Source organism: Staurois parvus, unplaced genomic scaffold (genome assembly GCF_062004578.1).
Source record: "Staurois parvus isolate SC_StPar_1 unplaced genomic scaffold, SC_StPar_1.0 ptg000018l, whole genome shotgun sequence".
Classification (NCBI taxonomy): Eukaryota; Metazoa; Chordata; class Amphibia; order Anura; family Ranidae; genus Staurois; species Staurois parvus.
In genome coordinates this window covers 14906141-14978229 of record NW_028317814.1, presented here as the reverse complement: position 1 = coordinate 14978229, position 72089 = coordinate 14906141, and the positions used below count along the sequence as shown (strand labels likewise).

Below are 72089 nucleotides of genomic sequence, written 5' to 3'. Positions count from 1 at the left end.
AAAAATGTCCTTTTATTTGGGTATGGAGGAGCATGTGACTTGCTTTATGTGACAATGGTACTTGGTGATTGGCCCAGTGTTGTCACATGGGTGATGGTAACATGAACCCCTTGCTTTGCTCTGCACAGGTTCACTTTCAGCCAATTTGTTACAGTACTTGTAGGAACCCTGCTGTTTTTTCCAGGATTCCTCACAGGACCTCTTGCCGGGTCTTCCAGGATCCCTCTTGATAAGTCCAGGAATCCTATGAACACTAGCTCCAGGGTTACCAGTAAAGATGCCGAGCATGTCCTCTGACCAAAAGAGTATTTGAGCACCAGCCCTTGGAATGGCTAGTTCTGTGGCTTATCACCAGCTACCTTAGAGCTAAAAGTGCTAAAATACCTGCCAGTTGCCTGTTTGTTGCTGAACTTTTTTTTTCCGTACTTACCAAACTAGTATGCCAAATCACTTCCAATAATGCATTTATAATGGACCTTCTACCTTTGTGGCAAAGCCCGCTTATTCTTATTGTACCCCCTCCCCAAAACACTTTCGGGGAAATGGATAATATACTTACCTTTCTCTGTCTTCCTCCTGCAGCGCCTACTTAAGTGTGACCTCATCCTGCTTCCAGTCAAGAAGATGACCCTGCACCGTGCTGTGCTCAACATTCCCCAAGTTCTTGTCGACAGGAGGATGATGTCACCCCTGCACTGTGGAAGTTAGGGAAAGGTGAGATCTCTAGCTCCCTCCAGAGGTACTTTTATGCAATGGGTAGGGGAGGGGGCAACTTGAATAAGTGGTCGTTGCCACTGAGGTAGAAGGTTCACTATATCAGACCAGGGAGCAAGTAAAGAAGTTCATAGTTGAGGATAACATACACTTTAACATGAACTCTCTGATAATCACTAATCCAAACCCTTTTCCACAGGTTGGGATTTGATGACTGCTCCAATGAAGCTGCTCTGTATGCCGGTTTCCAGACTGACCCTCTCACTGGTACAGGAGTAGCATCCACATGATCCAGATGGAACATGTCTGAGATACCTGGCAATATTCCAGGGCTGATGATCAGAGGACTGGGACATTGGCCGTCATGGGTTAATGTGAGTGTTACTGGGGGAGTTAAGAGCTCTTACTGTGGAAAGTGGAGCTCTGTTTTTGTTACATGGCTAGAGCAGGGGCGGACTGATCATTCGAGCACTCGGGCACTGCCAGAGGGCCCGGGGTCAGAAGGGGGCCCCATAAAATGCCCCTGGTACCTTTTATAGGCTTTTTTGGGTGTGTTTTGAGTGTGGGCAAGGACACAGGGGCCCCATGATCCCCAATTGCCTGAGGGCCCCATGAGTTGTCAGTCCGTCCCTGGGCTAGAGTTGCCATTTTTCCTTTGTTATATTGGAAATCAGACAACTAAACCAGCACTGACCAACACAGACACCCTTTTCTTCCAGTGTTCTAAATTGGACATCTTGAGAATTACATTTACAACTGTAATGAATGGGTTAATGCTAACGTGTTAGTGCTGTCTGCATCAAAGCTGATATAAAAGATACAAAATAATGCAACAAGGTGTGAATAAATCAATAATTGCATTTTATGATGCAATTTAATGTAGGTACTTGCATTTGATTTAGTATCAGCTTCTTGTAATCCTTTATACAAAAACTAGGGACCATCAGGGCTGGGACCCAGCGAGGTGTGCTGCATGAAAATGTGTTGGAAAGGAGCATGGTGACAGGTAAACTCCCAGGATGTTGCTAAGTGAGGCCAAGTTATTACTGTTCACCTTCACCATCACAGTGATGAGCTCTCAAACTGTGAGCTCAGAGATACTGCATCGGGGGGGAGAGCGCAGGTGAAGGGGGTGTGAATCGGAGAAAGAGCTCACTTCTGTGAAAGTGAAGGTGAACAGTAATAGCTGAGCCATGCTTAACAACATCCTGGACAGCTTCAGGTCAGGCTTCTTAAGGTATGTAAATGGCCTATCCCTATAGCAAGGGCATTATTCAGTTTTGGTCAAAGCTGCTTTTTCTTATCTGCAGACATCCCTTATCTGTATAGGCTTTTTTTTCATAAAGGTGAACTGTTCCTTTAAATATGAGCTGCATCTTCTTCTTCAAAATTTAGAAAATCTGTACACGTTTATGCTCGCACAACTCTTTAATTCCCTCCAATATTTACACAATTTTGAACCCTTTTTTTATGAAATCCAATTTAAAAAACATTTATAAATAGATCCCATAGTGTCAATACGGTAAAAATATTGATTATTTGAAATGATATTAGGTGATTTTGCGATATTTGAGGTTTTCCAAAAAAATGTGATGCCTGTCAGTTTTCCAGGTTTTGTTAGTAAAAAAAGTTATTTGGTAATTGTAGTGATTTATTGTTTTTTCATGATATGCTGTGCTGTTTTTGAGGTTTTTATTTCTTTTGTTTGTTCTTTAGTTATGTTCATGGGGCCTTTCATTAGTGAAGGGTGCTCAAAGTGGAGTCTACACTTGTAATTGAACATTTGCTCTTGAAGCTGCTTTTTTGTTTGCAGCATATTACTGCATTATTGAAATAAAAAAAAAAAAAAAGAAGTGCAAGAACAGTGTACAAGTAAACTACCACCCAATAAATCACTTATTTTTCACTGCGCTTCAAAACCCCCATAGAAAAAATAAAAGTCAGGCATACATTAGTTCTTTATCCCCCTGAATAAAATGGTTTTGCTGCTGGCCAATTTACACTGTTGTAACCTGTGCAGTATCTTAACCCCTTGACGCCGACGTCACACAAATATGCGACCTCACGGAACTGCGCTTTTTTCTGTGGGGCTGCATATTTGCGTACCTGTCTTTGTGCTGGGAGCGCGCCACACTGCGTACTCCCAGCACAAAGACCGCGGTGTCACTGAGAGCACCGGGTCCCGTTCTAACGATCGGGACCTGGGAATCCCGATTTCGGGTCACAAGATCGCTGTGATAGCCTCTAATTGGCTATCACAGTGATCAGTCACTGTGCAGCCCGGCCTCCTTGTTTTATACATTGATACATTGTATCTCTCTAACTCCTGGCATAGAGAGAAAAAAATTTGTAAAAAAAAAAGATAAATAAATATTCAAAAATAAAATAACAAATAAAAAAAAAATACCTAGATCAAGGTTTGATCTAGTTCAGTGCCAGGGTTATTGTATGGGTCAAGGACAGGGCCAAAGTTCAAGGTCAAAAGTCAGGATTTAAAAAAAAAATTGGTATCAGTGTCAGTGTTTTTTAGGTAAAAAAAAAAAGACAAAAACAAAATGCACACTATTGTTTCTGGGCTGTAGTACGGGTACAAACAACGCTGCGATCGTCAAGAGCTGGAAAAGTTATTTTGGGTTGTTTTTTGGTGGTAGGTTATGGTAGTAACAAGAAACACACAGCTAAAAAATATTTTTACTATTTTGGGCCAGTTTTCCTTTGATAACAAAAAAAAATCAGGAGATATCCATTACCATTTACCACCAAATGAAAGCCCAATTTGTCCTGAAAAAAATGTGGTATAATTCACCTGGATGTACAAAGTAGCTGTGATGATATGTACGGTTTTACTAACACATGTCATTGTTGCAAAATTGTGCTTAGGCATTTAGATTTGTTTTACCCTTAAGCGAGAAGGGGTTAAAACAGTTGTAAAGGTTTGCTTTTTTTTATTAACATACATGTTAGAGTTACCTGCTGTGTGCAGTGGATTTGCATAGAACAGCCCTGCACCCCCCCTTCTGTGGTCCCCCACTAGCACTGTAGGCTCCTCCTCCCTTCTGAGTGCCCCCATAGGAAACTGCTTCCTATGACGGCACAAATGCATGCATGATCCAAAACTTGGCTGTGCGTGTTTATTGAACAGAGCAAAGCATACTCGTCCCCACCCACCCACTTCTGCATCTTAGGTCTTTGGTGAGAGAGAGCAGCACTGCTCTTATTGTACACAGTCCTGGTTCGAAGTCTGGCTCAGGTAAGTATCAAAGATAGAAAAAACCTTTAAACGTTACAACCCCTTTAATACTTATAATAATGCCCCAGCCCTTGTCTTTGGGTCTAGCCTTGCTATTCCTAATATTCCTGCTACTTGTCAATTTTACACTTCTGTGTCATCTGCTGTAAATAATTCTTGTTATAGAAAGCATGCCTGTGGTTTTTTTAATACATTTTGGCCGATTTGCACTCCATTAAAAATATTCTGCTGCTGGCCAATTTTAATCTGATCATCTGCAGTCTCTTGTTTCCTTATGAAACTTGATGGAACATTGTCCTGTCGTTGGCCAATTTCTATCAGCTAGAACAGGGACAGCCACAGAGAACTACTGGCCAATTCTATCTGCCGGTCCAAGTGGGCCTTATTGCCGTTTGATGTAAAAGCATGTATCACTGTAAAGCTACTTAAAGTTTTTTTTTTAACTTAAAGGTAAACTTCAGCAATTTAGTCACTTTTTAAAATGTGCTAGCTTATATGGGATAAGGCCAACAAAGTGCATGACACTTCACAGACTTTCCTTTAATTCTGGTGCTCCAATGCTGCACCTTCAGTTCCTGCAGATTCAGATTCATATGCAGCCTCTCTGTCAACCCCTCCGCTCTGCTGGAGCGCTATGTATTATGTGAACCCATTCAGAAAATACAAAGCCTCCTGTGAATGGACAGAAGAGCAGAGGGATGAGCAGAGAGCTATATGAGAAAGCAGGATTACTCCTGGATCTGTTAGACCCCTGATGCATTCTGTGCTTGCAGTACCTGTAGATGGAAAGGACAAAGTCCCTGAATTGAAGTTTGCCAAGCTGCTGCCTCTGGGATTCTGAGGCCCTGAGCCCAAAAGTGCTCAGAGCTAAGCGCTTCCAGGTTTCAATCTAAGCGGAAGAGATTAGCCAGCACTCTTTCCATGTGGAACTCACCTGCAGGGATGCCAGGCACACAAAAAAGCTTCATGACTACATGTCGGTAGGAGTGATCAGGTAGCTTTACATCTACATGTAAAGATATAAAAATCATCTGTATTTTCTATGTTTAGCCAATCAGATTCTGTTGGCTGTAAAGCCACAAAATCACTTCTATCTGCTGGCCCATATTTACCCTGCACTTGTGTGCACTTGGGATGAGTTTTAGCAACAGTGGAGATGTTTGGAAGTGGGGCTGTGTACATATGACATTGGTCACAAGACAGTTAAACAGTAAAACAAATATAAAAAAAGAAAACAAATCAACTAATATGCATTTTTATAACTTTATTGAGATGTTATGCTCTTGAAACAGTCTGATTAATTTGTGCTCCATCAGCTTTAAATGAAGGTAAGTGAGATGTGTCCCATTAGAAAGAAAGAATAAAAATATTTCTATCTTCTATTGGATGATTTTCCCTATAAGATATGAATAAAGTTTTAGTAAAAGTAAAACAACTTCAAAATATAAAGTTTCATCTAAGCTAAATATCTCCCCTAAAAATGTTTGAGCCTATGCTGCCCCCAAATACACACAGGAATGTCATTGCACCCATTAGGGGCACCTATGTATGAAAACTAAAAATTCTGAATGAACCCTCTACACACTGCTAAACACCCTTTCTAGCAAACGTTGCATAAAAATAGGGATTTTTAGTTCACATAGATTGCAATACATGTTTAGGCTGGTCCACTGCATCACCATAACCCCTCTCTGGCCAGTCTCTTCTCTACTCAAAATGCAAAATACTTGCTTATAGAAAACTTTAGTTGATATTGTGCCAATATGGGGCAAATAGACACAAGATGTAGAAGAGCTATAGGTTGAAGTCTGGTCACTGACCTGCACTATGCAATATAAATTAAATATACCTGTGCTCAAATCCCAACAGCTATACATTTACATGCAGCGGGCAAAATAACTATTGAACACGTCACCATTTTTTTAGGTAAATGTATTTCTAAAGTTGCAATTGACATGAACTTTTCACCACATGTCGATAAAAACCCATGCAATCAATACATACAAAGAGACCAAAACAAATATGTTCAGGAGATAAGGTATGTGTAATAAAATGGAATGACACAGGGAAGAAGTATTGAACACATGGAGAAGGGGAGATGCACAAAGGCATGGAAAGTCAAGACACCAACTGACATCTTTCAGTAATTAGAAAGCAATCCTGTCCATTGTCAGTGCAAATGAATATCAGCTGGTTCAGTCTCAACTGATGGCCTATAAAAAGGTGTCTCATTACCAAGGTGTCACACAAGAAACATCTCATGATGAGTAAAATCAATGAGCTCTCTCAAGACCTTTGCAACTTTACAGTTGCAAAACATACTAATGGCAGTGGTTACAGAAGGATTTTTAAACTTCTGAATGTTTCTGTGAGCACTGTTGGGGCCATAATCCAGAAGTAGAACATCATTTCACCATAAACCAGCCACAACCAGGTGGTGCTCACAAGATTTCTGATAGAAGAGTGAAAAGTATTTTCAAAAAGGTTGTCCAAGAGCCAAAGACCACTTGTGGAGAGCTTCAGACAGAAAGAGACATTTAAAGTTTGCTGCACAACATTTAGACAAGCCTGTGAAATACTGGGAGAATATAGTCTGGTCAGATGAGACCAAATTTGAACTCTTTGGATGCCATAATACACACCATGTTTGGAGGTCAAATGGCACTGCACGTCACTCCAAAAACACTATACCGACAGTGAAATTTGGAGGCGGGAACATCATGGTGTGGGGCTGTTTTTCAGCATACGGTACTGGCAAACTTCATGTCATTGAAGGAAGGATGAATGGAAAAATGTATCAAGACATTCCTGATAAGAATCTGCTGCCATCTACCAGGATCATGAAGATGAAACGAGGGTGGACATTTCAGCAAGACATTGTTCCCAAACACAAAGCCAAGGAAACTCTCATTTGGTTTCAAAGAAAGAAGATAAAGCTGCTAGAATGGCCCAGTCAATCACCTGACTTGAATCCAATAGAAAATCTATGGAAAGAACTAAAGACCAGATTTCCTAGAAGGGGCCCACGGAACCTTCAAGGTATGAAGACTGTGTGGAAGAGTGAGCCAAAATCACATCTGAGGAGTACATGTGACTAGTTTCTTCATACAAGAGGTGTCTTGAAGCTGTCATTACAAAGTAAGGATTTTGAACAAAGTATTAAACTTCAGTTAATGTGTTCAATACTTTTTCCCTGTGTCATTTCATTTTATTACACATAACTTAATCTCTGAGAGAGAGAGATACACACACACACACACACACACACATTAGGTGTCTAAGGACTATATGTTACCAGTAAAAATACTAAATGAACCCTCTGCATGGTGCTATAGCCCCCTTCTAGTAATCTTTGCATGAACACAGCAATTTTTAGTTCACATGCATTGCAATACATGTTTAAGCTGGCCAACTGCGTCAAAGTAATCCCTCTCTGGCCAGCCCTACTCTACTCTAACTCTAGTCTACTCTAACTCTAGTCTACTCAAACTAATTTTTTTTTTTTTTATATATATATGTATATGTATTTTATATATATATATTTGTTTATATTTGTATATGTTTTATAGTTTTTAATTTTATTACCATACTCCTAATCTTCTCTACTGTAGTTTACTCTAGTTTACATTAGTAGTAGTGGTAGTAGTAGTAGTTTACATTATTGTACTCCAACTCTACTCCACCTCTTCTCTAATTCCTGCTACTCTTCTCCTACTCTAGTCCTCTCCTGCTCCTTCTCTACTCCTCCTCCACTTTTTACATTTTTACTAGTTTACATTAGTAGTAGTAGTAGTAGTTTACATTAGTGTACTCCAACTCTACTCCACCTCTTCTCTAATTCCTGCTACTCTTCTCCTACTCTACTCCTCTCCTGCTCCTTCTCTACTCCTCCTCCACTTTTTACATTTTTACTAGTTTACATTAGTAGTAGTAGTAGTTTACATTTGTGTACTCCAACTCTACTCCAATTCCTGCTACTCTTCTACTCTACTCCTCTCCTGCTCCTTCTCTACTCCTCCTCCACTTTACTCCTCCCATATCCTGCTTCTACTCTACTCCTCTTCCTATGCTACTCCTCTCCTTCTCCTCCTCTTTCTCTACTGTACTGTATCTCTAGCCTGCTGCTGTACTCAATACTTACCTCCTCATATTTGGTATATGATTTGTTGCATAGTGAATATGAAAAATCAGTTGTTAGAAATTGGATGGTCCAACCAAAATTATGCCTATGTGGGTTTGGGTGGTTTTGGTGGTGGACGCTTGCGTTTCCTGGGAAATCGGGTAAATTTTTGATTTTCCAGGCATTGAATAAAATGTGGTCTTAGGAGCTTTATATTGTACTTACACTCTGGATTACCTCCAGGAGTCAAAAGCTCAACCATATTTGCAGCTGAATACATGACACAACTGGGATCATTTGCTGGCTGCTGCTGCACTTTTAATAATGTAATGTGTTTTAGTCGGTCTTTCAGAAGAACTCTATAGCATTGTTCAGTCTGTTTAAAGGCAGCTGATGTATAATCGATCACCAGTTGACTGTCGGCCATCACCACCCGATTACCATTATAGGCCGTTACAAAAACATGTCCTGGCAGTAGGTGTAACTGAATGGTTGGTTTTAACACTGGTATTACAATTGAGCCAACCATTCTTATGTGCATGTTCTGTGTGTGTTGAAATTGATTTTTCATTATTTTGACTACAGCCTGGACAACAGCAAAGCTGACAGACTGATCATTTTCAATGTTAGCCTTGTCCTGCATGCGGAGTCCCAATTGTGGGATCCAGGCTGCAGTAGGGTCAAGTTTTAAAACCTTCGCCTGTGGCTCGCTGTCTTTACATGGTGGCCTCTTTCTTTTCCTCTTTCCACGATCCTGCTGGCATTCCAACGTAGGTGGGTCCACTGTAGAGCGGCTTGTTGAAGCTGAAGAAGATAAATCATCTAACATATTATTATATGCCGTGCTACTTTGCTATATATTTATATACAGTATATATATGTGTTTTTGCGTTTTTTGCACACGTTTAAAAAATCATTTAGGGCCTAAAGATGACACAAAACTCCAAAACATTATATATATTTTCTGAAATCAGAGACCTTAGAGCAGGGGTCCTCAAACTTTTTAAACAGGTGGCCAGTTCACTGACCTTCACACTGTTGGGGGGTCGGACTATAGTTTGAAAAAATATGAACAAATTCCTTTGCACACCGCACATATCTTATTTGTAGTGCAAAAAAAACAGGAAAAAACAATACAATATTAAAAATGCACTGCACACGGTAACGCACTGGACACCGCAATGCACTGTAACTCACTGGACACCAAAATGCACTGTACACTGTAATTCACTGGACACCAAAATGCACTGCACACTGTAATGCACTGTACACTGTAATTCACTGTACACCACAATACACTGTACACTGTAACGCACTAGACACCAACATGCACTGTACACTGTAACGCACTGGACACCAACATGCACTGTACACTGTAACGCACTGGACACCAACATGCACTGTACACTGTAACCCACTTGACACCGCAATGCACTGTACACTGTAATGCACTGGACCTGGTGCATTGTATGCTCTCCTCCTCCTCTCCTGTTGCTCCTCTGGCTGCAGAGAAATCAGCCTTAAGTCAGGGGGTGATTCTTCACCAGGCTGCCGCATGCTTGGTCCTCACAGCCGAGAACCCAGCAAGCAGCCTAGCTATTTGCTGGCGCCATATTTTGTTTTTTTTTTTTGGGTCAGGTAGATTACTTTGGCGAGCCGTATCTGGCCCACAGGCCATAGTTTGAGGACCCATTGCCCTAGAGAATAAAATAGTGGTAGTTCCAGTTTTTTTTATGTCACACGATATTATCGCAAAGGTCTATGAAATGCAAAATTTCAGTAAAAAATACACTTAAGTTAATTTTAGGGCACAAAAAGCAAAAAATTATCTATTTTTTTAGTAAAATATAAAAGACGAGGTTGCATCGAGTAAATAGATATCCAACATGTCGAACCTTAAATTTGCGCACACTTGTGTAATGGTAACAAACTTTAGTAACCCTATATTTTCTATAGGTGACACTTTTAAAGCCCCTTATAGGTCATCAGTTTAGCGTTACAGAGGATATCTCGTGCTAGAATTATTGCTCTCATTCTGGCGTGTGTTGCGATATGTAACGTGTATCGCAATCATCGCTTTCATGCGTAGACGCCCCTGCGCACGCTTTTATGTTTGTACGTGCGTACATATGTGGGGGTGGGGAGTCCTTGAAAAATTTGTTGGGGTTATATATTTGGATGTAACTTTTAATTTTTTAAAAATTAAACTTTTTTTTTTTTTTTACTTAACTTTTTTTTTCATCACACATGGGACAAAAAGTGATGATTTTTGGTGACAGATTCTCTTTTTTTAAAAACATACAGGGTCTAAAAGACCCTGCATGTCCCTCCTGTGCTCCACTGAATTTAATGCTGTGCATATCGCAACGCATTACATTTTATTCCAGCCTTGATGTCCGGTAATCTGCCGACGGGGACCCGGAAGTGACGTCACATCACTTCCAGGTCAGGACAAGAAGGGGAAGGGAACAGATGTGTTCGCTCTCCTCCCTCTGCTATACACGTTGGCAGTCACTGAAATGGTCCTGAGCCCGCAGATGGGCAAGCGGAGCCGGGGCAGAGGCTGGCAACATAGTAGGCTGTGTGGAAGCAATCGGGCGGCAGCGTTGCCACCTGAATGCTTCCACCTGACAGGTGAGCCCTGCTGCTTGCCCGCAGCAGGGCTACAGGTAACAAAAAACTACCTGACCGACGCCCGGAACTACATGTCCTCGGCGTCGGCCCATATGAATTGCACATCCCTGAGAGAGATATACAGTCATATATATAAAAGCAAAGTGAAAACCATAGATATATGTAAACCTTAACTTATAGCAGATATTCAAAGCCCAGTTCTATCCACATAAAAACACTTGTGATTGGTGCTGCTTCTCCTTTAAAATGCTCACTCATCAGACTGTATGGACCCCTTAATAATAATCAGGTCTGAATGCATGTTGGATGTAATCTCCACACTCTCCTGCTGTTATACTCCACCTTGCTCTTCTCCAACCTTGGAAGGTAAAAATATCTGTACCGCCAGTTAGCTCCTTTCCTTTAACCATCAGACTCCCAGAGTCGGTCACCAAACTGTCACTTCATAAAGCTCATGTGATGACACAGACCAGAAAGAACCCTCATCATTTTCCATCTGTATTATTTTTAACACACATATAAAAACATAAGCATATGTATTGACGTTGCCCTGTGCCTGATCCTGCACCCGTAATGACAAGCCTGCATAAGCTGTAAGGGAACCCCGCTGCTCCACTACTCACCTGGAGCCAGAGTGTGTCACAACTTAAGCAGAGGTGAGGTCACCAACTGAAGTCACAACCAGGGGCGGACTGACCCTTTGGAAACTCGGGCACTGCCCAAGGGCCCGGGGTCAGTAGGGGGCCCCATGAGATGCCCCTGGTACCTTTTTCATAGACTTTTCTGAGTTTGGGCAAGGACACAGGGGCCCCATGATCTCCTATTGCCCGGGGGACCCATGAGTTGTCAGTCCGCCCCTGGTCACAACCTACACATTTTGCAACATCCGAACGTCATCAAGCAGAGGTACGGCTGCGACATCCTCCACTCGCTAAGAACTATTTTACAATGAACCATCTGCATGTAAGTTAGCCAGCTGGGCCATGATATATTATTATAAGCAATTATTTTTTTACAAATATCATGTGGAAGAGCAGGATTACAATTAAGAACCAATAAGATCAACCAATTTGTACCCAGTAATAATAAAAATCCATAAACCGTTATCTAAGAAAATTGCCATTTAGTGATGTTGTAATACATAACCATCATCATCAAAAATGCATATACAATCTAATGTCATCTAGTGGCCATTTATGAAAAATAGTAAAATGAAAATAAAAATGAAAAAATGTGTGCTCCCCATTTATAAAATCGCTATCAACACCTATCTAGCTTAGTTTGAATGATAAAATCTCAGAAGTATGAAATATCTCCTCCTTGATACTGGAGATAAAACAATTGAGATCTTTCTCTATCTTCAAATCCTGTGGGCTCAGGGCTTCCAATTTGTAAATCCCCTGGGTTTTCTTTCTAGAATTATTACCCAGTTGTGTTTTCTTCACTATTTTTGTTTGCATATTAGGGTCACCTACACACACACATATATATATATATATATACTGTATATGGCTTGTTCTTTATTCTAGGAAACTATATTCTAAAGTTGAGTGATAATTCACAGACTTATAGGTAGAGCTGCCTAGCGGGTACATCTGAAAGCAGCGGCTGGGTTCATTTGCTAGTAGCACACTAAAAAAATTAGAGCTTTCAAAAATAGACGTGTTAATAGTTTATGTAATTTCTTTTTTGCTCATAAAAATAAACAGCAGAGAATCCCAAATCAAATCAATATTTGGTGTGACCACCCTGTGCCTTCAAAACAGCATGAATTCTTTAAATCTTCTAGGTACACTTGCACACAGTTTTGAAGGCACTTGACAGGTAAGTTGTTCCTAAACATCTTGGAAATAACAACAGATCTTTAGATGTAGGCTGCCTCAAATCCTTCTTTCTCCTTATGTAATCACATACAGACTGGATGATGTTGAAATCAGGGCTCTGTGGGGGCCAAGCCATTATTTTCTGGACTCCTTTTTCTTGTGTACACTGAAGATAGTTCTTAATGACATTGGCTGCATGTTTGAGTGTCGTTGTTCTGCTGCGGAATAAATTAGGGGCCAATCACACACCACAATGATGGTATGGCATGATGGATAAGTATCTGCCTGTATTTCTCAGCTTTGAGAACATCATTGATCCTGACCAAATCTCCAACTCCAAATCTTCAGCTCCATTTGCAGAAATACAGCCCCAAACTTGCAAGGAACCTCCACCATGCTTCTGTTACCTGCAGACACTCATTATTGTACTGCTCCCAAGCCCTTTGCAAACAAACTGCCTTCTACTACAACCAAATAGTTCAAATTTTGACTCATCGGCCCAGAACACCTGCTGCCATTTTTCTGCACCCCGGTTCCTATGTTTTCATGCATAAGATATGGAAACAAGGCCTAGGCGACTCAACTATGCATGAAAACTGGCGTGCAAAAAAATGACAGCAGATGCTGTGGTCCAATGAGTCAAAATATGAAATATTTGGCTGTGGCAAAAGGCAGGTAGTTTGCCAAAGGGCTGGAGTGCGGTACAATAATGAGTGTCTGCAGGCAATAATGAAGCATAGTGGAGATTCCATGCAAGTTTGGGGCTGCATTTCTGGAAGTGGAGTTGGAGATTTGCTTAAGATCAATGGAGTCCTCAATGCTGAGAGATACAGGCAGATAATTATCCATCATGCCATACCATCAGAGAGGCGTGTGATTGGCCCAAATGTATTCCTCAGCAGGAGAATGACCCCAAACATACAGCCAATGTCATTAAGAACTATCTCCAGTGTAAACAAGAACGAGAGTCTTGGTAGTGATGGTTTGGCCCCCATAGAGCCCTGATCTCAACATTATCATGTCTGTCTGTGACTACATGAAAAAACAGAAAGAGTTGCGGCAGCCTACAGCCATAGAAGATCTTTGGTTAGTTCTCCAAGATGTTTGGAACAACCTACCTGCCGGGTTCCTTCAGAAACTGTATGCAGGTGTACCTGGAAGAATTTATGCTGTTTTGAAGGCAGAGGGTGGTCACACCAAATATTGATTTGATTTGGATTCCTCTTCTGTTCAATTACTTTCCATTTTGTTCATTAATAAAAATAAATGATTAACACTTCTATTTCTGAAAGCATTCCTTATTGACAGCAATATATATATAAAATCTGTCTAAAGTTCCTCAAAGTATAGGTGGAAGAACTACTCACCCCCCTGCCTCTAGGTCAGGCTGTTCTCCACCTCCTACCCACTCCTAGCACAACCCCTTGTCTGAGCCGCCCCCTCCTTCTAGCATTGCTCTACATCTGCCTGAGCTACATGCAAACAGCCTATAGAAGTAGATGCATGTCACAATCTGGATCATCTGCACGGCCCTGTGTGCACACAATCTGCATTTGGGGCTGCGCAGCTATCACATTTTGACATGTGGCTGTGTCATTGCAGCTGCTGCATCTGCATCCGCTTCTGTAGTTTGTTTCTGCATCCACCCTGAGCTGCATGCAGGCAAAGGCAGCCTGCACACAGGACGGGGTCCAATGCCCATCTGAATGAGGCTTTAATTGCGATATTTGGCATGGATGCGCTTCATATTGTTGCGCTCTACTACTCCGTGCCTGGTGGGTGACAGAGAAGTTGAGGGCTCATGCACATAGGCCCTCTGAGCCATATAGTGTAATACCAGGCATATCTTTGCCATAGGTCTTATGTATAGTTGGCTGCCAACAGCCTGTAGAAATCAATACCAGAATGATATACGCAGCAGCTGTATTCATATTTACACATCCCAGCAGTAATTCCATACAGGGACAAATACCTACAGGGATGCAGAGCATATGTCCCTATACACATCAATCACAAAACTCCAGTACCACGGGGGATGGGCATTAATAAATGGGAACTGCTGCTGTGTGTTGCACCTTGGCATTGATTTCTACTAGCTGAATGCAAGACCTGTTATTTGCTAGCACAGGAACATGCCCAGTTTTTATACAGTACAGCTCTCAGTTCCCATGTGCATGAGCCATTAGAACACATCTTTGCATGAACGATAACCCCCACTGACTACGGGAATTATAGGCCCCTTCTAGCAACAATAGTTACCCCAGCAGGAAGAATATATACCCCAATAACAACAGTAGATGTATGAGCAACAATAAATAGCAAGAATAGTTACCCCAGCAGGAAGAATATATACCCCAACAACAACAGTAGATGTATGAGCAACAATAGATAGCAGTAATAGTTACCCCAGCAGCAAGAATATATACCCCAACAACAACAGTAGATGTATGAGCAACAATAGATAGCAAGAATAGTTACCCCAGCAGCAAGAATATATACCCCAACAACAACAGTAGATGTATGAGCAACAATAGATAGCAAGAATAGTTACCCCAGCAGCAAGAATATATACCCCAACAACAACAGTAGATGTATGAGCAACAATAGATAGCAAGAATAGTTACCCCAGCAGCAAGAATATATACCCCAACAACAACAGTAGATGTATGAGCAACAATAGATAGCAAGAATAGTTACCCCAGCAGCAAGAATATATACCCCAACAACAACAGTAGATGTATGAGCAACAATAGATAGCAATAATAGTTACCCCAGCAGCAAGAATTTATACCCCAACAACAACAGTAGATGTATGAGCAACAATAGATAGCAATAATAGTTACCCCAGCAGCAAGAATATATACCCCAACAACAACAGTAGGTGTATGAGCAACAATAGATAGCAAGAATAGTTACCCCAGCAGCAACAATAATTAGCCAAGCATCAAGAAAAGATAGCCCAGCAGTAACAATAGATACCCCAGCAGCAATAATGTGCCTCTTAGCAGCAACAATAGATGCCCATACTGTTCCTCAGCAGCAACAATAGATCCACATTCTCTATGTAACATGAACAATTAGTTATGGGGAAACTGTGCACTCAGCCAGGAGGAGCGAGGACACTAGGAGTGGGCACAGGCAGCAAACCTACAGGCAGCAGATCTCTCTCAGTCCCTGCAGCCTGTTCCTGGCTCCCCTGTCAAGGCATATCCCCTACCCTATACAGGGAGAGGGCAGCTTCACATAGATCTCTGTTGGAGACTGTCAGAACTGCTGCAGCCGCCGGCCAGCACTATAGAGGCAGCGTTGGCAAATGCATCCGCCTGCTTACTCTGTGGCCGGCACAGCTGCAGAGAGCTGAGAAAGTCCCACTCGTTCCCCGCGTACATCAGTGGGGGTGTCAGACCCTAGTTCAGCCAGAAGGAAAGCCCTGTGTATATATCTATCTATCTCACACATGGACATGTTTTCTGTTCAGCATTAGGGACTCAAGCCTCCACATCACAAGGCCCCAATGATGAAGAGAACTGAATGACATGTCACTTGGGACACTTCAATAACATTCTAGCAAAATGTAAACAACCCCATCCACCAAAATCTGATCTAGTGAATGAATTCTACAAATTCTACATAATTAGGGGATTAAAAATGCATTGTATGACAAGTGTATTATAAGGAAAAATCTATTGTTGCTATTAGCAACCAGTCAGAATTCATTTCACAGCCTGGTGCAGCACTGACAGCTAGAGGCTGACTGGTTGCTAGGGGCAACAAGAGATTTCTGTCACAGCACACTTCTCCTACATCATCCCCAGACAGGGCTTTCAGTGATTGCTGCATAGGGATGATGGCAGGCTGTGCATAACACACAGCCCTGATACCCAAAGGGATGCTGGGACTTGTAGTCTGCACAGACTCCAGCCTCAGGCTCATCACTACATCCTATATCATGGCATATGGGAGGGGCCTGGAAACCACAGGGCAGGCCTACCACACCAAACCCCACCCACAGGGAGAATAACTAGTCCTCTAGAGGAGGGGTAGGCCTTGTAGGTGGGGCTAGCACTGTAATTGGGATTACTGGTGGGCCATTCAGATTCCTAGGGACACTGCTGGGGACAGGCCCATCAAAACAGAGAAACGGTAACCATAGCAACGGTTTAAAAAATTTATTTAATAACACTCACTTATTGTCTCTGGGCGTTCAGACGTCATCTCCGGTCTTCTCTGAAACGAAATCACTGTAAAATCGCTGTGGATGTGACTAGAAATTACCAAAGTCTCCCTGCTTCCCTCCTCTCCAATCTCTCAAAGCAGAGTGAGCTGTTAGTGTCAGAAGTGACAGGTGGAGGTCACCTGACCCTGACCGACCAATCACTGGAGACTTTCTTCATTTTCTTGCACTCCGGCTAAACTGCACGATTTGTGGCTCACAATGACTTTATATTCCTAATAAATTATATATTTTCCGAAAGCAGAGACTCTGGAGAACACATTGATGCTAGTTTCAAATTTTTATCTTACAGCATACTAGCACAGCGGTTTAATAAACCCCCTATTGTTAGTAAAAAAATGTATATAAGTTAGTTTTGATGTATACAAACACTAAAAAATTCTCATTGTTTGATGAAATATAAAAGATAAGGTTGAGCCAAGTACAAACCCAACATGTCAAGCCATAAAATTGAAATGGCAACAAACTTTGATACCCCAAATTATCCATAGGTGATGCTTTAAAGGGCTCTTTGCAGGTCATCAGTTTTGTCTTTTTAGATCTGTCCTAATAAAGAAATGGTTTTATCGGATGGCAGTCATTCCTCCATCCTTAGATCTAAGCTAGACTAGCACTTGATAGTCCTGGCAGACAAGGGTGGACCAGCCTGGAGCAGTAGTTTTGGTGTTCTTCAGTTCACAGTTAACCATGAATGATGGCCCTAGAATTGTTCTCTCATTCATATTTAATATGTGTGATACAATCAGTTTTTCTTTGGCACACTCTACATACGTGTTTACATTTGTATGTGCATGCACTTATGTAGACGGTGGGGGGCATTACCCCTTGGTGACCAAAGGTAAAACAAATGTTAATGCCTGAACACCATTTTGCAACTTTGGCAAGTGTTAGTACAACTGTACATATCGGTGCGACTACTTATTGTATCCAGGTCCATTATACCATGGTGTATTTCAGGACAAATGGGGCTTTCTTATAGTGGTAAATGGTAATGGATAGCTCCTGATTTTTATTTTTATTATCAAAGGGAAACTGATTCAAATTATTTAAAAAGAAAAGCAAAAACTTATTTTTAAAAATTTAGCTTTTGTATTTTTTGCTATTACCATGCTTTACCACCAAGAAACAACCCAAAATAATATCTCCTACTCCTGATGATCGCAGCGATACCACATATGTGTACATTATTTGTTTGTACCCGTAGTACAGCCCATAGACAACAGTGTGTATTTTGCTTTTTTTATCCTACCTAAACAGTACTAATTAATAATTAAAAAAAAAATTTTATTTTTTAAATCCTACTTAAAATATACTGTCCTTGACCTTTTACCTTTACCTTAACCCTAATGCTGACCCTGGCATTGATTTAGATCGTACCATGGTATAGCTAATTTTTTCTTTGTTTTCATTTTTTCTAATATATTTTCTTTACACACATTTGTTTATTTACTTCTTCCTCTCGTGCAAGAAGAGAAAGATACAATGTATCCTCCTCCCACCTAGAGTAGGAAACACATGATCCACAATAATATAAAAATCCTGGGCACATGCTACATACGTGTTTACTTTTAAATATGCGTGGGGGTGGCGGCTTAAAACAATTTTTTTAATTCATTTTTTTCACAGGAACAGGTCTCTCCACTACGCCATTTCATTTCACTTCTTGCTCTAGTGGAAATGCTAACATTCTGCATTTTGTCGCACTTTCTGTCCCAGTGGCAGTGGTCTGCAGGATGCATAGAGAGGGTGAAGGGTGAATCTCCCCAGATGGGGACACCAATAGAAAAAAAGAAAAAGACAAAAATCGAACCCTTCCCCCAGACTATTTCAGTTTCATTCAGTAACAATGGTTGCTAAAACCAATGAAATGCAAAAAAAAAAAAAAATCCTTGCCCAGAGTAGTACAATATTACTATGGTAACATTGTATTGCTTTGGGCACCATGTGTTGAAAATGGTAATAAAATAAAAAAGTAATAAAAAAACTGAAAAAAATAATTAAATTATTATTTATTTTTACATACTGTCACCAGGTCAGTGTCCCTAATCACCACCACACCACTTATATGATAATACTGGACTGGACTGGTGACAATATGTTAAAAAAAAAAAAAATATATATATATATATTTATTTACAACTTCAAAAAACTTGCCGTGCCTCTTACTAAATAACTTTGGCTGTCTATTTTCCAAAAATGGGTCATTTGGGGGGTATTGGTACTGTCCTGGCATTTTTGGGCCTCAAGAATTGAGATTGGCCATCAGTACATTAGAATTGATTGATTGGTAGATATACAGTGGGGATCAAAAGTTTGGGCACCCCAGCTAAAAATTTGTATTAATGTGCATAAAGAAGCCAAGGAAAGATGGAAAAATCTCCAAAAGGCATCAAATTACAGATTAGACATTATTATAATATGTCAACAAAAGTTAGATTTTATTTCCATCATTTACACTTTCAAAATAACAGAAAACAAAAAAATGGCATCTGCAAAAGTTTGGGCACCCTGCAGAATTTATAGCATGCACTGCCCCCTTTGCAAATCTGAGACCTGCCATTGTCATGGATTGTTCTCAATCATCGTCTGGGAAGACCAGGTGATGTCAAGCTCAAAGGTTTTAAATGCCCAGACTCATCTGACCTTGCCCCAACAATCAGCACCATGGGTTCTTCTAAGCAGTTGTCTAGAAAACTGAAACTGAAAATCGTTGACGCTCACAAAGCTGGAGAAAGCTATAAGAAGATAGCAAAGCATTTTCAGATGTCAATATCCTCTGTTCGAAATGTAATTAAGAAATGGCAATCATCAGGAACAGTGGAAGTTAAAGCAACATCTGGAAGACCAAGAAAAATATCAGACAGAACAGCTCACAGGATTGTGAGAAAAACAATTCAAAACCCACGTTTGACTGCACAATCCCTCCAGAAAGATCTGGCAGACACTGGAGCTGTGGTACACTATTCCACTATAAAGAGATACTTGTACAAATATGGTCTTCATGGAAGAGTCATCAGAAGAAAACCTCTTCTACGTCCTCACCACAAAAATCATCGTTTGAACTTTGCAAATGAACATATAGACAAGCCTGATGCATTTTGGAAACAAGTTCTGTGGACCGATGAGGTTAAAATTGAACTTTTTGGCCGGAATGAGCAAAGGTACGTTTGGAGAAGAAGGGGCACAGAATTTAATGAAAAGAACCTCTGTCCAACTGTTAAGCATGGGGTTGGATCAATCATGCTTTGGGGTTGTGTTGCAGCCAGTGGCACAGGGAACATCTCACGAGTAGAAGGAAAAATGGATTCAATAAAATTTCAGCAAATTTTGGATGGTAACTTGATGCCATCTGTGAAAAAGCTGAAGTTAAAGAGAGGATGGCTTCTACAAATGGATAATGATCCTAAACACACCTCAAAATCCATGGGGGATTACATCAAGAGGCGTAAACGGAAGGTTTTGCCATGGCCTTCACAATCTCCTGACCTCAACATAATTGAAAATCTATGGATAGACCTTAAAAGAGCAGTGCGTGACAGACAGCCCAGAAATCTCAAAGAACTGGAAGACTTTTGTAAGGAAGAATGGGCAAAGATACCTCAAACAAGAATTGAAAGACTCTTGGCTGGCTACTGAAGGAATCAGCCTTTCAGCATTACCATACCGCCATTTTGTCTCTTAGCCTAAGCTCTGCCATTTTAAGATAAGTATCCATTTTAAAACTTAGTACTTAAAGATGAATTTGTGTTTTAAGACTGTTTTTTACTTTCGATAAGAGCCTAAGGTTCCTCTTTTCCCTTCAGGTATAACTTCCCTTTTTCTTTTAGCTAGCACAAGACTGAAAGTCTGCGGTTGGATATATCCTGTTGCAAGATTATTAATAATTATAGCCAATGTTAAATAGGGAAATTGTCTACTTTCTATACTGAACAAAAGGTCATGTTTGACGCACTTAATAATAATTTACATAAATGCCAAATGATTGGGCATGACTGACGTATGTAATATTCTGATTGGTTTATGCATATCTGACAATTGATTGGTTCTTCTATTTCCATGCATTGTTTTAAGTTTCATATATAAGTTTAAACACGGAAGAATAAATTCAGTTCCTTCTGAGATACCACCTTGTGTCTGTGTGCATTTCCTGTGTCTCAGAGGGGGCTCCAGGCCTGAGGACAGACACTGATCAAGGCCAGGGACTGACGGGGGTCAGTGGCTCGAGAGGAACGACAGTCAATTCCTTTCAATTGGGGGCTCGTGTCCGGGATGAGATAATCACCCTTCGGTAAGTAAGATTTTTTGTCATTCTGCCAAATAAGTCTCTTGCCGTTAAGGCTCTGATAAAAATTTCATGCCCTATTGTAGCACTGGACCTCACGTCATAAGACGCCAGTGGCCAGGCGCAGAGTGCTGTGGGAAGCACTCTGGAAAGACCGGAGCAGTTTTGGGAACTGCAAGTCTCTTAAGAGAAGGGACTGAAAAGAGTTTCTTTGAGAAGAAACCAGAAAAAGTCCGGGGTTGATCAGTTCTGTCCTGCAACTCTTTGCTTTTCTTCCTATCGCATAGAAGTATAAGATAATTTGTTTGTGTGACACAAGTGTCCAGGTGGTAAGTGTATGGACCAGCGGTTACTGAAGGTATTGTCAATTTCAGTGTGACATGCCCCACCCCTTCAGCTAAACCTTATTGGTTGATGATCTGGATGGGGTGATTGCGTGGCAACACTGAGTTGGGTGCCTATGTAAATGTCTTGTTCAAATTGTGTTGTAGGCTTATTGTTAGAAAAAGTGGGAGGTAGTCAGAGTCAGGATATTATTAGAAGTATTGTATATCCAGGTTATAATCTCCACTTTTGGTCAACCACTAGAGAAAGACCCAATCAATATCTTAAGTCCAGACATTTTTATAAAGTAAATTGTCATTTGGAAGTTGACCCCTGTCTTTTGGGACAGCCTATAGGACAGATTTGTAACACAGACCTTTGTAAGTGTAAAAAATGGGAAGTGGTCGAAGTAAGGATAAACTCCCCCCCCCAAATGTTGGTGAGATATGTAAAGATTATGTAGCCCGTATCTGTGGGACAGATTACTATCTAGTTAACCCCTGGGTGGATAAATTAGCAGACTGGAGTGAATTCATGGGAAGTGTTGACCCGTTTCCCCGTGATGGGAGTAATGATACTTTTCATATGGATATGATTAGGGGTCTCTGTCTGGGGGATAAACAGGCTTTTCCATGGTATGAGGGAGATCCTGCGTGGGATCAGAAATATATGGCCAGAGGAGGACAAAATTGGTTAGAATTTGCCCCTCTCTGGTTTCATAGACAAACTGGGAAACAAAATAAAGCCAAAGCTAGAAATGTAGATGCCACTAAAAGACATGCATTAGAGTCAGAAATAGACAGACCCACACACCCTCTCATGCCATTCCCTCCCCCATATGTCCCACCTGTCCCACAGCCCACAAAACTTTATCCATCTCTAAGAAGATATTGATTTTTTAGCCAGACATTATGCAGTCCAGCACCCCACTGCACCTCCAGCACCAACACTTCCACAGACCCCTCAAATACCTAGTGCTGTTTACATTTGTACCACACAGCCTAGTACAGTTCAAACTCCCGCGCACTCCCAGGGTGTGGTTCAAATTCCTACCACACAGGGAGTGACAGGGGGAATAGCTGTTTCTTCAACTACTGAAGCAGATGACTCACTTGTTGATGATTCCGCTAGTTCAGGCTCTCTGCTGTTCAGAGCAGCTAATAGTCTAGGTATAGTGGACATGCTAAGTCCATCACACACACGCCATAATACCCAATATGGTATTGATTCCAATACACAACAGATGCCCTTCATGACAATAGGAGACAATCTATTAAAGATCCATTGAGATAGAAGACATAAATAGGATTGTCAAACATTGTCCAAGACCCACTGTTTCTTCAACGGCTACTGTGAGCTATTTGAAGAAAGCATGTAAAGGTAGAAATTACACACAAGAGGATATGCGCCTTATCCTCGATGGAATATTGGGACAAACATCCCCTTGGAATTGGGGTAATGTTGGGACCATATCCATCTTAGAAGCAGGCAACATTACTGCCACAAATTATAAATTAAACACAGAAGATGATAGGGACAATATGTGGAGAGAGGTCTCAGAAGAAATGGAATGAGCTTTCCAATCTAGATCCTCCCTCCCTACCGCAGTAGCCTGCAAGCAAAAGTCAGGAGAAACTGTGTTAGATTTTTGGAAAAGATTTAATGAGACATGGACACAAGAGGCAGGATTGACATTGCAAGACACCATGCATAGTCTACTGATTCAGACTTTCCTGTCCAATCTAAAACCCAGTGTCATGTTAACTGTAAAACAGATGATTTCTGAATGGCCCACTTGTACCAGAGAACAATTTCAATTAAAATTGACTGAGAAAGATGCTGCCGGATGTCTAGAGATACCCAAGGCGGTGGCCACTCATTTTCAGGAAGATCCTTTTCCCCACACAAACCCGCCGTACAAGAGAAGGGGGGGTTTCAATAACCGAGGCAGAGGCCGGTTTAGGGGAAGAGGGAGGAATAATAGGGGACGGGACACGGGTTGTTTCAACTGTGGGGCTGAGGATCATTGGAGAAATCAATGTCCATATGAAACTCAGGACCACGCCCAGCATAGCCCCTCCCCAGGCCAACCACAAAGGGACCTCCCACAGCAGAATGTGAGGTTTCCTATCTCTTGGCAGACACAATCACAAAATAAATGAAGGTGCCCAGAAGGTGGTATCCCAGCATTCCCGCTTGTCTCTCATTCTTATAAGGAACAACCCCTTGTATCCTTACATATACAGGGCAAATTAATCCCATTTTTGTTGGACTCCGGGGCCACTCGTTCGAGTCTGAGTGAGGATTATTATAAGGGAGAGGTAATGAATGCTGAACCTTCCATGGGAATAAATGGGATACTGACCAAGACTTATAAAACACCGCCTCTTCCAATTTTTGACCCCATACAGGGAATCACTCTGCTAGATCACTCATTCAGAATCATACCCAATTGTACAGTTAATTTGTTAGGGAGAGACCTCCTGGGAGAGTTGAACATCAACTTGAAATCCACAAAGAGAGGTGGTATTGTGGCTCACTCTGCCAAAATGCCAATCATCCCTGCCATGACAATGATTACTAAAGAAGACCCCTCATTTCCTGCTGGAATAATTAATGACAAAGTTTGGGCAAAAAGTGCCTTGGATGTGGGATCCATTTCCTGCACTCCATATAAGGCCACACTGAAACCATGGGCTCAACCTGTGTTTCACAAACAATACCCTTTGTCAAAAGAAAAGGAGGAAGGAATAACGCCCATGGTGGAACACTTTCTCAAGGAAGGAGTTCTTGAAGAGGTGATTTCACCATACAACAGCCCAATAAATCCAGTTAAGAAGCCGGACGGCTCTTACAGATTTGTGCAGGACCTGAGGGCCATTAATGATCTTGTGATTCCCATTGCCCCAATAGTGCCTGATGTACCAACACTCATTTCCTCCATCCCAGCTGATGCTGAGTTTTTCACAGTGATTGATCTGACAAATGCATTTTTTTCAATCCCTGTTGCCAAGGAGACACGCCCAATTTTTGCGTTTCATTACAGGAGAAAGACCCTTGCTTGGTGTAAGTTACCGCAAGGGTATGTAGATTTGCCTGTGGTCTACTCTGTCGTCCTCCAGGCTACCTTAAAGCCATGGACTCCTCGCCATGGTTCAGTTTTGGTTCAATACGCAGATGATTTGCTTCTCTGTAGTGTTAATCGGGCAGCCAGCCAGGGGGATAGTGTAGATCTCATGAACTGGTTATATGAATGTGGTCATAAAGTGTCTAAGAAAAAGCTACAATGGTGTCAGAAAACTGTTGAATACCTTGGTTTTGTTCTCACAAAAGGTGAAAGGAAAGTCAGCCACAAAAGAGCTGCGGCTCTTATGGGTCTGCCCCGCCCATTGACCAAGAAAGACATGCTCACCTTTCTTGGTATGATTGGTTACTGCCGCCAATGGATACCTGACTGTTCCTACTATGACAACATTTTGAGACAAGCCACAGGTTCAGAAATGTCAGATCTTGTGAAATGGTCAGATGATATGTGCAATGCTTTTGTGTATCTGAAAAATGCTATGGTAATAGCCCCTGGTCTTGGTCTGCCCGCATATGATCAAATGTTTCATCTGTATGCTAGGGAAAATTGTAAAACTATGGCAGGGATCCTGGCCCAGGAGCATGGAGGAAAACTCCGCCCTGTTGCTTTTTTCTCAAAAATGGTTCCAGTACAGGTCCAAGGCATGCCTGCGTGTCTCAGAGCACTAGCATCATGCGCTATGGTGGTCCAAATGGCTACGTCACTCACTCTGGGACATGAGACCACCTTACATACCACCCACAATGTGTCTATTCTACTCAAGAATATACATACCCAACACATGTCAGCCCAGAGACTTAGTGGATATGAGGTTATACTGTTGTCAAACCCTAAGTTGAGAATAAAATATACCTCTCCCACTTCAGGTCCAGCTCCAATTTTGAATGCCTTATTAGGCTTAAAGGGAGAGCAGGATGAAGTTGTTCCACAGCATGATTGCCTGGAATTGATTCATCAGGACACCTCCCCAAGACAGGATATGTCTTCTGTGGCTCTTCCAGAGGCACAGAATGTTTTTGTAGATGGCTCTTGCTCGAGACCCACTGATACTGTTTACCATGCAGGATATGCGGTGGTGCAGTTGCCAGATAAAGTACTTGAAGCAAAACCCATCCCATACCAGTCAGCTCAGGCCGCTGAGCTGATAGCCCTTACAAGAGCATGTCAGCTTTTTGAGGGACAGGATGTAAATATTTACACAGATTCCAGATATGCGTTTGGCGTGTGCCACGATTTTGGAATAATTTGGGAAAAGAGAGGAAAATCCATCTCACATTCATCTCTGGTGAAGGCTTTACTCAAAGCCATACAACTGCCAAGATCCCTTGCTATCCTACACTGTAGGGCACACACAAATGAACAAACTGATATTGCAAAGGGAAATGCTCTAGCTGACAAAGTAGCAAAAGAGGCGGCCCTTACCCAGCCTGCCATGATCCAGATGCCAATGCTCACCCCTGAAATGCCACTGTTGGATCAAACATTGCAGGATTTACAGACATATGCTACCTCAGAAGATATTAAGCAGTGGAATGCAGCTGGTGTGACCAAAGATCCATAAACTGGACTTTGTGTCACAGAGGGGAGACCATGCATTCCAAAGGCTAGTGCACCTCTGTTCATCTCACAGTATCATGGAGTAGGTCACAGGGGATGGCAGGTTACATGTGAACTGCTGGATAATGATTTTTTCATTCCTGGCCTTCCCTCTTTGGTAAAATCTTATGTGTCTAGATGCATTACATGCATAAGGAATAACCCAAACAATCCTCACAAGTCACAAGGCAAGACATGAACACCTGACATACCCATCAACACCTTTTACCCACCTACAAGTAGACTTTACACACATGCCAAAGGTAGCAAAAAAGACAAGAATATCTTTTGGTAATTGTGGACATGTTTAGCCGCTGGGTAGAAAACTTTGTAACCACAAAAGAAGATGCCCAAACTGTAGTGAGGATCCTCACACGGGAAATTATTCCCAGGTGGGGATGTCCACTCCAGATTAATTCTGACAACGGTCCAGCATTTGTGGCCAAGGTATGTCAGGAATGTCCCACTCCCTGGGCCAGACAGCCACTCATGGTAGAAAGAGGGGATTTGGAAACTGATTCAGGAGGAATATGTGAGAAAACGTATTGAAACTTTGGACAAGGTTGAAAGAAATGTTGCTCGCACCTTTCCTCTTTCTTCACAGGAACCAACTCACTCTTTCCAAGTCGGGGACCGTGTGGTGATACAAGCCCTCCATAGGAATCGGAAGCAAGAGTATCCCTTTGGGCCCCCTACTTCTGTGATCGCTGTCACCAGGACCGCTGTCCTGACTGAGGATTCCAAGGCCTGGATCCATGCCAGTCGTGTAAAAAGGGTGAACCAAGCCCCTAAGAAGCAAGACAAAGACACAGATAGAGAAGAAGAAAAAGGAAGTGAAGCCGGTGTAAAAGTCTTTGAAGAAGATGACCTTTCTGATGCTCTCACAGAACTCTGGGCAGACATTTTGCTTCCTCATACTAGCAACCCTGACTGTGTTCCTCCCAGTATGGACAATAACTAACTGTATTTATCACCCAGATGATTATGGAGTGATTAAGAGTATATGTAATACCCCCATCCAAGCTAATGACCCAGATAATGCAGAACCAGTGCACACACAAAACCATAGTACACAACATTCTAGTGTCAGAAAGAAACGAGGTCTAACCCGCACTAAGAGAAGGATGAGAAGAATGTCAATACAAGATAAGGGATGGGGGTTACAGGAAACACCAGTCTTGACTACTGAGGATGTAAATCAGACCATAGTGTTTACTCTGACTAAAAACCAGGTGTTTGACCCGACTAAAGTTACTTATGATATTGGACCTTATAATGTGTACATGTGTGGGAGGAATAAGCCCTGTGGTTACTGGGAGAATATATGGTGGACAACAGACCCTCATAAATGGGAGACCCAATCAGCTAGAATTCCCCTAGAGGACATAGGCACCTATCAAAGAATCTCTATAGCAAAAGGCCAAGGGAATATAATTTTCACAATAAGGAACCCACAGGTCAGAGATAGTGGGGAATATAGGTTGGGAATAACTGTGTCAGGAACAGACCCCTGGGCCAACCTCATATTACAGGTAAAACCCTCCCCAAGAGTCCATGTCAATACCATAGACAATTCATTCCCCAAAGTTAGGGATCGACTGGATAATGAGGTGACAGGAGTAGTGATGCAATCAGAAGACAGATTAAGCATTGAAACTGGTTACTCTGACAAAAATGAATGGATTGAATGGGTGAGATGGACCACTAAGAGCAAGGGACAGGGAGACTGTGTTTCATGTGCCAATCCCCGCCCCCTACTTGCCACAGTTCCTTTGTTAGAAGAAGAAACTAATATGTCCTGCCTAATTAGAATGTATAAAGATAACATCACTGAGAAGGAATGTTCTGATTTTGTTAAGAAGTTCCCTGTTACCGGATTACGAAATTTACCTTTGGCCTCTAAACCGGTACCAGGAAATTTCACCTGCTTTGAACATGATGATGCTAAGGGTAAAGATTTAGGTACATTTCCACCTAATTACTGTATTAAGACCAACCGCACCTCCGCAGAAGGCTACCGGAAGGAATGGTTTCAGGACCACCGGCAGCAACTGTCAGATGTGTGGTGGCTGTGTGGAGATATGAGACTCAGAGCCAGACTCCCCAGCAGATGGAAGGGAAGCTGCGCTCTGACCCATCTTCTCATGCCTTTCTTATGATCAAAGTAGAAGATGGGATAAGAAGCTTGCCCATCTTGGAAAAATCCAGATCTAGACGGTATAAAAGAAATGCACCCAGTGGTTCCTTTGACAATAGAGTTTACATAGATGCTATAGGTGTACCAAGAGGAGTCCCTGATGAATTTAAAGCTCAGGACCAGATTGCTGCAGGGTTTGCCTCTATTGCTATATGGGTACAGCCTAACAAAAATGTGGATTGGATTATTTACATTTATTATAATCAACAAAGGTTTGTTAACTATACTAGAGATGCTCTAAAGGGGGTCTCTGCCCAACTTGATGCAACATCCCTTACTGCTTGGCAAAACCGCATTGCTCTTGATATGTTATTAGCTGAGAAAGGAGGGGTATGTAAAATGTTTGGTTCCTACTGCTGTACTTTTATCCCCAATAACACCGCTCCTGATGGAAGCATTACTAGAGCCCTTCAAGGTCTCCAAATGTTGTCTGAAGAATTGGCTGAAAACTCAGGAGTAGAAAATCCACTAGCTGGTTTATTTGAAAATTGGTTTGGTAAATGGGGAACCCTGATGAAAACTATGCTGATTTCCATAGTAATGGCTGCTGCAGTATTAACTCTGTGTGGTTGCTATTGTATCCCCTGCATCCGAGGTTTAATGCAGAAACTTATTGACGCCACCATTACTAGAACCATGTGGAATCAGTATCTTGATAAAGGACCTACTAAGGGCCCCAGGTACCAACCTGTAAAAAAGGTGTAAGGTCACGTGCGTGACCTAAGAGGGGGTTTGAAGGAATCAGCCTCTCAGCATTACCATACCGCCATTTTGTCTCTTAGCCTAAGCTCTGCCATTTTAAGATAAGTATCCATTTTAAAACTTAGTCAGTACTTAAAGATGAATTTGTGTTTTAAGACTGTTTTTTACTTTCGATAAGAGCCTAAGGTTCCTCTTTTCCCTTCAGGTGTAACTTCCCTTTTTCTTTTAGCTAGCACAAGACTGAAAGTCTGCGGTTGGATATATCCTGTTGCAAGATTATTAATAATTATAGCCAATGTTAAATAGGGAAATTGTCTACTTTCTATACTGAGCAAAATTTCATGTTTGACGCACTTAATAATAATTTACATAAATGCCAAATGATTGGGCATGACTGACGTATGTAATATTCTGATTGGTTTATGCATATCTGACAATTGATTGGTTCTTCTATTTCCATGCATTGTTTTAAGTTTCATATATAAGTTTAAACACGGAAGAATAAATTCAGTTCCTTCTGAGATACCACCTTGTGTCTGTGTGCATTTCCTGTGCCTCAGAGGGGGCTCCGGGCCTGAGGACAGACACTGATCAAGGCCAGGGACTGACGGGGGTCAGTGGCTCGAGAGGAACGAGAGTCAATTCCTTTCAGCTACAAAAAGCGTTTACAAGCTGTGATACTTGCCAAAGGGGGCAGTACAAGATATTAACTCTGCAGGGTGCCCAAACTTTTGCAGATGCCATTTTTTTGTTTTCTGTTATTTTGAAAGTGTAAATGATGGAAATAAAATCTAACTTTTGTTGACATATTATAAGAATGTCTAATCTGTAATTTGATGCCTTTTGGAGATTTTTCCATCTTTCCTTGGCTTCTTTATGCACATTAATACAAATATTTAGCTGGGGTGCCCAAACTTTCGATCCCCACTGTATATACCATGGTTTGTGGACTCTATAACTTTCCTACAGACTAATAATATACAATAATTTGGGTTATTTTCACTAAAGAAATGTAGCAGAATACATTTTGACCTGAATTTGTGAAAAAAGGTTATTTATTTAAAACATTTTATAACAGAAACAAAGAAAAATGCGTGGTTTTTTTTTCAAAAGTTTGTGTTTTTTTGTTTATTTAGCAAAAAAAAACTCAGTGGTGAATAAATACCACCATAAAAAGCACCTTACAGCATCTGTCTCCATCCTGGGGATAATGGGATCCTGCCGACATTGGGGATCCCTGTAGACCTGCTCCGCTGCCTGGAGCGGGGAATCGGGTTCTGTTTGACCCCCATCCGTAGAGCTGGAGGTTCACGGCCTACGTGGCTTCCGAGAGGGGCCACACTATATTCCACGGCTCATATATCCCCTCCCCTCGATGTGCTAGTGTCCTGCGATACCATGGGCAGAGTTGCTTCCCTCTGATGTGGGTTCAGTTTCCACCTAGTTTAAACTTATTCAGTAATATTCAAGAAAATATTTTTCCTAACAAATTCATTCAAGACCATATTGCAAAAATGAATACACCTCAATGAAAGTCTTAGACGCAAAGCTAAGTTTTAGACAATAAAATCCTAATTAACAAGAATTCAACTACAGGTGAGTCTAAATATTCATTAAACAGGTGTACAGCAGTTGATTATAAAAGGGCATTACTTAACAAAGAAAACCCCTCCCATTTCATGCTGTCAGCAATGGCACCACATGGAAGAGAAATGTCACAAGGCCTGAGAAAGAAAATAATTTCTTTACACAAGAAAGGTGAAGGCTACAAGAAGATCAGCAACACTTTACTTATCAGTCAGAATTCTGTATCAAAAGTGATACAAAAATTTAAAAAATATGGAACTGCAACCATCTCACAGAGACTTCCAGGCTGTCCACGGAAGTTGACACCTCGACAAGAGCGTCTTCTGATGAGAGGGGTTAAAGAAAATCTCCATGCAAGTTCATTGCAGTTGTCTAAAATAGAAAGCAAAAACTGGGGCAATTGTTTCCTATGACGCAATATGGCGTATACTGCAATGGCATGCATAGGAATGGCATGCATGGGTGTCATCCACATAGGAAACCTCTCCCATGCACAAAAAATCCTGCCTAGAATTTGCCAGGGAGCATACTCAAAAAGAAGACTACTGGGACTCTGTACTCTGGAGTGATGAGACCAAGATAAATGTTTTTGGAACTGATGGCTTCAAAACTGTACGGTGTTGCAAAGGTGAGGAGTACAAAGAAAAATGCATGGTGCCTACAGTGAAACATAGTGGTGGCAATGTCCTTCTGTGCTGCCGCATGAGTGCTGCTGGTGTCGGGGAGCTGAATTTAATTCATGGTATCATGAATTCACTGATGTACTGCTCTGTATTGAAAGAGAAGTTGTGCACTTTTCCAACATGACAATGATCCAAAACACACATCTAAGGCCACTGTTGCATTTCTGAAGAACAAGGTGAAAGTGATTCAGTGGCCAAGTATGTCTCCTGATCTGAACCCAATCGAACACCTATGGGGAAATCTTAAAAGACAAGTTGAGCATCACTTTCCATCCAGCATCCAGGCTCTAAGAGGTTGTTCTCGAAGAATGGAAAAATGTAGATGTTGCAATGTTGCCAACTTGTTCATTCCAAGCTTAGAAGACTTGGTGCTGTCCTTACAAATCATGGAGGTCATACAAAATACTAGATATAGTAGTTTTTGTTGTGGGGTGTATTCATTTTTGCATCAACTAATTGGAGTAAAACTGAAGATTTTGTAATCTACGTTATACTATTAACCTTACTTTCATGTAATGAGCAAAACAAATGTTACATAAAACTCAGTTTTGCCAACATTTTGGAAATTGTTCTTGTGTTGAGATGTTGAATAAAATCTTACTTTTCAAAAGGGGTGTACTCATTTATGCTGAGCACTGCATATATGGAATGCCTTTAAATTCTCAGTAGCACATAATGGTGTGATTTTATATAAAGTTTTATTACAGCCCAGTAAACATCAAATAGGAAAGTCCAACAGTTACTTATGGTGTCATTGAGTAAAAATGACAATTTTCAATTACGGAAGGTGTTGTGTAGTCTTTACTCAGTATGGTCTATAACTGAAAACAACCCTCAACAAAGAGCAGAGCCCACAACCCCAATTACCATGGCACTTTGTTGCCATTTTGGTTTGAAGGTCACGCTGCTGACAATAAACTGTACATGAATCCATGTTTCTAGGAATTAGCAGAAGTCCATGGCCTTATCACACTGGTGTCCCTGTTTTGGCTCTCCTCACTTTAAGCTCCTTTTGGAGCTCATGATCAGATTCCCGTAATCTCCCAATGTCCAGCATGGGCTCTGTTAAAGGCTTTCCTTCTTTCTGCAACTGAGCCAGAGCAATAGCCCTCAGTAGTGGTGGGTATGGCACATAGCGGACAGGTTCTGGCTCCGGCAGAGGGATAAATTGCTTGAAGTTCTCTTCTTCATGCCGTGGTATAAGACGCCAGTCATGGTACATGACTTTGCTGATCTCCTGCTCTTCAGGCACGGTTTTACCTGGGTGAATGAAGAAGATGACCATCAATATAAGATCATCAAGTCACTCTACCTAAGATAGGCTCTGCTTATGATCCTGGATGAGAAATACGCTATATGGCTAAAGCTACAAGGACCCCACTCCAAATAATTGAGTGAATGTGTTTTAGTGAAGGGTACTGTTCATTCTACAATTCTCTAGCATACAAAGACATTTAGATTTGGATGTCAAGCCTACTACACACGGGCCAAATGTCGAGCGGTATTTTGGCATCTTCCAATTTTTATTGGATATTTGGCCCGATGTGGTAGCCGGTCTGTCAGAAGCCAGACGTTCGGTCGGCTTCTGTCAAAGAGGCATGATTGAAGAAGGTCTGCTGATCAGCTCCTGATCAGTGCTCTCAGCCAATGGCTGACAGTGTTGACCGAAGTGTTCTGTCCGGGATGGGGGGCATCCCTGTCAGAACCCAATAGCACAGCAGGGGAGCTCGCTGTACCAATATCGGATCATTAGTATACTATGACATACAAAGCCATCCACAACACTGCCCCAATTTACATATCTGATCTTATCTCTATCACCCAAACCGTACTCTTTGCTCCTCGCAAGACCTCCTACTCTCTAGCTCCCTTATCTCCTCCTCCCATGCTCATCTCCAAGACTTCTCCAAGGCATCACCCATTCTCTGGAACTCCCTACCCAAATCTATCAGACTATCACCTACTCTACTTACCTTTAGGCTATCATTAAAATCTCTCTCTTCAGGGAAGCCTATCCCGCCCTCTGCTAATACTGGAATCCTCTATGCTTCCAACCACTCCATCCCCCACAGTTTTACCTATTGTACCACTCACCCCTCCCTCCTAGATTGTAAGCTCCAAGGATCAGGGCCCTCAATTCCCTCTTGTATTGAACTGTATTGTTACTGTATTGTCTCCCACTATAATGTAAAGCGCTGAGCAAACCATTGGCGCTATAAAAATCCTATATAACAATAATAATTAGTACAGTGGCTCCTCCTGAGCTGTCCGTTTTTTTTCTCATTCAGTGTGTACCAGGCTTTAGTGCAAATAAAAAATGTATCATGGACAATACTCGATTGTTCCTAAAGACATTCAGACAATTACAATCTGGTGGCAATTGTTCAATACGAATACCCTTAATTAACCTGAGATGTCCAACAAACTCATATGGGTTTGATGGTCAATAAATGTCCGCAAATCGTTAACCATATAGTGTACTTCACTCTCTTTCTTAACTACCTGCCGACCGCAGATAGCCGAATGACGGCTTCACTGCGGCCGGCCAGTTCTGAGTGGACGTCATATGACGTCCCCCCAGAACGCGCTCTCCTGCGCGCTCCAGGGGGCGCGCACCCGGCGATCTCCGTGATCGCTGTGTCCTACAGACACAGCTGATCACGTGATGTGGTAAAAGGCCAATCACAGCGCCTTTTACCACCTGATCAGCGGTGTCCAATGACACGCTGATCAGAGGGAAATGCAAGTGCCGGTTCTCGGCTGCACTTTCCTCACGCTGTCAGATCGTGAGGAAAGTACTGCCGAGAACCTGCAGTTGTCAGAGCGGGGATCGGCACCGATCATCAGGGCACTGATGATCAGTGCCCTGATGATCGGTGCCCAGCAGTGCCACCCGCAAGTTCCGCCCACCTGTGCCCAGCAGTGCGCCCACTAGCTCCGCCCACCTGTGCCCAGCAGATCACCCACCTGTGCCCAGCAGTGCATCCACCTGTGCCACTCTGCAGTGCCACCTACCTGTGCCCAGAAGTGCCACCTACATGTGCCCAACAGTGCCACCCACCTGTGCCCACCCACCTGTGCCCACCAGTGCCACCCACCTGTGCCCACCCACCAGTGCTGCCCACCAGTGCCACCCACCAGTGCAGCCCAGCAGTGCTGCCAGTCAGTGCCACCAGTCAGTGCCCAGGGGTTGTGCCAGTCAGTGCTGCCAGTCAGTGCCCAGCAGTGATGCCAGTCAGTGCCGTCTATCAGTACCCATCATCAGTGTCACCTATCAGTGCCACCTATCAGTGCTTCATATTAGTGCCGCCTATCCGTGACACCTCATTAGTGCTGTCTATCAGTGCCGCCTATCCGTGCCACCTCATTAGTACTGCCTATCAGTGCCCTTTAGTGCTGCCTATCAGTGCCCATCAGGGCCGCCTATCAGTGCCCATCAGTGCTGCCTCATTGACGCACATCAGTGAAGGAGAAAAAAATGCCTGTTTGAAAAATGTTATAATAGAAACAAAGAAACTTTTTTTTTTTTCAAATTTTTTGCACTTTTTTATTTATAGCGCAAAAAGTAAAGCGCCCAGTGGCGATTAAATACCACCAAAAGAAAGCTCTATTTGTGAGAAAAAAATTATCAAAATTTCATATGGGTACAATGTTGCATGACCGTGCAATTGTCAATCAAAGTGCGGCAGCGCTGAAAGCTGAAAATTGGCCTGGTAAATAAGGGGGTATAAGTGCCTGGTAGGCAAGTGGTTAAACAGCTTAGTTCATCAATTACTTTTCTACACTGTTTACCAAACTATTCACTGCAAACTCTACAAAGAATTAAAAGGAAACAATAGGGGTTATCTACTTAAACTGGAGGGTGCAAAAGCTGGTGCAGCTCTGCATAGAAACCAATCAGCTTCCAGGTTTTGTCAAAGCTTAATTGAACAAGCTGAAGTTAGAAGCTGATTGGCTACCATGCACAGCTGCACCAGATCCTGAACGCTCCAGTTTTAGTAAATCTATTCCTATGTATATGTGTAAGAATGTATACTAGAATTTGGAAAATTAATATAATGAGTTAGTTTGGCCAATTATTTTTTTTTTTCACATTTCATAACCCCTCATTTGCTGTGGCTTCAGTTTGTGTTGCTTGCCTATGAGTAAAAGGTCGGATGTTGCAATCAAATTTTATGGCATATTCCCTCAAGACTAGCTGGACGGGATCATCAGAGAGCATGTACGCACGGTTTTAAGCAAACTCCCACACCCCTTCCTTTATAGAAAACAGTATTTTAGATGTCATCCAGACATTTTTACCACCAACCTTAATTATTAAACTAATTGTAAAGGATTGCTTTTTATTTTTTTTTAACCACTTCCTGTCCAGCTGTTGTATATAAACGGCCAGACGGTGGCAGTACAGGGTCGGGTAAACATTTATAAACAACCTCCCCGCCCCCTGCTTGTGCGCACTCCCTGGGAGCACTGTGATCTAGTGCCCGCTGTGTCCTCCGGACACAGTGGAACACCGATCGTCGTATGGGACCTCTGTGCAAGGTACCGATCATGTAATCACTGATTGGCCAATCAGTGATCACATGCAGAGTATTAAGCAAGATGTTACTTCTGACATCATTGCTTACTACGTGTGAAATCTGTGAATGATCACAGAGGTCACATGGTACAAAGCTATTCACAACAGCCTTGTACCATGTGACAAGCTGTGACCAATCACAGCTCACACAGTAGTTCTCAATGGCTACAAGAATGCAGCCAGAGAGAAGGAGCAATGATTGCTTTTATAGCCTTTATGGGTGTAAAAGCAATCAGTGTAAAAAAAAAAAAAAAAAAAAAATCTTCATCACCCCCCACAAGTAGTAGTGTCACCATGGTGACACTGTACTGCTAGGGCGACAGTATGTTAAAATAATAATAATAAAAAAATAAAATAAAAATGTACAAACAAATGTTTAAAAATTATAATTTTGGTTATAAACTAATTTGGGTTATTTATTTATTTATTTTTTTTACTAAAAAGATAAACGGAATAAATTTTGGCCAAGATTTACGATGAAATATTATTTGCAAACTTTTGTAAGAAAAACACTTTTTTTCAAAATTTTGGGACTTTTTCATTTACATAGCAAAAAAAAATCTCAGTGGTGAATAAATACCACCAAAATAAAGCTTTATCTGTTTAAAAAAAATGCTAAAAAATTCATATGGGTACAGTGATGCATGACCGCGCAATTGTCATTCAAAGTGTGATAGCACTGAAAGCTGAAAATTGGCCTGGACAGGAAGGGGGTAAAAGTGTCCGGACTTGAAGTGGTTAAATAACAAACATGTTATACTTAACTGCTGTGTGCAATGGTTTTGCACAGAGCAGCCCCAATTCTCCTCTCCGTGAGTTCCCCTGCTGGCACTCCTGGCTCTTTGCCCCCACCGAGTGCCCTCATAGCAAGCATGCTTGCTTCTGAGCTGGCTCTGTGTGTCCATAGACGCACAGAGCGCGGCTCCTCCCTGGCTCTGATTGACAGCAGTGGGAACCAATGAGGAGGGAGAGAGCCAAGAGAACGGCTGCTCCTGTGCACACTGCTGGATTGAGATTGGGCTCAGGTGAGTACAAGGGGAAGCTACATGCAGAAGGTTTTTTTTACCTTAATACACATTAACTTTCCCTTAATAATTTCGTTGAACTAAAATATTAACATGGATTTCTATTAAACTTTTTACAGTATGTTTTTGGTCTGTTGCTTTTTTTTTAAATTTGTAATGACATTTAATGTACCAGGACCTACCGCGATATGTTAAATAACCCCAGGCTTGCCCATGGTCCATGTTCTGGAAGACACAAACACAAGTTAAAATATGTAAATTAAGATTAAAGAATGAGCACACTGTTAACAAAACCTAGCTAGTTTCATATATTATTTAGGAAAATCAAGCAAGTTGGCAAACATAACCTTTCAAATTTATCCATCCTCCTTCGGTCACCTTAGGTCTTCAGAGTTCTTCAGTGGTATTCTAGAATCCTGCAGCTATCTTCACTGGAGTACATAAAAGAAAACACCCCTTAAACCTCTTTATGTGTGCGTGCTCTTAGCTGACAGTCTTTCAATAACAACTCTAAATTATAATCTGTCCCTATCATAAGTATACACTGGAGGTTTAACTAAAGTTCTGCAAGATGTAGCTGGTACATCTATCATGAAATCAACAGCTCTCAGTTTGTGCTATCTAAACATACACTATATTGCCAAAAGTATTGGGACACCTGCCTTTACACACACATGAACTTTAATAGCATCTCAGTCTTAGTCCGTAGGGTTCAATATTGAGTTGGCCCCGCCCTTTGCAGCTATAACAGCTTCAACTCTTCTGGGAAGGCCGTCCACAAGGTTTAGGAGGGTGTCTATGGGAAGGTTTGATCATTCTTCCAGAAGCACATTTGTCAGGTCAGGCACGAATGTTGGATGAGAAGGCCTGGCTCACAGTCTCCGCTCTAGTTCATCCCAAAGGTGTTCTATGGGGTTGAGGTCAGGACTCTGTGCAGGCCAGTCAAGTTCCTCCACCCCAAACTCAATCATCCATGTCTTTATGGACCTTCTTTTGTGCACTGGTGCACAATCATGTTGGAACAAGAAGGGAACATACCCAAACTGTTCCCACAAAGTTGGGAGCATGAAATTGTCCAAAATATCTTGGTATGCTGATGCCTTAAGAGTTCCCTTCACTGGAACTAAGGAGCCAAGCCCAACCCCTGAAAAACAACCCCACACCGTAATCCCCCCTCCACCAAACTTTACACTTGGCACAATGCAGTCAGGCAAGTACCGTTTTACTGGCAACCGCCAAACCCAGACACGTCCACTGGATTACCAGACAGAGAAACATCTCCACTGCTCTAGAGTCCAGTGGTGGCATGCTTTATACTACTGCATTCAATGCTTTGGATTGTACTTGGTGATGTAATGCCCGGATGCAGCTGCTTGGCCATGGAAACCCATTCCATGAAGCTCTCTACACACTGTTGTTGTGCTAATCTAAAGGCCACACAAAGTATGGAGGCCTTTAGCTACTTACTCTGCAGACAGTTGGCGACATCTGTACACTGTGCGATTCAGCATTCGCTGACCCCACTCTGTCATTTTACGTGGCCTACCACTTTGTGGCTGAGTTGCTGTTCTTCCCAGTTTGTTATAATACCACTAACAGTTGACCATGGAATATTTAGTAGTAAGGAAATGTCACGGATGGACTTACTGCACAGGTGGCAACCTATCACAGGACCACACTTCAATACACTGAGCTCCTGAGAGTGACCCATTCTTTCACAAATGTTTGTAGAAGGAGTCTGCATGCCTAGGTGATGATTTTATACACCTGTGGCCATGAAAATGATTGGAACCCCTGAATCCAATGATTTAGAGGGGTGTCCCAATACTTTTGGCAATATAGTGTATATACTGGAGCAGGGTGGATAAAAATCAATGATTTTTTTAAAAAAAATCTGATTTGTTTTTATTTAAATCTGATTTTTTTTATTTAAAATCGGATTTTTTTGAATAAAATGCTTTTTGAGAAAAATATATTACCATCCAAAGGTTATTCCATCATGAAATAAAGATTAGTTTTTTAATTATGTAGAATAAGGCTGTATATGTTTAATTTTTTTTGGTAAATAAATTCCATTACTACATTCACAATGTCATGCTCTTCCAGAGGTTTTTGTAAGATTATTGGGCAGTTTCTCTGCCTACAAGATATTATCACAGATGCTTGGTTTACTTTTGCAGTTCTCAAAACTGAATTTTACTCAGCGGAGATCACATGCCTCTTCTTCACAGCAAAAATGTTATAACATGAACAGTGTTAAGAAAAAGACCTTAATCCTAACTTCTACAAACCCATGAATACAGAATCAACCCCTTCACTGCTAAGTTTCAAGAAGTTCAGTGAATAGAATAGAAACAATATTTTTCTGATTGTTTGGAGTGGAATAGATCTGCACAAGAAGAAAGTGAAACTAAGTGTGAGGAGGAAGGGGCTGACAGTCTAAGTTTCTTAAAATATATATATTTTGTTTAGCCAAATTAGTTACCAAACATGGATTTTTGTTTAAGGAAATCACATATGCTGGAATGTTATTGTTTCAGTTGAATAAATCTATTTAAATTGTTATTATTAAGGTAATGATTATTTTTCTCCTTCCTAAGTACAACAGAAAAGTTGTCCAAATATGAATGATTAACCTATTAAACTGGGGATAAAAAAACTAATATGAAAAGTTGTTATTCTAAAAATCTTCATCTACTTGCATATTAAAGATATACCAGCAAGAATCAGTCTTTATGTAGAAAACTAGGATTTAAATCAAGCCTTACTGACTAGTGATTTAAATTGTGATTTAACTCAGTTTGATTTAAATCAAATCCACCCTGTACTGGAGTATTTGTTACATCTGAACCTATGTCACCATACAATAAATAATTTACTATAAGAATAGTGATATGTAGAACTGTAGGGAAAATTATGGCAATAGATCTAGGAAGGTTCTATGTATTATTAAAAGAGCAACCTCAATGACCCTTTACCATCCCTGTGTTCTATTTTTGTTCCCCTCCTATCTTGTTAGCAGGGTTACCTTCAAAATACATACTTACACATCCAGCTGATATAGTGTTGTCCTGGGTCAAACCACCGATCCACTGCAGCATTCCAGGTCTTGCTCCACCATCTCATTTACTTACAACATCAGGGGGGAACTATCTATTTTGGGTTCTTGTAGCTGGCCTCATGATGGCATGCATGTTTCACTTCATCAGGGGGCTGGCTGCAAGAACCAGAGCCTCAGCAAGCCCCCTGATGACGTGGCATTGTAAAGTACCCCAAGGCCTCCCTCCCTTGATGCACCAGGAGGGAAAAAAAAAATGAAATGAGGTTCCCATGGCATCACCACAGCCCCATATTACACATGACCCCACCTTGGCTTCTAGCCCACAAAAATGAACACAACATGCAGAAGACGTAAGAGGCAGGCAAGCAAGTGTGCTGTCTTGTCTACCATGTCCATGTGTGCAGTATCCTTAAGGGCTGATTCACACTAGAATGCTGCGCGGGTTTCGTGCACCGCATTCTGAATGCGCTGCCCTTGCGACCTGCAGTGGGTGTCAGTGCAATATTACTGACACAGTAAACACAGTGCATTGGCCCACACCACATTGCATGGTACAAAAGTACCATGCAATCCAGTTGTAGTGCGTTTACAAAAGTAGTGCATGCACTAATTTAGGTGCAGTGCAGTACAATTTCAGCCCATTTAAAATGAATAGGCTGAAATCGTACTGCACATAACTGCATATGAATCGTACAGGAACGTGCAGCGCATACCGGTGCGATTCCTAGTGTGAATCAGTCCTTAGAGTCTGATGAGCTTAAATACCATGGTGTGTATTCTGGCTAAGATTGTCAGCGCCACTTTCTACCCTCTCAATTTTGCAGGACGGCGGTCATGATCTTCTGAACTCTCCCTCACCTCAGCTCTGTAATCCACTTTGACCTTAGTAATATTCCAGTAGCAAGGCTCATCGAATTGCTCCAGCCAGGACTTCTTGGTCACCTCTATGTTCTTACATGCAGGGTTTACAAACAAATGGGGCACATTGAGAACTGGCTATATATATATATATATATATATATATAGTCTTTTGGCGCAAGCTACCATTTCAGATTAGTGTTTGGCAGCTTTTTTGGAGGACCAGAAGAGGGTATCTGCAAGGTTAGGCCTTGTGTTCTTACATGTAGAGTTTACAAGCAAATTTGACTCATTGAGAGTTGGCACTATATAAATTGTCTTTTGGTGCTTGCTAACATTACAGATCAACTTTTTGCATCATTGCAAATCACACATATATGTCTACATTGTGTTGTTGATTGATCTCTTATTGCGCAGGTCTTCTCCAAGATGCAGGGTCAGAAGGTATGCTGGAAGCTCTGAGTTCAGCTGGGTATACTTACTCCTTAGAGCCACACTCTGTGCCATGGAGCATTACCTGGAGAAGAGAGATGCCTGCTGACTGGACATGTGTAGTAAGTTGTGATTGGAACAGACAACACGTTTTTGTATTAGAGCCGCTTATATTTAAAGTGGAAGGATCAGTCAACTCCAAACTGATATTTTAGTTCTTTGTAGGTGCTGCTGAGATAAAATGCCTGTTAGTTCTTTATATCTCCTGGGGATTCTCTTATTGAGATCTTTGTTGAGCATCACAGGTTTTCACAACTGATGTGGCCATTATGAGATGTCCCATTCTCTCTATTGGGTTTTCATATTTATTTTAGACTGCGGAAAACATAGCCAGAGCAAAGGTGGCCAGGAACAGTCATGGATTATAGCAGGAAGATCTCCCTGTAAGAGCAATCAAGATCTAAGAAAGAAACCTGGGGCAGTCTCAGTCTGCCAGACGTCACCTGCAATAAAATATCCATCTGAGAGGGTTAGTCCTATTTGAGGAAATCTGTACTATTATTATTATGCAGGATTTATATAGCGCCAGCAGTTTGCACAAAGGATGACAGTACAGTTACAATACAAATTAATACAGGAGGGATCAGAGGGCCCTGCTCAGTAGAGCTTACAATCTAAGAGGGAGGGTCAATTGATACAAAAAGTAATAACTGCGGGGGATGGGCTGATAGAGAAAAATACATGTACCGTTGCTAGGAGGGGGCAGGATAAGCCTCTCTTAAGAGATGAGGTTTTTAGGGATTGTCTAAAAGTGGACAGGGTAGGAGATAGTCGGACACATTGGGGAAGGGAGTTTCAGAGGATGGGAGTACCTTTGGAAAAGTACTGAAGGCAAGAATAAGAGGAGGTAACAAAGGAGCTGGAGAGCAGGAGGTCTTGGGAGGAAGGAAAAGAACTGGAAGACTGGAATTTTGAGACTAGGTTAGTGATGTAGCTGGGGGCTGAGTTGTGGATGGCTTTAGAAGTTGTTGTAAGTACCTTGAATTTAATTAGTTGAGTAAGCGGAAGCCAGTGGAGGTATTGTCAGAGAGGGGTGGAGGACACTGAATGGAAGCCAGTAGAGGGATTGTCAGAGAGGGGTGGAGGACACTGACTGGAAGCCAGTGGAGGGATTGGCAGAGAGGGGTGGAGGACACTGAATGGAAGCCAGTGGAGGGATTGGCAGAGAGGGGTGGAGGACACTGAATGGGGGCCAGTGGAGGGATTGGCAGAGAGCGGTGGAGGACACTGAATGGAAGTCAGTGGAGGGATTGGCAGAGAGGGGTGGAGGACACTGAATGGAAGCCAGTGGAGGGATTGGCAGAGAGGGGTGGAGAACACTGAATGGAAGCCAGTGGAGGGATTGGCAGAGAGGGATGGAGAACACTGAATGGATGCCAGTGGAGGGATTGGCAGAGAGGGGTGGAGGACACTGAATGGAAGCCAGTGGAGGGATTGGCAGAGAGGGGTGGAGGACACTGAATGGAAGCCAGTGGAGGGATTGGCAGAGAGGGGTGGAGGACACTGAATGGAGGCCAGTAGAGGGATTGGCAGAGAGGGGTGGAGGACACTGAATGGAGGCCAGTGGAGGGATTGGCAGAGAGGGGTGGCAGACACTGAACAATTGGTAAGAGCAAATAGGAGCTGTCAGTACTAAAGTCTCTTTTGGAAATTCTAGTTGCTGGACTATTATGCTAACCCAAAGGCTTTCAGTACTTTGAGTCAATAACTCAGATTAGATGAGCCGTTCTGATTTTTCTCTGGGTTCATTAGCTAAATTCTTGCCCTAGGTTGGAAGTAGAGATGAGCGAATCGAACCAGGCGAAGTGGAATTCGTTTCGAATTTCAGGAAAAATTCGATTCGTGCCGAATCCGAATATTAGCCAACTTCGGATGCACGAATCGAATTTTTCCCGATCAGCCGGCAAAAAGTGTCCCTGCAGAGAGCTCCACTATTTCTGACAGTTCTCTGACAGTTCCTTCACATTTACAGCGGTTGAAACATTGTATCTATTTGTTTCCATTTAGGATACAGATGTTTTTATTCGGAAACAGATACAATGTTTCAACCGCTGTAAATGTGAAGGAACTGTCAGAGAACTGTCAGAAATAGCGGAGCTCTCTGCAGATACACTTTTTGCTGTACTGGAATACTTCTTCTTTTCATTCTTCTTTTCATTCTTCTCATTCTTCTTTTCATTCTTCTTTTCATTCTTCTTCTCATTCTTCTTTTCATTCTTCTTCTTTTCATTCTTCTTTTCATTCTTCTCATTCTTCTTTTCATTCTCTTTTCATTCTTCTTCTTCTTCTTCTTCTTCTTTTCATTCTTCTTCTTTTCATTCTTTTTCTTCTTCTTTTCATTCTTCTCATTCTTCTTTTCATTCTTCTTTTCATTCTTCTTCTTCTTCTTCTTTTCATTCTTCTTCTTCTTCTTTTCATTCTTCTTCTTCTTCTTCTTTTCATTCTTCTTCTTCTTCTTTTCATTCTTCTTTTCATTCTTCTTCTTTTCATTCTTCTTCTTCTTCTTTTCATTCTTCTTCTTCTTATTTTCATTCTTCTTTTCATTCTTCTTCTTCTTCTTTTCATTCTTCTCATTCTTCTTTTCATTCTTCTTCTTCTTCTTTTCATTCTTCTTCTTTTCATTCTTCTTCTTCTTCGTTGTGCCCCGTGACTGCCCAAATGAGTGAAGTGTGCGGTGATTCTAAGATCGACGGCACTCATCTGCATGTCATACTGACTGACAGTATTATTTCTCTTCCCCAGCAGACTCCAAGGGCATTTAAATTAAAGGTACAGTGTTCTGCACTAATATAAAGGCTCTCTGAAGCCTAGAAACCCTTTTAATAAGTTAAATTCGCAGCGAATAAATTCGCATTGAATCAAATTTCTCCCGCAAATTCGGCGAATCAGCCGAATTGAATTTTTGAATAATTCGCTCATCTCTAGTTGGAAGCTCTGAATTTATTGATGCCAAAAATAGCCAAACAACAAACATTTTCAGGGGAAGGTCAGTAATGAAGGCATCCAGGCAGTGTCAGTACTGGTTTCCTTTATGTTATTATGTTAAAAAGAGAATAATACATTCTAATAATTCATATTTTATGAGAAAAGGTTTCCATTGTATTCTTTTTATGGCACCACCTTTGTGCACAAACAGCAAGCCACTGCACACAATGTAATTCTCACACACTGTTTTCTGTAATTCCTTTTACCTATATGCAGAATACATTTTTTAAACCTGAATGCCAAATGCTAAGCATGTATATAATGTCATCATGTAATCTGGTAAGTATTCAGTAAACTATAATCAATGTATCATAAAACTAGCATACAGTGTTAAAGTGGAATTTCACACAAAAGAGGGAGTTCTTCTTTTTTGCCGCCAACTCACCCCCCAACATGTTTGGTCATACGTTGTTACGTTACGGTCATACTGGGGGGGGGGGGGTCGAGCGGGTATCTAGTTTTGACAGGTATCTGCTCCCACTTCCACTTGGATCGCTTAGGCAATCCGAGTGAAACTTCACCCAGGCGATCCAAGAGAAACTTCACCCCCACCCCCCTCTTAACCCGCAACATTTTGGGACACATCACAAGTCCCAGAAAGCTGCAAGACCATTCACAAAGTGCAGCTCAACTTGTGCATGCGCAGTAGGTAGCTGGCTGTGAAGCTGTTAGGGCTCACTGCGCACTTCAATTAATAAACATGCTTGCACCGGGCTGCCAAAGACCAGTGAGTAACCAGCCCAGGTGAGGGCGGCACTTGATCCATGGATATCTAAATATCCTTATAATGAAAGTCAGTAGCTACGGTATTTGTAGCTGCTGACTTTTAATTTTTTGGGGGGACTTTGAAAATCCTCTGACTTGATATCAGCCTGCACAGGGAGCACTAAGACTGAGAGAGGTATTCTGAGCTTATCATGGCTAACACTGGGAGCAGCCTCCAAGGGTGGGAATCAGAGGGATGAGATCATCAGTATTGGGCAGGGTGGATAAAAATCAATGCTTTTTTTAAAAAATCTGATTTTTTTATTTAAATCGGATTTTTTTTTAATAAAATTTTTTTTGAGGAAAATATATTACCATCCAAAGGTTATTCCATCATGAAATAAAGATTAGTTTTTTAATTATGTAGAATAAGGCTGTATATGTTTAATTTTTTGGGTAAATAAATTCCATGAATCCATTCACAATGTCTTGCTCTTCCAGAGGTTTTTGTAAGATTATTGGGCAGTTTCTCTGCCTACAAGATATTATCACAGATGCTTGGTTTATTTTTGCAGTTCTCAAAACTGAATTTGACTCAGCGGAGATCACATGCCTCTTCTTCACAGCAAAAATGTTTTAACATGAACAGAGTTAAGAAAAAGACCTTCATCCTAACTTCTACAAACCTATGAATACAGAATCAACCCCTTCACTGCTAAGTTTCAATAAGTTCAGTGAATAGAATAGAAACAATATTTTTCTGATTGTTTGGAGTGGAATAGATCTGCACAAGAAAAAAGTGAAACTAAGTGTGAGGAGGAAGGGGCTGACAGTCTAAGTTTCTTAAAATATATATATTTTGTTTAGCCAAATTAGTAAATAAACATGGATGTTTGTTTAAGCAAATAACATATGCTGGAATGTTATTGTTTCAGTTGAATAAATCTATTTAAATTGTTATTATTAAGGTAATGATTATTTTTCTCCTTCCTAAGTACAACAGAAAAGTTGTCCAAATATGAATGATTAACCTATTAAACTGGGGATAAAAAAACTAATATGAAAAGTTGTTATTCTAAAAATCTTCATCTACTTGCATATTAAAGATATACCAGCAAGAATTAGTCTTTATGTAGAAAACTCTGATTTAAATCAAGCCTTACTGACTAGTGATTTAAATCGTAATTTAAATCAGTTTGATTTAAATCAAATCCACCCTGGTATTGGGGGATTAAGTAAGAAAATTGTTACTCTACCGGGACCAAAGAAGAGAATTTTTACCAAAACAACAGCAAAATTATACAACAAGAACACAAACAGTAACACTAGCACTGTAATAATAATATGTTATGAGGCAAAAAGAAGTATGTGTGTGTGTGTGTGTGTGTGTGGGGGGGGGGATAAGGAGTGCACATAAGACCTACTACAAATATTTACTCAGAATGGTGATATAATGCCAGCTATTGAGAGCTGCTATCTTGGGGTGTCCTCTCTTCCTCTTAGATTTGGTTCACACCTGCAGATGCAACCAAATGCAGGTGCATTTCCATGTGTGGCATGAATGGCAGCCTGTTCATTTCCATGGACTGCTCTACACACGAGAAACACAGAAATTAAGTTCCGAACTCTTTTCATTCAGCTAACACAAAAATATTTCTGGATTTTCCAATCGCTGTTTTTATATTCCAGGATGGTCTGGATCTATGTAAAGGGAAAGAAGAGCAAATGCTGATTCTGGTGGAGCCTAGAGAATTTCTCAAGAGTGTCTTCTATTACATTCAGGTAAAATTTGGAAAGGTGAAGAACATGCAGATTTATATATATTCTGTATCTGCCACCCCTCTCTGCCAATCCCTCCACTGGCTTCCCATTGCCCAACGGATAAAATTCAAAACATTAACAATAACATATAAAGCCATTTATAACTCTGCCCCAAATTACATCACCAATCTTGTCTCCAAATATCATCCAAACCGTACTCTCCGCTCCTTGCACGACCTTCTACTCTCTAGCTCCCTTGTCTCCTCCTCCCATGCTCATCTCCAGGACTTCTCCAGAGCTTCCCCCATGCTCTGGAACTCTCTACCCCAATTTATCAGAATATCGCCTACTCTGCTCACTTTTAGGTGATCTCTGAAAACCTATCTCTTCAGGAAAGCCTATCCTGCCCTCAGCTAATAATGGAATCTTCTACTCCTCCTACCAGTCCATCCCCCACAGTTACTAACTTTTGAACCACTAGCCCCTCCCTCTTAGATTGTAAGCTCCAAGGAGCAAGGCCCTCCTATCCCTCTTGTATTGTTGCTGTATTGTCTCCCGTTATATTGTAAAACGCTGAGCAAACTGTTGGCGCTATATAAATCCTGTATAATAATATACTAATAATAATATAGGGACCCATGGGGCATATAGCTCAATATCCATGTGCCATATGTACAATAATTGCATTTGCTGAGGTCAATTATAATAGATGTAAAAAAAGGTTTACAGTATGTGTACTAGATTTTTTATTTTTTTGTGCTTAAAGTGTTACTAAACCCACAACAGTAAAATCAGTCTGTATATGCAGTAAATCATGCTTGTTATACTCACTGTGGAACCTAAGGGGTTAATCCTCTGCACTGTGTAAAAATTATGTTTGATCCAGACTTCTCTGATCCTCCCCTTCTACTGCTGTCCCCAATCCATCTGCTGATAGAACAGAGCCTTGGAGACAAGCTGCACATGCACAGTTTGGTGTGTATTGCTAGAGACCTTTTTTTATTTTCTTGGGAGAGTGCATATATCCAGCACAGGGTCAATAAGCACTGTCCAGACAGAGGTTTAGGGGTCATGCAGCCTCATAAGTCAGTCGGGAGAATGAAAACTCCTCCTACCATCTTTATCCAGTACTCTGCTGGACATTGATAGAAGTCTCAGGACTGCTCTACCCGCTGATAAAATAAAAGGTACTTAGCAGTTTATATTTACTAAAATAATTATATTTCCATGTTCTATGTACTGTGGGAGGCCAGATATAGTTAATGCAGGGTCCAGGGTTTAGTAACACTTTAAAGTGGAGTTCTACTCACTTGTCAAAAAATAACTCATTAGCTACAAAAACTGCTGACTTTTAAAAAACAGCCATTTACCTGTCCCTCGGTCCTGTGGTGTGTCTCCCGCAGCCCGTTTCACCGGCCGTCCTGGATTCCAGGAGGCCAGCAGGCCGTCATGTATTCCAGGAGGCCGGCATCTTCAGTGTGGGCACCCAGCTGTGATAGCTTGCGGCTTCACAGCCGGGTACCCACTGCACATGCGCGAGTAGTGCTGCACTTCCTGAATGGTCCTATAGTCTTCTGGGACCTGTCACGTGTCCCAAAAGACTACAGAGAGGGAGGGAGGACAACTTCTGTTTCCAATCGCCTAGGCAATCAGACCGGAAATGGGAGCAGGTACCTGTCAAATTTGGGCACCCAAAGGTGCCAGTCCTTAATGGGGAGCGGGGGAGCAGTCCTTAAAGCGGAACTTCACCTTTTGGGAGGAGCTCCGCCTTAAGGCTCAGTTTACATCTGTGCGTTTAACTGCGTTTTTATCAAGTTCCTGTGAGTTATGTGTGGATCAGTTTATTAATTTCAGTGGGCTTCCCTACATGTAGGAATCATGGTAAAGAAGCCCCTGACCCCTGTTAAAAATTATGCCGCATCAAAACGTACCCTGCATTTCAGTATGTGTGAAAACAGACGCATGGGAGTGCCATTAGGAGTTGATAAATACTACTACTACTAATAATAATAATTAATTAATTCAGAAATATTGGCACTGCCACGTGTCTGCCAAAGGACAGCCCTTTTGTTACCATTTAGTAACTTATATAAAGAGAAGTACAGACTCCTGTAGTGTTGGCTCTGAAGAAGAGGTTGTGTCCTCGAAACGCGTTAGCCAGTTGGTCATCCAGGGTTCCATCGTATGGACTCAGATGTTGTTTGGATCATACACCTTGTTCAGTTTGACATACCTGTGTTATTATGTCCATTGTGAGTATGATACCTATTTTTGTTTCTTTAATACATTATTTTAAACGATAATGCACTAGGTCGGTGCGCCCTTTTTCTGTTTCTCCATTTGTATCCAGTGTATTCGGACCACCCCGGTCTGTTGAGGGCAGCAAGCAGTGCATATTCCAGAAAATTCCAGAACATTCTTATTAGGTCTACTGAGTCCTTTCCTAGCGCAGGAGTAAAGTGTTTGTTGTACAGGATGTTTTGCGTCAGGAAAGCGCACAATTTTGTTCACAACCAACAGTAGTGTGAATCTTACCTTAGAGAGACTTGAAGTAGTAAAATGTTGCTAAATGTCTATGTATATTTCAGTTGTTTTCATTTTGGGAGATTATACGTGGAAGTAGTTTAATTACAAAGGAATATGTAAGAAAAGGCATGTACTGTAGATGGATATAGAAAAGATATGAAGTATACAGATAGAACAAAGGGGAAAACAAGGGAGTGATGCGAACTGAACCCACATTTTCTTCCACTCAGGCTTTAGATCACCTGAGCAGCCATTTTTTTTAATAACAACAAAAAGGTACTTTTTTTACTCAAAAGAATGTCATGGTAAAATGTTCCCATATTGATTCATGTGCTTTCTAATTTGTAATGATAGATCCGCTTTCATTGGTATTAAAAGCATGGCATGATCGGGGTGGAGGTTGTGTTTAATCCTTTCACTGGCACTGACGTAAGGGCAGAACTGCTTGCAGTAGGCCATGTCAGTAATCCTTTTTGCAGTTGCATTCCCTTAAGCCAAGGGTCTCCAAACTTCCTAAACAAAGAGCCATTACTGTGCTTCAGACTTTTGGGGAGCCGGATTGTGGCCCTTGGGAGTAGAAAGGTCCTAACATGAGTGGGAAAACGCAATGCCCCATTTTTGGTGTCAGTGGGAGGAATTGTGCTCCATCATTGGTGTCAATTGTTGATGTCATTAAAGGGAGTTGTGTCCCTTCATTGGGATCAGTGATGGGGGGAGGTATGGTTGGTATCAGTGGAAGAAATAGTGCCCTAAGGGCTGGAAAAAACAAGCAAAGGCCTGCATCTGGCCCCCGGGACACAGTTTGGAGACCACTGCCTTAGTCTATAAGCTAATAGCCACTACGCTGATCATGAACTTATGGCAGAGTGGTACCTGAGACTCTCCTAATTCATGAAGGGCCACAATCAGCAGCTGCCGATCATAACCAGTGAAAACATTGCCAAAGTGGTCTGGGTATGTGAGGTGAAAAAATGGACATCGGGCCCAGCAGTGAAAAAGTTAATAACAGCCTTGTAAGATCTAAAGTAGCTGATCCCTCTCCATTCCTGGCTCCTGAAAACGCCATGACTCCGACCTCTGTGTTTGGAATAGATAGGAAGTGTTCTGGAAAGAAGATCACCTTGGCTGTTTTGGGGCTACATGATTATAGAAGGTAAGTTGGATTACAGACTGCAACTTTCATTAAAGAGGACCTTTCACTTTTGAAATAATACCATTAGTCTGATTCAAGTTAAACATTTTTATTTACATTTTTTTGTCCAAAAAACTTTCTGTTCAAAGCTACAGTGTTCAATAGTCAGTCTGATTTTAAGATGCAAGTCTGGTTTACAGATTGAAATTTAAAGCAGAACTCCATGTAAAATTTTACTTTCCCATGCAGTGGGGCTGTGCGCTGCATGGGAAAACTGCTCGTTTTGTCCAGGGGTTTAGTGGAAAAGCTATATATATCCCGTCCTCCGATCCTCCGGAAAACCACGCTCCCCCAAGTCCAGCGGAGGACTGTTCCTGCCATCCTCAGGCTCTGAGACGGTCTGTTGGCATGATGACGTCAGGAACAGTCCATTGACAAGACCGCTAGTATGCGGGGGGGGGGGGGGGAAGCGGCAAGGACCAGTGTTGCGCTCTGAGGATCATCTGATTCGGTAAGTATATTTTCACTCTTATGACCCCTAGACAAAAACGAGCAGATGGCCCGTGCAGTATGGGCACAGCACCACTGAATGGTTCAAAAAACATTTTGCCCCGATTTCTGCTTAAAGGTTAAGTGTTGAAGGTGAGGTTGCACACACATTAATAAAATCAAAAATGTGCATTTATTAAAAGAGAAGTATGGGCTATACAAAGAGAAAATCTTCTACTCACCTAGGTTGATGCAGCATCAATCTGATGCTGCATCTGTCCCCCACCGGCTATCCACTGAGAATTAAGTGATCAGACACTGCTGATCGCTCAGTTCTCCCCTCCACTCTGAGAAGGGAGCAGTGATTGTCAGTGACTGGCTCTCTGCTCTGCCCCTCCAGCACTCACTGGAGTGATAGGCGGGGGTGGGAGTGGCTGGCTCAGGATATCAGTGGATTGCTGAGAAGCTGAGTCAGTTGCCGGTCCAGGATTCTGGGTGGATTCCAACCATGTGGTTAGGATCTTTCGGAGCCTGGACTGGCTCTGTGAGGTCAGAAAATGGATCACAGGAGTGCAGAACAAGCTGCACACCTATGATCCATAGGAGACGATTGGCAATGCTTCTCTTTTAAATATATGCATTCAGTCCTGCAGAGCATTGCAAGTGTAATCAGTGCATAGTGGGTGTAGTTCACAGGCACCTGCATTATTTACCCCAAGTCCTCAGTTTTTTGCTAAAAACCGTGCACTAACAACACCAGACTTCTGGTTCCAAAAGCTAACGTAACAAAGAGGTGGGTTCTCTTTTTATAGTAAGTAAAGTGCAGCACTATAAATAAGTAAATAAATTATAATAATGTCCGTATAAATGAATATTCTTATGGTGACAATCCGTGTGTAGAGTACCCACTATGGCGGTACTTCAGTGCTTGTGCTTTTAAAAGTGGGGTAAGAATACGCACTCACCAGATGCGTAAATAAATTACGCATATAGATCAATGATCGGAGGTCCCCTTTAATGAAGTGGAGTCATTGATTTCCTAGAGCTCACCCCTGAATCAAGATCTACCTTATTACACAGAGGAGGGAGTTCCTGCTACACAGGTTGCTACACCCACTCATCCCTTAAAGGGGACCTCTGGTTTACTGGATCCATATACCACCCAGAAGTGCCTGACATACCACCCATACAGAGGGAGGATATCTCTATACATGGCTTAATCCGCTTCCTTAAAGGGGACCTCTGATGATTGATTTAAATGCGTAATTTCTTTACACATCTGGTGAGTGCGTATTCTTACCCCACTTTTAAAAACACAAGCACTGAAGTACCGCCATAGTGGGCACTCTACACACGGATTGTCACCATAAGAATATTCATTTTATACGGACATTATTATCATTTATTTAATTATTTATAGCGCTGCACTTTACTTACTGTTTTGACTGAAGTTTTATTTGGTTACCTTTAGTGCATAGCTGCTGACGTTGAAAGCACTCACTTTTTTATTTATTTATTTGGGGTTCTCTTTTTATGCTTGAAGACGGAAAACACTGAGATGGTATAAGTGAACTGACTGAGCTTTAATAGTAAATGTTTTTTTGACCACCAGATGTCAAAGACTGTCGCGTAAGATGGAGAGACACTCTCTAGAGCCAAGCCTTTGCTATGATGAACAGCCAGAAAGCCAAGTGACCAGGCGACATATAGATGAGGTTGGTAGCTAATCTACATTTAAATACCAGTCCTCGGTTAAAGACTTCTCCATACATCATCTTCTTTAGTATCATCTTCTAGGATTAGTTTTGGAAACTAAATTTTGAATACAATTTTTTGTTTTAAGCAAGAGCCTAAAATGAATTTTGTTTTGCTACATAGTTCTTTTACTTTGCTGCATTGTGTCCTAAAGGGGGGGGGGGACTATGTGGCCCAGTGAGCTTATGCAATACATTTTTGTCTTAAAGTGGAACTAAAGGCACACGTACTTACCTTAGTTCTAGTTCCAACAATCTGACACCCATAAAGTCCCTGCTCGGTGCTGTTCTCTTCTCCCTGGGTTCTTTTGGACCCTGGTTTTTGTCTGTTTTGATTGGCTGATGTGGGATGACATCACTCCCATACATGTGCAGGAGTGCAGTCATCCGGGCACGCTGGGAGTTTGCCAGTTTGTGCAGTTCAGTGTACATTCTACAGAGGACTGCAAATAGGCAGGAAAGTGTAACATTGCATTTTTTTTCTGCAATAAAAAGACTGCCTGTTCACAAATGTTTCTATTTTACATTTAGTTCCACTTTAAGTTTACATGTTCCAGACACCTCAGGTCCCATGCACACTAGACATTTAGCAACGAAGCATGAGATCCCAGCATCTTGATGCGGGCGGAAGGCAAAGGTTGCACCATCCAGCCTCACTGTCGGCAACTTGTAAAACTCTATGAGAGGCTGAAAGCTGCTGCGGCTGGACAGGCCTGGATGTTGCACTGAGTGTTCCTAATGTTTGTGGCAGTATCAGGGGTGGACTGACAACTCATGGGGCCCCCGGGCAATAGGGGATTATGGGGCCCCTGTGTCCTTGTCCAAACTCAAAAAAGCCTATGAAAAAGGTACCAGGGGCATCTCATGGGGCCCCCTACTGACCCCGGGCCCTCGGGCAGTGCCCGAGTTTCCAAATGGTCAGTCCGCCCCTGGGCAGTATGTGGCCAAGGATGAATGCTGGGAGTGCACACTGCATGTATTCTGGGTATTCGTTCCTGGGAACATACTGCCCTAAATGTTAGTACCACTCTGCGCACCATCCAGTCCCATCCATCCGCAGCAGCTTTCAGCCTCTCATAGATTTTTTCAGACTGTCAGCAGTGGGGCTGGATGGTGAACTTTTCATTTGCACCAAAATGCCAGGATTTCAGGCACGGGGGGCTAAACACCCAGTGAGCAATGAGGCTTTTATGTTGAAGCCATAATATATTTTTCAAACTAGCTTCTGGGGAGAATTTACTAAAGATTTGTCACTTTATTTAACCTTCCTGTGTAATTTACAGTAGAAACTGAGTTATTGTCAAAACTTTTTGCAAACTGACTGCCAAGTGGCAAGATCAGCCCTCTTTCTGATCAGTTTCAGAGCTGTAATAAGAATCTCAGACCTTCTCTGCATCAGTGGCCCCGGCTTAGGTGTTTTTTTTTCTTTTGTTTTTTTTTTTACTTTTTGTAGTCATGAATGTAAAATTATTTTGTAAGAAAAGGAGCGACCTTTGCATCTCTTTACAAGATCCTTTTAGATTGGGGCAGCACCTAAATATGGGCGTAACATGGTGCAAAAAGATGGAGTTGCCCTTTAACTCTGATTTTTCTCTAGTTTATTATCACTGTTAGGCATGCTGTCAAATCTAAATTTTAATGTGAAAGCATTATGTATATTCTAATAAAGTTTTCTCTGTGATGTCACCTTCTTTGATAACTGTTATCCTCCTCTGTGGAGGTAGGCACTTATCTTTCTACAGCTGTACCATGAGACCGAAGTCTTATTCTTGGATACATGGAGAGAACTGGGGCAACATGTGTGTGCTGTGACCAAGAGTATAGCTCAGCGCCCGTTCCGGTGAGTTCACAAAAAAGTGACTGGACAATGTAAATTCCTTGTGAGTGAAAGGTTATACAAGTGACATGAGCAGCCTTATAATCATTGCCCTGCTTTAATGGATTATTTAGATTTCTGTTTTTCAGCAAATCAGCATTTTCAGGTGGTATAAAGGAAAAAGAATTTACATTTAAAATGAATTGTCTATTTTGAATCCACTGAATGCCTACTAAATTATTTCCGTTTTAGGTGTACGCCAATAACCAAACTGCAACATCTTGAAATAACATACACTTAGAGCAGAGCTAAACCCTCTTGCCCTTTACAGCCAAGGAAGCTATTTTCTTAGCCTCTGTTTAATCATTTGACCTCTCGAAGGTTTTACCCCCTTCATGACCAGGGAATTTTTTTTATATTCACCACTGTGCTACTTTAACTGGCAATTGCTCAGTCATACAACACTGTACCCAAGTGAAATTTGAGTCTTCTTTTGGTGTTATTTTTTATTATATAAACAAAAAAAAACCCCAAAAAAGTTTGGGGAAATAAAACACAATATTTTCTACTTTCTGTTATAAAAAATAAAGAAATGTAAAAAATCTAATTTCTTCATAAATTTAGGCCAAAATGCTGCTACATGTCTTTGGTAAAGGAAAAACCCCACTAAGTGTATAATAATTGGTTTGTTTGAAAGTTATAGCATCTAAAAACTATGGTGTATATATACTGGAATTTACGCAGCTTTAACGCTGTGCTGGTGATCAGTGACTTACAGTTGGACTGTGATAGTGTGGTGGGCAATCTAGTGCTAACAGACCGTCACTGGGAGGTAAATTAAATGACACTGACATCACTAATACAGTGATCAGATATAATACTTTACACTGTCCCTGTACTAATTACACTGGCTTGGAAAGGGTTCACATCAAGGGGCAGTCAAGGGGTTAACTGTGTGCCTAACAAGTGTTGTATGTGTAATATGTGCTGCTTTTACTAAGGCCCCTTTCAGACGGGGTGGACCAGTCAGCGGATCAACTGTCTTCTATGAGCGGTCGAATGGAAAACAACCGCCTGTGTGTTTCCATCCAACTGCCATCCCATCCGATCCGGTGGACAGAAGGGGAATGGATCCCCATCCATCTCTTTTCGACGGATCAAATCGGATTGGATGTCGTTGGGTGTAAACAGACACATGTCCATTTACACCCGCCGCTCCATAGAGGAGAATAGAGGTTTCAATGGGTCCACCTGAAAAACGGGCAGATGGACCCGATCAGAACGTCTATGTGAAAGGGGCCCAAGAGATCTGGCTGTTTTTTTTCCCTGCTTTTCAGGGAGAAGAAACAGACAGATCGCTGTTCTGTGTACAGAGTCCTGTGTGTTTGTAAACACAGGGCTGTGTGCTGTGAATGGATACAGCCAATCAGCAGGTGTCAGCCATAAATCATTGGATGAAACCTGCTGACAAAATTGCACAGTGTCCAGTCTCAGTGGGGGTCAGCAGTGGGCACACGCATGCATGCCCCAAATTTTTCTTTTCTTTGCAGCAAACATTGAGGTCAGATGACCTATAAGTGATGGTGCAGCAAGGTGGACCGTGGTAAACAACGTTCTCTCTCTGTCTGCAGGTTGCACTGGGAGGCTCAGAGCTACTCCTTCTGCACCTCAGCAGGCACCTGGCGAGGGTGGGGACCCAAAGGATCGCTCACTGGCTTACCATTGGCCTGGAAGAGACAGATTCAGCAGTTTAATAGAGTCAGTCCAGCAATGGCTGCAACTATAACAGAGGCCTATCCTTCTCCACAACTCCTTATGCAGGTCAGTGTCTTTGTGTAATGTGTTTTCTGCCCAGGATCCACATGCAATGGGGGAGATTTACTAAAGCTGGTGCAGCTGTGCATAGTAACCAATCAGCTTCAATCTTCAGCTTGTTCAGTTATCCTTTGACAATAAAACCTAGAAGCTGATTGGCTACCATGCACAACTGCACCAGATTCTGTGTGCACCAGTTTTAGCAAATCTCCCCCACTATTTTTCACACTAAAGGGAAAGCTTGAGCATCTGCAGATATTAGACAGAGGAGTGTATAGCCATAGGGATCATTGGTCACTCCTATCAAAACAATGGACCATCTTCTAAGGCAGGGTCTCCAAACTTTCCAAACAAAGGGCCAGTTTAACCTCTTGACACATGCAAATGTGCGGCCTCCCGGTGTCTGGGCCTAGACGCTGAGCGGCCGCACATTTGCGTTCTATTAAAAAAACATATGTGCTGAGAGCACACGCCTGCGCACTCCCAGCACACATGTCCAGTACTCATGGAAAGGTCCCAATCTCCTCTTTCGATCGCGACCTTTCCCGATCATGTGACAGTGTGTCACGGCGGTCACATGACGCTAAACCCTGCCCCGCCTCCCGACTTCTGAAACCCTTAAAGGGCCAGGAGGCGCCGGTGCCAAGGGGTAATGTCCTTTAGACTTTCTGGGGGCTGGATTAGGAGTAAAAAAAGTCCCTGATGTTAGTGGGGAAAAGTCATTGACGCCATCTTTGGTGTCATTGGGAGGAAATTTGCCTCATCATTGGTATCAGTGAGATAAATTCTGTCCCATCTTTGGTGTCATTGGGAGGAATTGTGCCTCATCGTTGGTGTCATTGAGATGAATTGTACCCCATCATTAATGTCATATGGCCCTATTGTTAGTGTCATTGGGAGAAATTGTGTCCCATCCTTGGTGTCATTGGCAGGAATAGTGCCCCATCATTGGTGTCAGTGAGGGTAATTATGCCCCATTGTTGGTATCATTGGATGAAATAGTTCCCCAAGGGCCAGATAAAAGCAAGTAAAGGGCCGCATCTGGTCCCCTGGCCACAGTTTGGAGACCACTGTTCTAAGGCATGCCGTAGAAAAGCACATATCTGAAATTGACTGGAAGTAAGACATTTACTTAGTTACATCAAGCTGATGTACAGTATATATAAAAATAGACCTTGTTTTTTAATTGCTTGTATAAGATGGTTTTGAAATTTTACAATCTTTCCCAAAGCCCCTCTCATCTACTATTCCCCACTGACAGGTAAGCTCAGTGGCCAATAGGGAGGCACAGGAGCCAGGAGAGGGGGAGGGGGTGTCAACCCTCACCATTACTCTTTTAAGGCAATATTTGCATATTCGAGCACCCCAGAATATGGGGATCTCTGGTGGATCTGGAAAATATTAAAAGGAAAGTGCTTCAAGTATTTCTTAGACTTTACCATACTAGTCTGGAAGGTATTAAAAGGTAAGTGCTTCAAGTATTTCTTAGACTTTACCATATTAGTCTGGAAGGTATTAAAAGGTAAGTGCTTCAAGTATTTCTTAGACTTTACCATACTAGTTTAATAGAAACATACATTGATGCTGTTCTGTAATCATTATTACATCATATTAATGTATTTTTTTCAGTGTCAGCAGTGTAAGCACCATGTTTGGCTTGGTATCAGCCTGCATTCCCCTGTACAGCAGAGCTCAGAAAGGAGGAAGCACAATCAGCCAGGTGTTGCTGCAGTGCAAAAGGAGCATGCTGATAAAAGAGCAGTGATGAAGGGATGAGCGCAGTGTGCTGCTTCTCCTTTCATTGCCCTGACACAGGGTGGGGTGGAAAATAGATCTGTAAGTAAAAATGAATCCACAGCAGAGACAACTCAAGTCCCCTCCCCTTCCAGGCAGGGATGTGCTGTGAGGCAGAGCTGTGTAAATGGTAAGACCGGATGGACAGAAACACAAATCCTTTAGCAGGTAAATAAGCTCACATGTACGCATTTCATCTGTTCCGTATTAATTCTAGTAGTCGGTGTATAAAGCTGATGTTATTCAAAGAAAGTAAATTCTGTATCTTTTCTCTCTATCCAGGCATACGTGGCATGTAATACTGATAAAGAGAGACTATCTCTCCTCAGTAACCTGAGGGTACCACGTGCTGGAGGTGCCACAGACGATATGGAGTATCCAGATGAAGATGTCACACAGTCTAATGACCAAGACCAGACAAGAGAGAGGCGCATTGGTCCTGATTTGTCACGACGTATCTGGCTGTTCATGACCTCAACCAATCCAGAACTGGTATTGGACTTAAATTCCTAGTACATAATCACTGGTGCTTTTGTACTGTTATTTGGCAGTAAAGTATTTATAATAAAAATATGTTTCCAATCATTGCAGTAAGGAAAATGTGCCTGTGTGTTTTAATGACTGGCTCATTCGCACCCTATGGAAAGATCTATAGTCACTTTAGATCAGTGGTTGTCAACGTATGAGATAAAGGGGGCATCAAATGTGGCCCCTGACATCACCAAAGGACCGCACATACTATTCAATATATATAATGCTTGAGTGGACTGTCGGAGACTTCAGACTTTAATAGATGAAAATGAGGGCTAGAGAGTGTAGACGTGCCACATTTTGGGCTGGGGGTGTGCTTTTGAAGACAATAGAAAACAGGGAACACGTTACATGAAACTAGTAAACATCAATTCTATTGCCCCAATCGATGTTTCCACTATAGACCACTAAGGTCTGAGGGCCACACATCATATATGAAAGGGCCACATGCCTACAGTCAATAAAGTGGTACTTTAGCTAAAATAATAAAAATGGGCAAAGAGGCAGGAAGTTTAATGCAGAAAAGACATGCTTTGTCTCTTCTGCACTGAAGTTACTTACCTGCTGATGATTTTTAGGTGACAGGTTCTCAGTCTAAAAGATGTCTCCTCTGTACTTCACTGAGTGTACTGCAATGCAAATCGCACTGCAATACATTCCTTCCCGACTCTGCTAGCCAACGAAAGTGACAAGTGACCTGGAAAAGATGTCATACACATAGTTTTCTGGGTCACAGCAAGAAGGGGAGGAGAGTGGACGTGTGTCCACTCTCCTCCCTCCCCTCCACCACATAAAATACCCCTCAAAATAATTATGAGGCCACTCCCATATACACTATATTGTCAAAAGTATTGTTCGGCCTGCCTTTACACGCACATGAACTTTAATGGCATCCCAGTCTTAGTCCATAGGGTTCAATATTTAGTTGGCCCCGACCTTTACAGCTTCAACTCTTCTGCTGTCCACGAGATTTAGGAGGGTGTCTATGGGAATGTTTGACCATTCTTCCAGAAGCACATTTGTGAGATCAGGCACTGATGTCGAACGAGAAGGCCTGGCTCACAGTCTCCGCTCTAATTCATCCCAAAGGTGTTCTACCGGGTTAAGGTCAGGACTCTGTGCAGGCCAGTCAATACCTTCCACCCCAAACTCACTCATCCATGTCTTTATGGACCTTGCTTTGTGCACTGGTGCGCAGTCATGTTGGAACAGGAAGGGGTCATCCACAAACTGTTCCCACAAAGTTGGGAGCAGGAAATTGTCCAAAATGTCTTGGTATGCTGACGCCTTAAGAGTTCCCTTCACTGGAATTAAGGGGCCAAGCCAAACCCGTGAAAAACAACCTCACACCATAATCCCCCCTCCACCAAACTTTACACTTGGCACAATGCAGTTTGCCAAATACCAGTCTCATGGCAACCGCCAAACCCATCGGATTGCCAGACAGAGAAGCGTGATTGGTCACTCCAGAGAACACATCTTCACTTCTCTAGAGTTCAGTGGCGGCATGCTTTACACCACTGTATCCGATGCTTTGCATTGCGCTTAGTGATGTAAAGCTTGGATGCAGCTGCTCAGCCATGGAAACCCATTCCATGAAGCTCTCTACACACTGTTGTTGAACTAATATGAAGGCAGCCTTTAGCTATTGACTCTGCAGACAGTTGGTGACTTTGCGCACTGTGCGCTTCAGCATGCACTGACCCCGCTCTGTGATTTTACATGGCTTAATTGCTGTTGTTACCACTTTGTTACAATACCACTAACAGTTGACCGTGGAATATTTAGTAGCAAGGAAATGTCACGGATGGACTTATTGCACGGGTGGCAACCTATCACGGTACCACACTTGAATTCACTGAGTTCCTGAGAGCGACCCATTCTTTCACAAATGTTTGTAGAAGCAGTCTGCATGCCTAGGTGCTTGATTTTATACACCTATGGCCATGGAAATTATTGGAACAGCTAAATCCAATGATTTGGAGGGGTGTCTCAATACTTTTGGCAATATAGTGTGTATGGAGGGAGGGGTGTAGAGGTGAACAGAGGAAGGGAGTGGCTGCAGAGGTGAGCAATGGAGGTGATATGGGGGGTGCAGTGGTGACCAGTGGATGGAGGGTGGTACAGAAATGACCAATAGAGGAAGGATGCAGAGGTGACCAGTGGATAGAAGAGGGGGGGGTTGCAGAGATGACCAACGTATGAAGGTAAGGGATGCAGAGATTGCTGGTGAATGGAGGTGGGGGTAGAGGTGACCAATGGATGGAAAAGGGGTGCAAAGGTAAGCAGAGAAGGAAGGAGGTACAGCAGTGACCAGCGGATGGAGAGGGTGCAGAGATGACCAGTGGATGGAGGGGGTGCAGAGGTGACCAGTAGATGATGGGAGGTGGGTAAAGAGGTGACCAGTGGATTAAGGAAAGAGGTGGAGAGGTAACCAGAGGATGGAGGTGGGGGAAGAATTGACCAGCAGGTGGAGGGGGTGCAGAGGTGATCAGTGGATGAAAGGAGGTCGGGGCAGTGTAGGATCGTCTTTAAATTTTAAGTCAATGTAGAACTCTCCATTTTTTTTCTGTGGTCAGCGTAATTGCTCCATTACATTGGTGGTTAATGTAAATGTTCCATTATATTGGTGGTCATTGTAATGCTCAGATTACATTGGTGGTCGGGGTAGAAAGCCCTCATACTGACCACCAATGTAAAGGGGGATCTGAAGATTTTACACTTTGAAAAAAAAACTAATTTGCTCATGTTCGCCAGGTCAATCTTCTTCCTACTGACCACCAAAGTCAGGGCATTCTTCTTCCACCAGACAATGATGCCAGATATTCAGCCTCCCACTAACCACAAGTATTTGTTTCTAACCACTGAAGCTAAGGCATTTTCCCCTACTGACCACTGCTGCTGAGGCTTCTTCCTTCCACTGATGCTGGGGTATTTGTTCTGCCATTGACCAGAAATGTAAGTACATTCTCCAGCACTGCTATGTACATTGCATAGTCCTGACCGCTATGCTCTATATACGGTTTAGAGCAGTGGTTCTCAACCTTCCTAATGCCGTGACCCTTTAATACAGTTCCTCATGTTGTGTTGACCCCCAACCATAAAATTATTTATCCAGTAATTATAATTCATGAGTGTCGTTTTACCTCCAATACTGCTGCTTTCAACACAGCAGCTGCTTTCTACACAGTAGCTGCTCTTTACACATCGGAAATATGTGTTTTCTGATGGTCTTAGGGGACCCCTGTGAAAGGGTCGTTTGACCCCCAAAGGGGGCGCGACCCACAGGTTGAGAACCACTGGTTTAGAGCGTCACATAGACCTGATATGCGATGTTATGTTTTACATACAGTAATTATGCATAAAGTGTTTATTTTCTCAAAAGTTGCTCATTGCTGTGTAGTTTGTAACTATTTTAAACCAATACTAAAGGATACTTTTTTTGCTTTAAAATAAAAAAAGATGTTATACTTCCCTGCTCTGTAGAAGGATATTCTGTGATATTGCACAGAGCGGCTCCTTAACTCCTCTTTTGGGGTCCCCTGCCAGTGCTGTCTGCTCCCCTTTCCTCTGGGTGCCCCTTCAGTAAGCCGTGTGCTAAGGGGGCACCCGTGCAGCAGCGGTTCCGAGCAAGGCTGTATGCATCCATAGACACACACAGCACTGGTAAGCCACATCTGTGCTCCCTCCTCAGAAGTTTGATGACAGCAGTAGGAGCCTTTGAACCCAGGAAGTGGAGGGGCAGTGCTACAGCCAAGACAGCACGGGATTGGTGAGATGAGCCAGCTAGATGTTTAGGGGCAGGGGGGCTAGGACAGGTATTGCAGTACTTTTTTAACTTTAATGGTAAAAAAGGTTTTGCGTTTAGAAGCACTTTAATGAAATTCTTCTTCAAGGTAGGCTCAGACAAAGTGTTAGCTATCTGTCTATATTCTGTTTCATTTCAGTAAAATATTCCTTTAAGTTAAAGTGGAACTACACTGCATTTGAGCACCACAAACCAAGATCGCTATTTAATTCATTTTTAATATGCAAAGCAAACTCCCCCATCAAGCCATGTCTCCATGGTTTATTGTCCTTTTATAAATCACTTTGAAAAACAACTCCCTAGCGTTTCTGGCTGCTGCCATCTTGAGTAAGGGCAGATGATTCATGTAACATTCACTTCCTGGAATTTATCTGCCCTTAGCTCAGGAATACAGGCAGGAAGGTGTGCTTAGCTGAGAAAACCCCTCCTCCCCTCCCGAAGACTCCTGGGATGTATGACCTCATTTGCTGGCAGCAAAAAAATTAAAATAATCAATGTTGAGAAAGTGGAGTTCCACTTTAAGCAAGGTGGGTGGGGTGAGGGAAAGTAAGTAAACATGTCGCTTTTCATAAATTACACTACATGGCCCCCATCCTTTATTTTCCATACATGAGCATCCATTACCTGTGATTGTGCAAACCGGGACATCCTGGTATATGTTGGGCAGCACAGTGGCTAAAATGTTAGCACTTCCACCTGGCAGTACAGGGTCGTTGGTTCAAATCCAAACCACAGCACCACTTGCCTGGAGTTTGCATGTTCTCCCTGTGCCTGCTTGGGTTTCCTCCGGGTACTCCGGTTTCCTCCCACACTCCAAAGACATGCTGGTAGGTTAATTGGCTCCTGACTAAATTGTCCCTAGTATGTGTATGTATGAATGTGAGTTAGGGACCTTAGATTGTACGCCCCTTGAGGGTTAGCGACTGATGTGAATGTACAATATATATGTAAAGCGCTGTGTAAATTGATGGCACTATATAAATACCTGGAATAAATAAATATGTGGAGATTATATTATTATTATTATACAGGATTTATATAGCGCCAACAGTTTGCTCAGCGCTTTACAATATAACGGGAGACAATACAGCAACAATAAATAAAGAAAAATAGTGAAGCGCTTACATTACATAAAAATTAATATAAAATAAAAAGTGCCTTCAAAAATGATAATAAATATAATAATATGTGACAACTCTATATAATATACGCTAATATCTCCCTCTAGTGGAGGAAGAAAAATGGTGCAACCAAACTTATTAAATTGGTGAATTAACACACACTGTGAAAGATACTATTTTGCAGGGCATATAATCAAAAGGACTCCACAAATCAAATTAAGAGTGAATATACAAGTGAATAAAAACTCATATAATATATCAATTAACCACTAAAATATCGTGCCTAATTTACACACATTATATATACATCATAGGTGATAAAATGTCCATGCATGTGACTCTGTGCTTTTAAAACCACTCGTTTTCTCCACTTCTAGGTGTAAAATGAATCCTCCAAATGGCAGCAATGCCTGCTCACCTCCCCTCCTTGACCCTCACAGGGCCGCAGAGCTGTTTCCACCTCAGTGGTATATCCCTCCTGGCAAACTCCTTATTCCTTCTCCTCTCTTAGTTCTCCACTCCAAACTCTTGCACAGGCTCTACAGTCCATTGGTCCGCCACTCATGCTGGTAGGTTAATTGGTTCCTGTCTAAATTGGCCCTAGTGTGTGTATGTATGAATGTGAGTTAGGGACCTTAGATTGTACGCCCCTTGAGGGTTAGCGACTGATGTGAATGTACAATATATATGTAAAGTGCTGTGTAAATTGATGGTGCTGTATAAGTACCTGAAATAAATAAATATGTGGAGATTATATTATTATTATTATATAGCCAACAGTTTGCTCAGCGCTTTACAATATAACGGGAGACAATACAGCAACAATACAGTTCAATACAAGAGGGTTAGGGGGGCCCTGCTCCTTGGAGCTTACATTCTAAGATATCGTCTGAATCAAGGAGCACTACAAGCCCCAGCAGAGCCAGAATTTCCCACTAAGTGCTTTAGAGTCCAAGTCTAAGAGTCCGCTGAAGTCGGTGAGTGAGTGGGATCATTGGTGGGGAGCACAGCATGTGAATTTGCCACTAATTGTATGGAGAACAGCACACTGGCACTGATATTAATGTACTTTTGATATGATGGACTTTTTATAGTGATATTTGTTTACACGTTGTGTTGCACTTATGCGTTTGAATATCCAATAAGGCAACGCTTATCTACCCGTATTTGTACAAGTTTACTGCTGGCTGAAGGTCAGAAGTAAAGAATCACCAACCCAAGACAAGAATGCGGATCAGGTGCTGTAATTTTTTCTACCTCTCTGCTTATTTCAGGCCAGTGGCTCAGTATTGACACCATCTGGAGTCCTTGAGAAGTCACCTATTCCTGAGATTTCTTTCACTTTCATTTTGCTCTGTTTAGTATGGCGTCTGCTGCTATGAGAGAAGAACTGACTTGTGGTATCTGTCTGGAAATTTACATGGATCCCGTATCATTGAGATGTGGTCACTACTTCTGCCATGACTGCATAGTGAAGGCACTAGACACCCAGGAAGGGGGTAGATCTTATACCTGTCCTGAATGCAGAGGAAAGTACCCAAAGAGGACTTGTCTGAAGAAGAACAGGAAGCTACGTAATATAGTGGAATACTTCAGATCAATGCAGAGAGAACAGGAGAAAACCGGGGTATCATGTATGTATTCTATTTCATTTTCTGTTCCCGTGTTTGTATCCTTAAGTCTGTTGGTATGAGATCACATGGAAGTCTTTATTGTCTTTTGTGCTCAGGGAGTGTTTCTCCAGCTTTAGCAACCCCACAACCACTTTAAGCAGGGCTCTCATTCTGAACCCTGGTCTCAGATAAGTAGATTCTAGTATTGGAATCTTAGTCTTGTGTTCCAGTATAGAGGCTCCGAGGCAGAGGATGATGTGAATATAATGCGGAGTAAGTAGTAGAGTTTAGACTAGGATCCAAACACACCAGAGTTCATCCCTATTTAGCACTACCTTGCTGTGCAATAAAATTGTTAAATGTCCCCCACAATGTATGAAGAGGACATGCCAGGCTGGTGATTTAGGAGCTCACTGGCCAATTTAAATAGCTTCTTGTTGTTTCTTAGATTGTATTTCTGGCATACCACACCTTGTTCGCAACTCACCTGCATCTATCCATGAATTCTCTGTTTCCTGTCCACAACTTGTTCATCTCTACACAACCCTTCTCCATACACCCTCTGCTCCCTGACCACACGTAATCTACCAATGCCCAACACCTCTCCATGAACCCCTGCTACCAATTCTGTTCTGTATATATTTGTCATAAGGGTATTCTGCCTGTGTTTCCATTTTTGCCCTCCACTCTCCTTCTGTAATCTCAATCAGTGCTCTGCTACCTGTCCCCACCTCGCTCACCTCTTCTCAACATCTCCCTATGAACCCTCTCCAACTTGTTCCCACCTCTCACCTCTCCCACCCGCTTTCTTCCTGCCCACACTTCATTCACCTCTCCCTGTTTCCTCTCCATGAACCCTCTGCCTGCCCACACCTTACTTACCTCTGCCTGACACCTCTTCATGAACCCTCTGCTTGCCATCTACACCTCACTCACATCTCTTTGTTTCCTTTCTATGAACCCTTTGCTGCTTGTCCACACCTCCCAATACTAGCTATTTTATGCCTTGTCCACATCTCACTTGCATTTCTCCATAAACCCTCTGCTGCCTGACCACAACTGACCCACTTCTCCCTAACACCTCTCCATGAACCCCTGCTGCCTGACTACACCTTATTAATTTCCTATATGTCCTATATTTTTTACTTTAAGAGCATTCTGCTCATGTTTCCATTTTTGCCATCCACTCTCCTTCTCTAATCTCAATCTATTGCTTGCCCACTTCTCGTTCACATTTCTCAGGAGCCCTCTTCCTACCTGCCCACACCTTGCTTACCTCAACCTGACACCTCTTCATGAACTCTTATTTTTGTGTCCACACATCACTCACCTCACTCATCTCTACCTGTCTGTTCTCTGTGAACATTCCGCTGCCTGCCTACAACTTACTCTCCTCTTCCCGACACCTCTTTGTGAACCCTCTGATTCGTGTCCCCACGTCACTCACCTCTCCGTTTCTATTCCAGGAATCCTTTGTTGCCCAACCACACCTTGCTTACCTCTGTCCTACACCTTTCCATGAACCCTTTACTACCTTACTACACATCACTCCTCTATTTCTGATACAGAACTTCTCCATGAAACCTGTGCTGGCTGTCCACACCTAAATCACATTGACCAACACCATTTCATGAACCCTTTGTTGCCTGACCACACCTCACTCACTATTTCCAGGTAACTCCTCATAAACCTTCAATGACCCCATATAACTCACCTTGTCATCTTTCCTACTTGTACAATATTCCTTTGGCCACCTAATCTTCACCTTTTGATCACTTTCGTCCCATGTAATTCTCAGAATATTTTTCACATTTCCCTTGTGTTTCCAGTTACCATTTCCAGTCTGATGAGTGAATTCGTTCAGTTGGCCATAGGGCTGCCTATCAGATTTGTCAGAGAGGCAGCCAAATGGACAACTAAGGCAACTTGCACAGCAGACTGACAATGCCACTGTCAATTGGAAGATAGTGGCTTAGCACTATCAGTCTGCAACCTTCAGGTTGCTAGGGCTTGGTTTGCTTTGATATGATTGAAGACTGTTTTGTATTTAAGTTAAATCAAGAGCCTTCCCCGACAGATTCAAGGCAATGCTTGGAGCATAAAGCTAACACTTTGTTGTAGGTTTTTTGTTTTTTCTGACTGCACTTATTAATTTTTGATTGAAGTGGGTAAGTTTTTGTCAGCTCTCTCTATGTCTGCCCCATGTCTTTATTGCTTATACACTTTATTGATTGAATAAAGTATGCTTTATTTTTAGCGTATGTACTTTACAGTGTTTGGATGTCTTCTTTCCATTCTCCAGTCCCCTTTACAGGCTTGGGTTCACCCGGTAGCCACAACTCCTACCACTGAAACCAGCACAGGTACACTTTCCTCAATGGGAACCAGAACCTTTACTGGCCTAGAACGTCGCAAGCTTATCCAGCAGCAGTTGGTGTTATTGCTACATGCACACAAGTGTCAACGACAGCAGAAAGGCAGTGGTGTCATGCATGTATGCAGTCTTCCCCATTGTCTTACCATGAAGAATGTTCTGAATCACATGCCACATTGTAAAGCTGGGAGAACCTGCCAGGGTAAGCTGTTATCAAATGTACCAAGTTGTTAAAATAACCTTTACTGCTGCTCCGTATTCACTGTACCATGTTCCCAACTAGAGATGAGCGAATTATTCAAAAATTCGATTCGGCTGATTCGGCGAATTTCAGGAAGAAATTCGATTCGATGCGAATTTATTCGCTACGAAGTTAACTTATAAAAAGGGTTTCTAGGCTTCAGAGAGCCTTTAAATTAGTGCAGAACACTGTACCTTTAATTTAAATGCCCTTGGAGATGAGGAAGGAGAAGGAGAAGGAGAAGGATGAGAAGAAGGAGAAGGAGAAGGATGAGAAGAAGGAGAAGGAGAAGGATGAGAAGAAGGAGAAGGATGAGAAGAAGGAGAAGGAGAAGGAGAAGGATGAGAAGAAGGAGAAGGAGAAGGATGAGAAGATGGAGAAGGAGAAGGATGAGAAGAAGGAGAAGGATGAGAAGAAGGAGAAGGATGAGAAGAAGGAGAAGGATGAGAAGAAGGAGAAGGATGAGAAGAAGGATGAGAAGAAGGAGAAGGATGAGAAGAAGGATGAGAAGGAGAAGGATGAGAAGGAGAAGGATGAGAAGAAGGAGAAGGATGAGAAGAAGGAGAAGGAGAAGGATGAGAAGAAGGAGAAGGATGAGAAGAAGGAGAAGGATGAGAAGAAGGATGAGAAGCAGGAGAAGGATGAGAAGAAGGACAGTTCTGTGACAGTTTGGGGTTTATTTACTAAAGCTGGAGAGTCCAAAATCAGACTCCCTTCTGCATAGAAACCAATCAGCTTCTAACCTCAGCTTGTTCAATGAAGCTTTGGCAATGAAACCTGGAAGCTGATTGGTTTCTATGCAGAAGGGAGTCTGATTTTGGACTCTCCAGCTTTAGTAAATAAACCCCCTTCTGTCTATTTCTAACAGTTCTGTGACATTCACTCCATACAGCGGTTTCAACCGCTGTATGGAGGGAATGTCACAGAACTGTCAGAAATAGCCTATTTCTGACAGTTCTGGGACATTCACTCCATACAGCGGTTGAAACATTGTATCTATTTGTTTCCATAAATGAATCCATTTATGGAAACAAATAGATACAATGTTTCAACCGCTGTATGGAGTGAATGTCCCAGAACTGTCAGAAATAGCCTATTTCTGACAGTTCTGGGACATTCACTCCATACAGCGGTTGAAACATTGTATCTATTTGTTTCCATAAATGACATTCTGCAGATACACTTAGAGGAGCTCTGCAGATACACTTTTTGCCGGCTTGGAATTATTCTTATTTTCATCCTACTTCTTCTTCTTCTTCTTCTTCTTCATCCTCATCCTCTTCTTCTTCTGAGGATGAGGATGAAGAAGAAGAAGAAGTAGGATGAAAATAAGATTAATTCCAAGCCGGCAAAAAGTGTATCTGCAGAGCTCCTCTAAGTGTATCTGCAGAATAGAGGAGCTCTGCAGATACACTTTTTGCCGGCTTGGAATTATTCTTATTTTCATCCTACTTCTTCTTCTTCTTCATCCTCATCCTCAGAAGAAGAAGAAGAGGATGAGGATGAAGAGGAAGAAGAAGAAGAAGAAGAAGTAGGATGAAAATAAGAATAATTCCAAGCCGGCAAAAAGTGTATCTGCAGAACTCCTCTATTCTGCAGATACACTTAGAGGAGCTCTGCAGATACACTTTTTGCCGGCTTGGAATTATTCTTATTTTCATCCTACTTCTTCTTCTTCTTCTTCATCCTCATCCTCATCCTCTTCTTCTTCTTCTGAGGATGAGGATGAGGATGAAGAAGAAGAAGAAGAAGAAGAAGTAGGATGAAAATAAGAATTCCAAACCGGCAAAAAGTGTATCTGCAGAGTTCCTCTATTTCTGACAGTTCTCTGACAGCTCCTTCACATGTACAGCGGTTGAAACATCTGTTTCCGAATAAAAACATCTGTATCCTAAATGGAAACTAATAGATACAATGTTTCAACCGCTGTACATGTGAAGGAACTGTCAGAGAAATGTCAGAAATAGCGGAGCTCTCTGCAGGGACACTTTTGCCGGCTGATCGGGAAAAATCTGATTCGCGCACCCGAAGTAGGCAAATATTCTGATTCGCCGCGAATCGAATTTTTCCTGAAATTCGTATCGAATTCCGGTTCGCCTGGTTCGATTCGCTCATCTCTATTCCCAACCTTTGACTCCCTACTTTTAGATATTTTTTTCCATTGCCTTCAGTGCAAAAACTGTCAGGCTGCTCAGTCATTGTAGCTTCTGAATGTGACATCATAGTGCCTGTAAAATATGAAATTAAAAGAAAAAAGATGCAGAATGTGAATAGGATTCCAATATGTAAATCTTAGCGTTCAGGAGCCAGCTATTAAATCATTTTCGATGTCTTTACTGTATATTTCTTGGTTCCATAAAATTGCTGCTGGAAACCAAATTTGACTCTTCAATTCTACATTAAATAGCCCACCTTGCTTATGATTTGGTTGCCCGTTTGAGATGAAACAATTTTAAGCTTTTAGGTAGGCTAAAACTGAATGTTTTAAGAGTGTTTTATTTTATAACAGAGCTTTGTCTAAAGAATTGTAGGCTTCTTCTTCAACTTTTGAAATAAACCTGTGGGATTCACAAACGAAGATGTAGGTCTAAGTGAATTCTCCCTTTGAGGTAGACCGACGGTGCTCCAAAGGACAGTGTCTTCTTGGCACTTTAAATAGCATGAGAGTATAAGGTGAAGAGCCAGCAATCGCTCTCCAGATAAAACTACTTTATTAACCACTTCCAGTCCGCACACTTTTACCCCCTTCCTGTCCAGGCCAATTTTCAGCTTTCAGTGCTGTCACACTTTGAATAACAATTGCGCGGTCATGCAACACTTTACCCATATGAATTTTTTAGCATATTTTTGAGACAGATAAAGCTTTATTTTGGTGGTATTTATTCACCACTGGGATTTTTATTTTTTTTTGCTATGTAAATGAAAATGTCCAAAAATTTTGAAAAAAAGTGTTTTTCTTATAAAATTTTGCAAATAAATAGTATTTCATCATAAATCTTGGCCAAAATTTATTCCGTTATCTTTTTAGTAAAAAAATAAAAATAACCCAAATTAGTTTATAACCCAAAATTATAATTTTTAAACATTTTTTTTATTTTTTTATATTCTTTTTTATGGGTTTTTTTTACATACTGTCACCTTAGCAGTACAGTGTCACCATGGTGACATTGTACTACTTGTGGGGGGTGATGAAGATTTTTTTTTTTTTTACACTGATTGCTTTTACACCCATAAAGGCTGTAAAAGCAATAATTTCTCTGTCTCTGTAGCTGCATTCTTGCAGCCATTGAGAACTACTGTGTGAGCTGTGATTGGTCACAGCTGTTGTAAATAGCCTTGTACCATGTGACCTCTGTGATCATTCACAGATTTCACACGTAGTAAGCAGTGATGTCAGAAGTGACATCTTCCCTACTACTCTTGCCAATCAGTGATCACATGATCGGGACCTCGCACAGAGGTCCCTGTAACAGCGTATACCCAGAAATGGACGCAGTTCAACCATTTTGGCTTCAACCTCCATCTTGGCAAAGGGATTAACCATCCTGACAAATATATTTCTCCCTCATTCTTCCCCCCTCCCTTTCTGAGAGTCCCAGCGACATTTGGCCAGTGTGTATGTGTGTCACAGAAGGGTCATAGGAGCTATAAAGCCCCCCAAGGGAGCCGGGGCCTCCCTGTCCAAAGATCCTGAAAATTGTAACACCTCAGAAGAGATAAGGTAAGCTTTCCCAGGAGTTGAAAGAGATTCCGACCTAATAAACCTAACTCAGCGTATGTGACAGAATCAGATAACCATTGTTAAAATCCATTTTCCCCCTATGTCTCATATCTTGGAATATGAGAGACTTACATAAAAACCTGACATATCGTCAGATTGGCTACAAAAAGGCGAACAGTTTGTTGGATTACTTGCCTTGTCTCGAATACACAGGAAAGCAGAAAAGTAGATCTCGTGAACCGTTCAGTATAGAATTACATATTTCACCTCTAATCAATCCTCAGACGTGTCTGCATAATAATCTACCTGCGGGTGGAATGTCACTTGTGCAGATGGAAAGTTAAGGGCCAAAATATGAGTAACGGGAGATTTTGGCTCTAGTTGAGGTATCCACCCATACCTCCACGCCCTACACGGGGTATTGGTCCTTGACTTCAGAGACACCCCCTGCTGGGGACTACAAAATAGGCTGTCAGGCCTAAGAGTGGGAGTTGAAGACGTCTCCCATTTTAACATCAATGCCACCTGGGGAGACCCGTGCCCTTTTGCTCTGAAACTTGGATCTGCTAACCCAGGATTTTGGCAAGTACCTTAACCCTTTCACCTCTCTCTGATATCTCTTTGCTGTGCTGTTGGTCTCTGTATGTTTATATATAT

General features: G+C 42.0%; 1 protein-coding gene and 1 pseudogene across 1 annotated transcript; one reads left to right on the top strand and one right to left on the bottom strand.

Moving 5' to 3' along the window:
- Nucleotides 1-32198: 32198 nt before the first annotated feature.
- Nucleotides 32199-32516, bottom strand: LOC149473119 (small ribosomal subunit protein mS34 pseudogene; annotated as a pseudogene).
- A 313-nt stretch (nucleotides 32517-32829) lies between these two features.
- On the top strand, nucleotides 32830-58536 carry LOC149473118 (structure-specific endonuclease subunit EME2-like). Its single transcript, XM_089684010.1, has 8 exons — nucleotides 32830-32842; nucleotides 41172-41308; nucleotides 46626-46717; nucleotides 50272-50376; nucleotides 52457-52559; nucleotides 54323-54438; nucleotides 56046-56235; nucleotides 58306-58536. The coding sequence occupies exons 1-8, from the start codon at nucleotides 32830-32832 to the stop codon at nucleotides 58534-58536; spliced, it is 987 nt and encodes a 328-aa protein (XP_089540136.1).
- Nucleotides 58537-72089: the final 13553 nt, after the last annotated feature.

Excerpts from the sequence above, each read along its gene's own strand:
- LOC149473118 (XM_089684010.1), top strand. Across the intron at positions 46,718-50,271 it reads AGTGTCTTCTATTACATTCA|GGCTCCTGAAAACGCCATGA; the intron begins GGTAAAATTTGG and ends CTCTCCATTCCT. Across the intron at positions 52,560-54,322 it reads CCAGGCGACATATAGATGAG|GCACTTATCTTTCTACAGCT; the intron begins GTTGGTAGCTAA and ends CTGTGGAGGTAG.